The following is a 72,089-nucleotide window of genomic DNA, read 5'->3' as shown; positions in this document are numbered from 1 at the left end:
AGATTTAAACCTGTAATATGTACATACCTTTGCTTTCTGCAAATGTTTTCCATATTCAAAAAATCAAAAAATTTTAAAAATGTAGAAAGGGTATGCCCTAAAAGAAAAATAAAAGGGGAAAAAGATGAAAAATGAGCCCCAAAAAGAAAATACCATGAAAGTGTGCAAGCCAAAATGCCACTACCATTTACTTTTATGCATAATAATGATTGTGTGCAACTTGTTATTTATGCCACAATCCATGGTAATCAAACAGTTTAATCTTGATTATTCCATGTTTTGAATTTCACGTTGATAGATAGAAAAGAAATATCTGACTAAACAGCGTAATCTTGGCAGATAAGTAGATAGGTAGAGCGAATAAAAGCAGCTCAACTGTGTAATTTGAGCCCTTGGATGTAATAAGGATAGACTTAGATACATTTCTATTGTAAAGGAAGAGAAAATTTTTTGATAAGGGTTTGCCAGCTTAAGTGCACCCTAATAAAGAGTAGAAAAAATGGTAGGATGAGTAGATGGGTAAGTAGTTAGATGGTTGTAGAATTATGATGTATGGTTAGTTAAAAATCATATCATATGCTTTTTTATCAACTTACTAAAGCATGGATGATAATTGAGTAGTTACAACAAGTCAAATGGATAATTTCCCCATTCATTTAACCCTCAATTTACTAATTTCCTACAAGTAAAGACAAAAGTACCTAAAAATTTAAGTTAAAGGGGCTCAGAGCATTTCTCTGACTTCTGGAGGGATCGGACCCTCTGCTCAATAACTTATAGGATCCAAGTACTGAAACCCCCTTACCAACATTCACCCCCTTCATAATTCATTCATTTCATCTAAAAATCCGTTTTCCTAAGGTGAAATCACCATTTTCCTAGGGAAAATAATTAACTCTACATGAAACCCCTTTTTTCCACAAAATACTCACAAAAAGGAATTTAACCTAAGTTATAATCTATAGGCACGAATTGTGTAAATAAATGTTCAACACATTACACTTAGCGCAAAAACCCACTTTCCCCTTTCATTTCATATTAACTTTAATATTCACTATATTTATTTAACTCCCTAAAATAAACACCTTTCCTGTATATTTATTAAATCCCATATGATAATATCCTACCCGAGGTTTGAAATATAAACCTTACATAGTAAATTAATTAAAAGGATTAATTAGCCAATTAGTGACTAGTTAAGAGCCATAACCCTCCACCAAACAAAAAGTGGTTAATTAATCAAACAGTGATTAATTAATAACCTGTTCCACCAATCAAATCGTCCCCAGCGTCATTAACTTTCCTTAAACTGTAGTTGCTATCCTGTTGGGCCCCTACATTAACTCCCCGATCAAATCACACCCTCGACCACCATACGATTTGACCCCTTTAGATCCGATGACTAACGCTCATATTGGGCGGCGTCCGATGTCGAACGTTACCCACATGATGTGAGTGGTTTCACTGTTCACCCCGCCGCTACGTGGCACCGAATGAATGGCATCGGGCTATCTCCCCTCAAAACCGCCCACGACTCATAAGCGGTGTGATGGCCCTTTGAATACTGCTTCCCCGTCACTTCAATAAACTGCTCATCTGCTCATTTAATTAAATTTCACACCATATTTTGAAATTATGCCCATTAAACCTTATAACATGAAAACCTGTGTTTTCATGGTTTTCACCCGTTTCACTGTGTAAACCTATGAAACCCTCCAAGGCCTCCCTCTGCAACACGATTTCACCATTTGTTTTCCATCCAAAACTCTATTGCAACCCCTTTCCCAATCATCCCTGTGCCAGAGAGACATCAAGCACCCTTCATGAAGACTTGTGTTCTCTTAAAATAATATTGAATTTCTTCAGGTTGTCAGACTAAGATCAGATCTTGGATAAACAATTCTGATACTAGTCACAGAACTAGTTTATTCCAAGAATCAACAGAACACCTTATTCAGAACTTGTGCTTAGAGGATGAATAAAATTATACCAGGAAACAAAGAAGAAGGCAACTCAAAGAGCATTAACAGTCAAATAGAATAACTAGACAAAGAATATAGTTACAAGACAAGTAGTGGAAACATGAAATAAAAGGATTTACTATTAAAATAGACAGTAAAAACCTAAAATATACAGTGAAGGTAAAAGGACATAGTAAAGAACAGTCAAAGTGCATTAGGGTTAAAGAGTATCATATTGAAGACCAAGTCAAGTAAATCAGCTAACATGAAGATAAACATCAGGGAAGATAGTTATAGAGCATACAAATTCATGTCAAAGTGAAGACAGATAAAAAAAAAAAGAAAACAAAGTGGTAAAAGTAAAAAGTAAACAGTAAACAGTAAAAGTAAACATGAAGACATTAAGGGTTAAAAAAAGATGAAAACACTTTCACCAGCAACAATGAAGTATATCCAAAGTAAAAGCGAAAAACAGTTAAAAGGAATTTAAGGTTAAAAGATGAAATCAGAGCAGAAATGGTACATTCTTCAGAAATTTCCTGTTTATGTCATAGTTTTGAAGAAACTACTGGGGCCAATCCAAGAAGTATTTTGAAAAATTGGAGGAGTATTTTGTTCCTAATAGGCCAATATACATAAACCTATCTCACTTTGCACACAAGTGGTAGCAAAAGGGAGATAAGTGCATGTCCTCACAACCTAGTTTTCAGTTTGTGCGAAGTCCTGTTTTTGACATCGTGTTGCAGACAATATTGTGAACAGTTGGAGCTGAATTTTGGGAAACTGAAAGAGGTTTATCTCATAAACATTCTTATATACAATAATATCTTTCACTTTTTACATATCAATCAAATATTGAGATATAAAAGTGTATCATTGGACCCTAAGTTTGCAGAATTTATGGGGCAGAATGCACAAACGAAGGATGCAGTAAGTGATTGGGATGCTTCATCATCAATTAAGAGTTGCTACCGAATTCGAATTTTTCTTCTTCATCACCATAAATCCATAAACAGTGCCAAATAGATTCATTAGTTATGAATGTCCTTTATTTAAGTTCTATTATTGTAAAACAATTTGAGATATTTGTAAATCAATCTTGATATTTTTTCAAGATATTTCAGTTTAGAATTAGTATAAATACTTCTTCATTTGAAGTATTTTGGGTGGATTCTTAGACATTTCTATAGACAATTTACTTTTGGAATTGAAGTGCTATTGAACAACTTTTTTATGGTTGGCTGGAACAAAGTAATAAAGAAAAGGACTTTTACAGGATACCTGTGTCAAACGAGAATCAAATAAGTATTCTATATCTTGCGTTTTTACATTTTTTCTCGTTTAATCAGTATTAATATGTGTTTCATATCTGAATGATAAACAAAAATTTATACTTCAAAAATATCTTTACTACATTCTGTCTTCAAATCATTTATTTTTCTTAATGTTTTCTTCTAGACTATTATAAGTAGGGAATTCTGAAATGCTCCCTGCTTTCATAGTTTATCACTGTGACCATTTAAAAAAGAATACTTAATTTATTTTTGTTAATGTTCACCCTCTTTCCCTCGTATTGGACCCTGTTGAAGGATTATTAGTTGCCCTTCCTCCTTGTTCAAGACCATTCCACCCATTCGAAACTATCATTTGTTTTTTGTTTAGCTATCTTGCATTGTGAAACTATCCTTTGTTAAGTCAACCAGATCTAGTTAAGCCATTATCCAGTTGACTCCATAGCCCAATGGCGTGAAATACCTTATTCTATCCATATGCTCCTAAATTCCACCACCAAACAAAATCAAAACCCCCCAAGCTTTCATAACTAGCTTAATATCTCACAAAATAAAGCTAAAACTTAAAGAGAGAGCCCTCTTTGAGTACAAATTAGCTAGATTCTGTACTTAAAAGATTGGTTTGTGGTTACCTCAGAAATTTATTTCTTTAACCTCGAGAAAATTCTGAGTGATAACAGGTAGAAGGTATGAGTAATAGCTCTTTGGATTTTGATTTCTATGAAAATTGTGTATACAAGCAGAATCAGGTGAGTTTCCCCTCTGGTAGTAAGAGGGTGAAACATATATTAGGGCTTGTGCATAGTGAAGTGTTTGGACCTGTGAAGATTCTAGCACTGGGTAAGTCTGTGTACTATGTATCATTTATAGATGACTTCTCAAGGAATACGTGGATATATATCCTTAAGAAGAAATATGAAGTCTTTGATAGGTTTAAAGGATTTAAGGCTCTCATGGAAAATCAGACAGAGAAGAAAATAAAGGTGATGAGGACAAATAATGGTGGAGAGTTTTGTAGCAAAGAATTTAAAAAATTCTGTAAGAAGTGTGCTATAGCAAGGTAGAAAACTACTCCATATACACCTCAACAAAATGGAGTTGCAAAAGGAATGAACAAGACGTTGATGGAAAGGGCAAGAAGCATGCTCAGTGGTGCCGGGTTAGGACAAGAATTCTTGGCAAAGGTAGTGGATACTGCATGTTACCTAGTCAACAAGTCACCTTCATCAGTGTTGGAGGATAACAATCCACAAGAGGTATGGACTGGTAAGAAACCCTCTCTTTCACATCTGAGGGTATTTGGATGTGATGCATATGTGCATGTTCCAAAGGAGAAACAAACCAAGTTGGATAATAAATTTGAATAGTGAATGTTTATTGGGTATAAGGATGGTTTAAAGGGTCATAAGCTTTGGAACCCAGTAACAAGGAAGGTTGCGTACAGCTGAGATGTGGTGTTCAGAGAGGTAAAAGAAGTTATTAAACATGAAGTCATACCAAAGGAACCTGAGAAGATAGAGTTTGAGCTAAAGCTAGAAGAATCAGACTCTATAGTAGAGGAGGAATCAAAAGATGAAGAGCCACAAACTCTGGGTGTGAGAAGATCAGTTCAAGAAAGAAGGTAGCGAGAAAGGTATAATCTATTTGCTTTCTGTTCAAATTTTTCTTTGTCTGTTATTGATTATGATCCCAGAACTATGAAGGAAGTAGTCGATTCATAGGATGGAAAACTCCGGAAAGAGGCCATGGTTGATGAAATGGCATCTTTGCACAAAAATGTGCCTTGGGATTTGGTGGAGTTGCCAGCTAGAAGGAAACCCATTGGCATAAAATGGGTGTTCAAAAAGAAGACAAATGCAGAAGGAAAGGTGGAGAAATAAAAAGCTTAGTTGGTAGCAAAAGGTTATTCCCAGGTGCCGGGAATTGATTTTGGTGATATTTTTTCTCCTATTGCCAAAGTAAATTCTATTAGATTACTTTTATCTATTGTTGCTACTTTTGATTTTGAGGTAGAAAGGATGGATGTGAAGACAACATTTCTTCATGAGGATCTGGAAGAGGGGATCTACATGAAGCAACCTGAAGGTTTTTTGCTGAAGGGTAAGAAAGAACTGGTATGCAATTTAAAGATGTCTCGGTATGGGTTAAAACAATCACCAAGGATGTGGTATCAGAAATTTGATACATTTATATGGGGACTTGGGTTCACCAAAAGTAAAGTAGATCACTGTGTGTATTTTAAATTAATTAGTGACCATGTTATTTATCTAGTCTTGCATGTGGATGATATATTGTTGGTTGGAAAAGAAAAAGAAATTATCTAGGATTTGAAGACCCATTTGTCCTCCAAATTCGACATGGAAGATCTTCGTGTTGCAAACTATATTTTGGGCATGGAAATTAAAAGAGATTGAAAAAATAGGAAGCTCCAGTTAAACCAGAGGAAGTATGTAAAGACAATGTTGCAGAGGTTTAATATGCAGGATAGAAAACTGGTGAAGGTTCCTATTCCTGTAGGTGTGAGGTTATCTGCTGAACAGTGTCCCGAGACACAAGAAGAGGAGGAGGACACGTCTCGTGTTCCATATGCAATTGTAGTCAGTAGCCTAATGTATGTAATAGTCTGTACTAGACCAGACATTGCACATGCAATGGGAGTATTGAGCAGGTTTATGTCAAAACTAGGGAACGAGCATTGGATAGTAGGGAAACATGTTTTCAAGTATTTGTGTGGCGCTAGTGATTATGGTTTACGCTACCAAGGAAGATCAGGATTGGACAAAGTGTTGGATATTCATTGCTTTGTTGATGCAGACTAGGCTGGAGATCTAGATTAGAGAATATCTACAAGTGGTTATGTGTTTAACCTCTTTGGAGGTGCAGTTAGTTGGATGAGTAAGAAACAATCTATAGTGGCACTATCAACTATAGAGGTAGAATACATGGCAGCCACTTGTGCAAGCAAGGAAGCAGTTCAATTGCAAAGATTGTGTTGAAGTATGGGGTTAGTATAGGAAGCTATAAGGATAGACTGTGATAGCCAAAGTGCAATCTTCTTGGCAAAGAACCCCGCATATCATTCAAAGACAAAGCACATTGATGTTCAGTATCACTTTTTGAAGGATATGATAGAAGACAAAAAGGTGTTGCTCGTAAAGGTGGACACTTTGAAGAATAATGCAGATGCATTAATAAAATCTGTGAGCTATGACAAGTTCTCTTGGTGTAGAGAAACATTGGGCATTATAGGGCTGGATAAATGACTAAGCTCTCTTGTGGCCCCCTGTGGAAAGAAAACAACAAGTGGGAGAATGTTGGGTTGTGTTATATTCTTTCCATGACTAGCCCACATAGTTAACCGGGGGTTAGAGTGGAGGAGGTCACAGGGGGTTTCATGGGTACGTGTAACCCCACTCTATGGGGTCTGGGGTAGCGTCCTAGAAAATTTTGGTTTTGTACCCTATGTTGGCTTGGGCAGACCCACCTATGGTTTTGTGCATGATTTTCGCACGTTTTTTGGGAACGATGGTTTTTGGTAGATGGTATTGGACGCGATGGCTTTCGGTCCATGGTATTGTATGCTTCAGCATGTATAAATATGTATTGTAACATTGAAAGGAATATAATGAAAAATCACGCTAGTAGTCTTGGTTTTGGGATCCAGTGGGAAAAACTTTGTGTATATGTGTTTTATGTGTTATGCCCTCACATTGTTTATTTTTTGTGTTTTAGAATTAGTATGCAGGTAATTTCTGTACGGGGTTATTATTCAAGGGGAAATCTCCCTAGCCTCCCTTACAATTCAAAACTACGTAGTGGTGTCGTCGAGTGTCCTTACCTTAGTCGGAACCCATTGACTTCAGAAACTACATAGTTTTGTCCCTTGGCTGTCTAGTCTGCCTTGCATCCTGAAAATGTGCAGATGTGTCCCCCCAGGACTTCATCCCATAACATTGCCTTTCATCCTGAAACTGTGTAGTTTTTCCCATCTACTGCTTAGTCTTCCTTTCCCACTAAAACTATGCAAATGTGTTTCTCAGTGATCACAAGAAGGATGTCATGCTAGAAAATTCTTAAGGAGCTGAGGAAGAAGGTAAGGAGACAAAGGAACCCAATGTATGATAGAAGATCTAGACTTCATAAAGACTCCATCTGACGCACAATCCTTGGAGGGTAAGTATGAAAAAAAAAAGCACATATTTTGAAATTCACCTCTTATTGTAGCTTGAAGGACTTGTTATCACTATCATATCATTTTGTCATCAATGACATGCCTAGTTTCAAGCATTAAATTCATTCCATGTGTTTCCTCTACATGTCTTCCTCCCTTTTTCTCGCTTAACCAACTATCATCTTTTAGCATGTTGATTGATTTCTCATGCTTGCCATCTTATTATGGTGATTTCAAAGGTTTTTCTTTATGTGTTTGGGTTTTCTTATCTATATGAATACCCATCACACTCACACATAAATTTGTAAGCATTGTCGTTGAAGTGTTGTCACGGTCATCCAAAGGTCTATCCCAAGTGTTGCACTTGTCACTTTCATCTCTAGACAGTCCCACAGAGGATCATTCTTTGTTATGTTATCCCGGTGGTCAGTGTTGTCATGTTGTTGAAGTACGCTAAGTGTATGATCATAATGTCAAGCCATCACAGGTTCACTTGCCTCTCACACTTATACATTTTCCTGCAAATCTCTCAATACAATGCAGAGTCTCAACCCTCAGGGGTGCTAGTACGTTATCTGGAACTGCACAATTCTTGATGTTTTCCTCTCACTCAATTCAACTACTCAGTTCCAGAAGTGAGGAACTTGTCTTCCTTCCCAGAACTACGTAGAAACTACCTTGCTCCCTATCTGAACTCTGCACTTCGCAAGAAAATTCATCGAACTTCCTTCTTGATTAATGGAACCCAATATTGACCAAATACTTGAGCCTCCACTACTCCCAGAAATTGCGCAGAGATGTCCTCCCAGTCACCTTCCTTAGCCGAGACTTACTGCTCTAAAAGACTACGTAGAACTATCCTCTAGTCACTCTGTTATCCTACCTTAATTTCCCTCTAGAGACTGGACAGAGGTGTCCCTCAAGTTCCTACATTGCAACTATCAATAGTGTCCTTAATTGCAATTTTTTTCCTCCTAGCGGCCTCTGTGCAGTTTTCCTGGATAGGGAAGACTATACGCTAGAGTCCCTTGTCCAAGCCTAAGATGCACTTTGAGCAGTCTTAGTTACCAGTCCCCCCCCTCCTTGTCACATGGAACTATGTAATGTAGAGTTACTGAGACCTCTTCCTAGCTTGTTATTTGTCTCAGGCCTTGAACATGGAAAAAAATGCATCATGTTAGACTAAAAGGTTTTGGATTTGATGTCATCCTATCATGAGTTAATTTTAGGAACACGTACATTGATAGATCATGGCAAGACGACAAATGGTGTGGAGGAGGGCACATGCTAGAAGACTTACTTGCAGTTGGATGGACAAAAAAAGCAGCAGGCAAATGGAACACATGTACGTAACCATCTTGCAAGACCAAGACCGTCGAAGACCCCACAACATCAAGCCATGTAGAGGAGAAGATAAAGAGCACCCAATACTACATCGATCACTTAGTAGTGTAGCAGGTTGACATGGACACTACAGCGAACCAGTACATGTGAGCAATGTTGTGACAATTTGTGTCATGACTTGTGAAGGCCACATCACCACTATGGGCCATAATTGTTGTAATTGAATCTAATGTAAAACGAAAGTCCAATGGACACACATAAGAAGTTGAAGGGTCATGTTAGTTGAAAATTCAAAGTAAGTTCAACATTCATGAGGGTAGGCCAAGAGTCATAAGGGTCAACCATCACCCTTGGCTGTATATACCCCTCTCATTACATGAGCGAGGACTTTTCACCTTGGCTCTACCCACATAGTCTTGAGAGTAGACACTTTCTTCTTTGAGGAGGTAGGAGTGGCTCCAATGTCCCACTAATGGGAGTAGTGATGCTTGGCATATACATGTGTCAAAGCCTGTTAAGGCCAGCACGTTCATGCATGTTTTGTAGATGTTTATAAGATAATTTTTTAGGCATTTGTAATACATGTTTGTTTCACCTATACTAAGATACATGAACTACTTCATTTGTTTTATTACTTACATTGTTGGAATGTGTTGTATTAGTTATCAACATTGTCTCATCCCTGTCGACTACTCCACGGGATATTAGACATACTACCTTTGTGTATTGGTTATCACTGATTTCACATCCTTGTGGACTACTCCGTGGGGTACTCGACAGACCATCGTTGTTTTCTAGCTAAAACGACTGTCGCATCCATCTAGAATACTCTGTTGGGTGATGTACATGTTGTCCCCTTAACATTGGTTTTAACAACTGTCACATTTGTGTGGACTACTCTGCTAGGTAGTGTATGTTTTGTCACCTTCACTTTAGTTTTAATGACTATCGTATCCACTGTGCACTATCCGCTAGGTTCTGGAGTGACCTTTATAGTTCATGTGTATCTCTTCCTGGGTGGTATTATTACCTCTCACTTAGAGGCTCACTTTACTCTACCCCTTTAGAGTAAGAGAACTTAGACACGAGTTACATTACGCACTCACTAGGCACACTTACCTTGTTGTTTGAAGATACCAGCACAATGTTGTCATGTGCTGATAGCTAGAGGCAAGGGATATTTATAAGTATATGGAAACTGAGCCTTTATATCAGATGGGAATCCTACACCAAACAGTGTGAGGTCTAGTTGGGACTTCATACCGGGGAGATCCACTGAATGTTGGCAGGTCAAGCACCATCAACATTTATGGCCCTAGAAGGAGGGCCAAACAATAGGTTATGCAAGTTGAGTCTAGTTTCAATCTCTTAATTTTGAAATGCCTCTTCTTGAAATCATATTCTTGGGATGTTTTTATAAAGAGCTTAATTGTACCATCCCTGTGGAACTCATTAATGAGCTATCCGAACATAAGTTTGATGGTGAGGGTGAATCAAATTTTCGTGAACACATATTTCAAGTTATATGCCTCTATTTTGCTAACAAAGTAGAGTTTGAAGATGTCATGGCTAGATTACTCACACTCACATTGAAAGGTCATGTTAAGAAACAATGTCATACATTACTCGTTACTTCTATCCATTCAGTCACTCAGCTTGCCAAGATGTTGTGTAGAACTTTTAAGGTCTAAAGTGGGCATCCTAAGAAAAATGTACAACCAAAATAAAATTTATAATAACAAATAGGATTCAAGATGATGATGTCACCAATGGGGGATGATTCACCATTTTTGGAGTAATAAAGTAAAAATATTAAAAAAATATATAATAATAAAACTGCTTTTTCAACTCGTATTTTTAACTTATCTCTGTAAGACTTTAGTCAAATTTTGAGTGGGATTACTCGTCCGATGCAAAATTTAATTCCTCATCCAAGGAGTACCCATGTTGAATACTTTTGATGGACCGTGCTACATGAAAAATGAGAAATAAATGAAAAACATGATTATAATCATGTTTTTCATGTATTTCTCATTTTTCATGTAGTAGGATCCACCGAAAATATGAAACATGGGTAAACCTTGGATGAGGAATCAATTTTTTCATCCAATGAGTGTTTTTGCTCAAAATTTGATTAAACCCATAGGGAGATAAGTTGAAAATACGAGTTCAAAAAATAGTTTTACTCTTTTCCCTCTGAAATTTGATATAATCTAATCTTATTTTATTACTTCCACTATTGTTTCATAATTTCCTTAGGAAGCCCATTTTAGACCTCAAAATTCCCCTATTGTGCTTTCAATAAGTACAACCACCGAGATGTCCGTAAAAGAATGTATTGTTTAAGAATGGAGCCTTAATGAAATAGTTGAGGACTTTGTTGACTAGTTCCTTCACCTCTGTTGCAAAATTCCTAACCAATTGTTGAACTCAGATTTCGTGAGAGAAGAGTTCCAATTCTTGGTTCATGTTTCCCAATACACTAAACCTCCTAATTTCTCTTCTTGCCCAACTTTTGCAGATCACGAGGCACCTCATATTACAGAGGAGGAGGTCGTCACCCTGTTTCTTCCTTGTTATATATCTAGGGGGGATAATATGGGGTACCAAGGGAGGTACCCAGTGTAATAATGTAATAATGGGATGGGCCATAGTAATAAATAAGGTGGTTAACCCATATCATGTAAGGGACCACAAGTAGTTAATAATAATGTAATGGGCCCATGGTATTAGTTGATGGTATGAGGGAACCATGGTAATGACCCATGGTATTGTATGTATGAGGTCTATATAGAGGCTAGAGACTCCATGTCAAGGAGTGTCAAGGATTATTGTATGAACAAGCATATGGCTTGTGGAGTGCTCTCCTTCCTTAAGGAGTGAATGTATGGTGTTTCCCTACCTTAAGGGTTTGATCAATAAAGAATCATTTCATATTATTTCTAGGTTTATTTGCATTGTCCTATATTTTCATATCAGATCTATAATATTTTCGAGTTAGATCTATAACAAGTGGTGTCAAATCTATAATATTTCTGGGTCAGATCTATAACGAGTGGTATCAGAGCTATAACAAGTGGTATCAAAGCTATAACAAGTGGTATTAGATCTATAATATTTCTGGGTCAGATCTATAACAAGTGGTATCAGAGCTATAATAAGTGGTATCAAAGCACTTTCTTAGGCAAACAGTGGAGAATTTTTTTTATTTTTTGCAGGATTTCGGGGGCGGCGAGTTTGCAGATCAGGTATGTATGTTTTGGTGCAAGATCTACAAAATATAATTGCAGATCTGGATTCTTTGTGAAACAATAGTTGATTTCAACAAGAGAATCAGTTGAATCGGAGTCTGGATGAAGGATATATCACTGATCTAAAAATCAGTGGGGTTGCAGATAATTTTTCAGGGTAGAGAGTTTTCGGCACAGATCTGGATGTACTAGTGCAAGATCTACCAAATATAATGGTAGATCTAGAATCCTTGTGAAAAAATACATAATTTCAAAAAAAAACATCAGTCGAATCGGAGTCTAGATGAGGGAGATATCGCTGATTTAAAATCAGCTCTTTTTACAGAAATTTTGGTGATGGCGGGAGAGTTGCAGCGTAGATCTGAAATTCTAGTGCTTGTATCAAGATTTATATCACATGGGCAGATGCAGAATGATTGTTCCATTTATGAAAACATTTCATAATATGAATTCTAAGCAATATTGACTAAACTGTGACAATTTCAAATTTTCGCCAAGTGAATTTTTTCCAAACCTTCATGGCTTCTAGCAAGGAATTTTTTACAGCGAAAGATAATGGTCCTATTATTGAAGAACACATAAAAGAACAGAAATCATTATCATAAAACAATTGGAAATGGTGGGTAGTGGAGCTATTTAGAGAGGAGGCAGCCACATGGTGGGGATTACTTAACAAAACGAATTGTTACAACCTGCCCGATGAAGAATTTGAAAAATTACTTTTAGAAAGATAGTCTCATGCCAGAAAACAAGATAAGGAGAAACATGTGGGGCTATTTCATACTGGTATATCATTATTGCATGTTCATGGATTGATTCAGAAAGAGAAGATCATTGTTTCTATAAATCCTAGTTGCAAGCATAATTTCATCAATGTTAATTTGGCAAAAAAATTGCAAGTTCCTGCAAAACACATTGAAAACACATAGATGGATGATGAGGATGTTCAAGTGTATAAGGATTTGAAGATTTATATGGATAAGTATGTGTTGCATGGTGATTTTTATACTTCAAAGATGGATAATATGGATGTTGTTTTAGGATATTATTGGATGGAATCTGTGGGTACTATAAATATTAACGTGCAGGATAAATTCCTAAAGCTCTGGTATAAAAAGAAGAAAATTACATTATAGGATATTTCCATCAGTAAACAGGTTGACACATAAGATGTTCAACAGACTAACATATCAGATGATGAGCAGTTGATGGTCGGCAATCAAACACAAACAAAGGTTGAAGCAGAAAAGGTTACAGGAGCTAATACATCAGAGGAGGGCTCAGTAGTGGAAGTAATATTGGAAGAGAAGACACCACAACATAACAGTCAGGCTCCAGTAAGGGGTGAATTAAAGAAAAATCCATCGTGGGTTAAAACTTCAACATATTATCACCCACATCACCCCACAAGACAACCATCAAGATGGCAACCAATTAGCCACACGGACAACAACCCCCGTAGGACAGATAGATACAAGCAAAGATCCACCTACTACACATCAACATAGAAGAGCTACCACGGTCAACTTCCATATCACGCGAGCGAGGCACCAGTGAGACCGAGGGTTCACCTCTCTCTTGGATGGCTAGATGCACGTGCATGGTACCAGTGGACTACTCTTTTGAGTAGATCTTATTATTTGTGTTCTTCCATGTTTCAGGGACGAAACATGCTAAGGGGGGTGGAATGTTATATATCTAGGGGGGATAATATGGGGTACCAAGGGAGGTACCCAAGGTAATAATGTAATAATGGGATGGGCCATAGTAATAAATAAGGTGGTTAACACATATCATGTAAGGGACCACAAGTAGTTAGTAATAATGTAATGGGCCCATGGTATTAGTTGATGGTATGAGGGAACCATGGTAATGACCCATGGTATTGTATGTATGAGGGCTATATAGAGGCTAGAGACTCCATGTCAAGGAGGAGTGTCAAGGATTATTGTATGAACAGGCATATGGCTTGTGGAGTGCTCTCCTTCCTTAAGGAGTGAATGTATGGTGTTGCCTTACCTTAAGGGTTTGATCAATAAAGAATCATTTCATATTATTTCTGGGTCTGATCTATAACAAGTGGTATCAAAGCTATAACATTTCTTGTGCTCATCCCTTTCTAGTCTCGATGTGTGTGCCCCCTCATGGTGATCATGAAGCTGACAAGTCTATGGATCAAGTCTCCAGCTCGTCTTCTCATCCTTCTGCCATTTTCATTGAGGAGTTTCCATAATGGCTCAGGAAGCCTGCAAAAAGGTCTCACTCCTCCATTCCACAAAAGGAAGTCATCGTTCATAACTCAAGTCTCGAATTTGATCTACATCTCTTCCATCCTCTATCATCTACAAGCCATGACTCCTTGTACCATGACGCACTTTATCAATCCGCTTCACCAACTAGTTTCTCACATTCTCTTGATTCTCAAGTTACTGGCTGAAATTTTGATCACGAACAAGGGAGTCAAATTACACAGGCGGAGGAGTAGAAAGGTGAGGACACTATCAATATTCCCCCTCTGTTTCAATATTGTCTGCATCAAAAAATAAGCTTCCATCCTTGAACGATTCTCAATTCACTAATCTAGGTCAAATATCCTCTACTATCAATTCTTTCGATCAACCCCCTGTCTTGGACAATCATCACTCCCATGCTTCCATATGCTATGACAAATGCCCAAGCACATCATGTGATCTTCCATTTTCTCATGAAGGCTCTAACTCAGATCTAGAATGTGCTCCAATTGAACAAGACATCCATATATTGAAACTTCCTCTCCACCTCACTTTCCTTTGTGTCCTACCATTTGTAACGCATGTATATGTGACAGATATGCTCCATGCTCTCTTTCATTTTCATCCAATGAGCTATCTCCTTGATTCACACAAGACAACGAGGTTTCCCATGATAAAATTGAAAATAGGTCTAATCACACTGGACTCTTCCCACCCCTCATCATCTCTTATGTTGCATGAAGACAACTTGTCAAATCAGTTTGCTCATGTGAGCTCATCAATTCATTTATCTTTAGATGTACCATAAAAATCACCTCCTCAATTAAGCAATATGACTGTTGTTGAAACCTATGGTAGAGATGGATGCCATCACGAGAGAAGTTCTAAAATTAGCAACGACAACCACCCTTAAGTGATGCATGATCTGGTTAAAGCTTCAAAATGTGATTCTATAGTTCTAGAAAGCTCCAGGGTGTGCTAGAGAGCTAAGGCACTTCAACAACTATTGATTGCTATGTCAAGAATTCACAACTTTGGTAAGCCCCCCAAACCCAATAAGATTTGGTTTCTCACGCACAGTCATTTATCTACCTGATTCCATTCAGTGTGGATCCACATGTAAGAAATATTTGGTATTCTAAGTTTGATCTTTCAAATTTTCAAAATTTCATGTATGGTCAAATTCATGAATCTATTGCAGTTCATTCATCTTCATGAAAATCTCTTAGGTCAAACTTTGGTTGGGAATGTTCATCTCTCATGAAGTCATGGAATTGTGAAGTTGATCAACTAAAAGACTATCTTTGCCCACAATCATACTTATCAAATTTCCCTCTTCATGGTTAGCTCCTCGACCTTCTGGAAAACCTTGTACTGTAAATATACTTATCATATCTACCTCACAACGAACTTGGTTCCATTGATTATAGAATTTGCAAGATTGTTCACATGTATTTTTCATTGGTCATTGTAAACTGGGAATCCAATGTCTCAATTAGTTCATTCGATCATTGCTTTGTCTTGGGTGACTGTCATTCAACTTATCATTTTCCTATCAGCACATCTTATGACAGTGTCTTGGCACCCTCTGATATTCATGTTTAACATATTTCTCTTCAGACTTCTTTCAAGAAGGTGAGGAACTTCAGTCTTCGCTGATGGCTATGGAAGGTTCACACTATCTCGGCATGACCACTGAGAATGATTAGATCTGTTTTTCTTTACAATATTCCCAACATGATCATGTCTTTCCAATAGAAAATTTATCTTTTTAAATATCACTAGGATTTTGAGACAACCATTATGAATTTTAGGACACAATTGTTAAATGGTTGGAACAATCTTACTTGGCAAGCTTTGTTGTAGGCAACAAGTTTCAATCCTTCCTCGTGCTTGCTAAGATATTTGGTGTAGATAAGGACACACTTGCAAGAGGCTTCCAAGATTTATTGAAAAGCGGTATCCATTAAAGAGGTAAGCATGTGCATTGGGTAAAAGTAGTGGTTGTGACAAGTCCTTTTTCCGATAGGCAGGACCTTCCTTCCCATGTGTAATTTTTTCAAGTTTTTGAATTTTTTGTTGCACATCACTGTTTATCGGTTTTAAGAATTCATATCTTTGTGGATGCAGGTTGGGGATGACTATGAACCTGTAGTTTAGGATAGCAGTAGGATTAGTTGCATCGTAGTTTTCCTTTCGTTGCACTCATCTTGCACATGTTCCTAATAGTTCTTTCTAGTTTCTTTATTCTGGTTTCACATTATTTTCTCTTTAGTCATTTTTTCTCTTCTCCTTTGATTTCGATTTCTTGGTTCTGTATTCTTTATCCTTCCTTGTTCGTTTTCATTTTTTTTCACTATGTGAATAAGTGTTGTGCCCGAACCTATGCCATGTATTCTAAATGTGTATGTGGTTGACGTTGAAAGATTCTTGTGACACTGCAGCCCTTCGCTAGTCTTGTGTCTGACTTCTTGTGTTTGTTTGTAACTTTTGGCCGATGAAGTCTTGAAAGAAAATACAATCCATCCATAAGGAGAACTTTGGTCCAACCATGAACCCGTGTCCAGTATGGGAAACCTCATACCTATACTCAATTTTCTGCTTTGGTGTGTTCAATATTATCCAACTAGTAGAAATGGAGAAGGGAAAAAATCTAAATCAGCAATCTTGAATCAAAAGTCTTTACATATTTCTCTCAAGGAAGAACCTCTCCTACTCTCATTATGTTGAAGTTCCTATTTCGACCCAAAAATAGATAAGCATTGATGCAAAATTCTCCTTCAAAAATAAATAAAGGTGAAATAAGAGAAAGGCTTCTTGCACAGAGAGGTGATGCAAGAAACTCCACCTTCATACTATCCAGGCTCACTGGTAGTGGAGAAATTCTTTTGTTCCCACATGACTCCGTCGGGTTACTGCTCAAGCTTACTAGTAGCGAAGCAACACCAGAGATGAAAAACTATACTCTGAAAAACTTAATCTCGTGAGCTAAACTACCCTTCCCAATTTGAAACACTATGATCTGGCCGAATATTATGTTGTATTCAACGGAGTTGGTACAATGTGAACCATGTCTATCCATGGGGTAAGTAGGAAGTTGAAGTAATATGCACGATGAATCAATACTCCCCGATGGACCAAGGAGTTATATTGAATGAACCAAGACAGAGAATCTAGAATTCAAGCAGGGTGTCGCCAAGTGTTGTAGTGGTTGCAACACCCTCCAAAATTTTGGCCCATACTCAAATTTATGAGCCTATTGTGGATCCTATAATCAATTGTTCCTTAGTCAGTTATTGGTAAGTTGATGTCCCCAAGCTCCCATTTTCAATCTTAAGAATCTTTCACACTTTTATCTTTCTATAGTATGTGTCATCTTTGGGGATGGGGATTATCACTTGTTATGCAAAGGGAAGTTTTTTTTGCTTCAAGGGGAAATCTCCCTAGCCTCCCTTAGCATTCAAAACTTGGGCAGTGGTTCCCTCCAGTGTCTTTCCCTCACTCGGAACCCACTCTCTCTAGAAACTATACAGTTTTTCCCCTAGTTTCCTAGTCTACCTTACATCTTGAATCTATGCAAATGTGTCCTCATAGGACCTCATCCCATAGTAATGCATTGCATCCTGAAACTGAGCAGTTTTTATCCTCAGCTACTCAGTCTTCCTTGACCATTGAAACTACACATGTGTGTCTCTCAGTGATCACAAGAAGGATGACATGCTAGAGGACTCTCAAGGAGATGAGGAAGAAGGTAAGAAGACCAAGGAACCCCAAGGTATGATAGAAAATTGGGACTACATGAAGAGTCCATCTTATGCACGACCCTTGGAGGGTAGGTATGAAAAAAAAACACATCTTTTAAAATACACCTCTTAGTGTAGCTTGAAGGACTCCTTATCATTTTCATATCATTTTTTCTTCAATGACGTGCATAGTTTCAAACACTGAAATTCATTCCATGTGTTTCCTCTACGTTTCTTGCTCCCTTTTTCTTGCTTAACAAACTATCGTCTTTTGGCATGTTGATTTCCTTGTCATTCTTGCGATCTTCTTCTAGTGATTTCAAAGTTTTGTCTTTGTGTGTTTGGGTTGTCTTAGCTATGTGAACACCCATTGCAGACACACGTAAAGTTGTAAGCATTTTTGCGCAAGTGCCGTCACGATCATCCAAAGGTTTATCCCAAGTGTTGCACTTTTGCTTTCATCTCTAGACAATCCAACAAAGGGTCATCCTTTTCTATGTTGTCGCAATGGTTAGTGTTGTCATGCTGTCGAAGTATTTTAAGTGTGTGATCACAACGTCGAGTCATCATAAGTTCACTTGCCTCTCACACAGCCATTTTCCTGAAAATCTCTCGACAAATAAACTTCACCTCCCTGGACCCTGACTTAGCTACACTGTTCAGTCTCAACCCTCAGTGCTGCTTCTTTGCTATCTCAAACTGTGCAGTGCTTGAGGCTGTCCTCCTGGTTAGTTGCACTGTGCAATCCAAGAGGTGAGAAGCCTGTCTTCCTTCCCAGAACTGTGCATAAAATGCCTCACTACCATTCTAAACTACACACTTCGTAAGAAAATTCATCGAGCCTCCTCTCTGCTTACTGGAACCGCACACTGCGCAAAGACCTGAACCTCCAGTGCTCCCAGAAATTATGTAAAGATGTCCTACTAGTGACTTCCCTTGGTGGGGAGTCACTATTCTTCAAAACTGTATAAAACTCTCCTCTGGTCCCCTTTTTGTCTTGCATTATCTTCCCTTTCGAAATTGTGTAGAGGTGTCCCTTAGGTTCCCACTTTCCATCTGCCATAGTTGTCCTTAAATGTGAAATTATGCCTCCTAGTGGCCTCCGTGCACTTTTCCCAAACAATGAAGACTGTGATCTAGAGTTCCTTATCCAAGGTTGAGTTGTGCTCTGCATAGTCTGAGTGACCAGTCCTCCCTCCTTATCACCTAGAACTATACAGTGCACAGTGACTGGGCACTCTTCCCAACCTGTCATCTATCTTAGGCCTGGAGCAGAGAAAACGAGGCATCATGTTATACTAAAAGGTTTTACATTTGATATCATACCGTCAAGAGTGAATTTCAGGAATAGATACACTAATAGATCATGGAGAGACGACAAACAATATGAATAAGAAGAGCACATGGTAGAAGACTTACCTGTAGTTAGACGGATTAAAGAAGAAATAGATGAAAGAAACACATGCACAAAACCATATTGGAAGTCCAAGACCATTGAGGACCCTGTAGAATCAAACCATGCAAGGAAAAAATAAAGCACAACCAAGAGTTCATCCATCACTTAGCAGTGCGGCAACTTGACATGGACAGCTCAGCCAGCCAATATATGTCAGTTGTCTCATGTCAAGTTGTGTCATGAGTTGTCAAGGCCACATCACCACTATGGTCCATCACTATTGTAAATGAATGTAATGTAAAGTGAAAGTCTAATGTATGCACATAAGAAGTTGAAGAATCATGTCAGTTGAAAATTCATAGAAAGTTCAATGATCATAAGGATATTCCAAGAGTCGCAAGGGTCAAGAATCACCCTTGACTATATATACCCCTCCCATTGCATGAGCAAGGAATTTTCATCTTGGCTCCTCCCACATAGCCTTGAGTGTAGATTGTGAGTTTTTTGAGGAACGAGGAGTTACTCCAACATCTCAATATTGGGACTAGTAACGTATGGTGTACATATGTGTCTTAGGACTTTTAGTTAATTTAGAAGCCTGTTAAGGCTAGCATGTTTCATGCATGTTTTGTAAATGTTTGTAGGACTATTGTTTCGACATTTGTAATAAATGTTTGTTTCACCTGTACTAATATAGTTGAACTACTTCGGTTGTTTTAGTACTTATATTGTTGGGAATGTGTTGTATTTCTTATCACCATTGTCTCATACCTATCGAACTATGCTCCGTGGGATACTAGAGAAAACACCTTTGTGTATTGGTTATCACTGTTGTCACATCCTTGTGGACTACTATGGGGGATACTCAACATACCATCTTTGTTTTCTAGCTATAACAACCTTAACATCCATGTGGACTACTCTGTTGGGTGGTGTACATGTTCTCCCCTTCACTTCATTTTTATTGACCATCACATCTGTGTGGACTACTGAACTGGGTGGTGTATGTGTTGTCACCTTCGCTTTGTTTTGCATCCGTTGTGGAAAATTCCCCTGGGTGTTGGATAGACCTTTTTGGTTCGTGTGTGTCTCTTCCTGAGTGCCATTATTACCTCTCACTTAGAGGCTCACTTTATTCTCCCCCTTTGTAGTAAGAGAAACTAGACATGAGTTACATTACGCACTCACTAGGCACACTTACCTTGTTGTTTGAAAATACCATTGTAATGATCTCATGTGCTGATAGCTAGATCCAAGGCATATCTCTAAGTATATGGAAACTAGGCCTTTACATCGGATGGGACTCCTACACCAAACCATGTGAGTTCTAGTTGTAACTTCATACCAAGAATATCCCAAAATGAAGGATGACCTTGTCAGTATCATTATGTGTCACTGTTTGGGAAGGTTCTTTATTCATAACAAGTTGAATGTTTTTCATAGATGCCACTATAGCATGCCCTCTGAAATTAAGGCACCAACACTGCAATTGTTCATGCCATATTTGACATTTATTTCTTAAAGGAAGGGGACCACCTTCACTCTAACCATGGGAACTTCAAATAAGCTATAGCTATTGAACTCCACAAGTTTCTCCATAGCATGTGAAAAATTTGAGGAAAAATAGTACTCTAATGAAAGGGTTAATTTTTAAGGGTTTGGTGAAATTCCACAAGCCTCAATTGTCGAGGCTAGAATGGAGTGAGTTTTACATCACACGTCTTGGTCCCCTTATAACAAATATGTTAAGTTCATATGCAATGTAAGATTTGTTATAATTACTAGAAGGGACTCTTGGAGAGACTTTTTTAGAGTAAAACCTTCTATTAGTTCGACCATATGGCGGTATTGTACCACTGTATGGGGGTTGACTGTCATATATTTCAAACTTGGTACCCAAAAAGTTTGACTTATCAAGTAAAAGAAAAATTAGCATGACCCATAAAAATAAAAAACTAGAATCAATATGCTTGATTTGTTAGATATCTTTAACCTACACAAATATTCACTTCAGAAACACATTCTTCACTTTAAAAATTGATCCTAAACATCCCTATAAAGCAATGTGATTTCACACCTTAATTTTCCAATATATGTAATAATTGTTCGAGAAATTTTATGTACATCCAAAGAAATGATGTAATTTGTGACTGTAGTACATTTGGTTTTCCTGGAAGCAAGGAGAAATTTTCCATTTTCAATAGATAAGGTTGAAAACACCACATCACAGGTTTTTAATAAGAAAAAATTCAATGGAAATTGTAAAAAAAGATCATGTTGATGGTGATGGAAATCTGTCAACCGAGGGTATCTCCCCAATATGAAGTCCCAGTTAGACCTCACATTGTTTGGTGTAGAAGTCCCATCTTGTATAAAGGCCCAATTTCCAAATCCTCAAAGATCTGCCTTGGCTCTAGCTTTCATCACAAGAGAGTGATGCAATGGTATCTTCGAACAACCAGGCGAGTGTGCCTGGTGAGTATGTAACATAACTATGTCAAGGTTCACTTACTACAAAAGGGGGGGAGAAAGGTAAGCCTCCAAGTGAGAGGTAATAGTACCACCCATGAAGAACACACGTGAACTAGAAAGGCATGTCCAAGATCCAAGGGAATAGTCCATAGCGGATGCGACAGTTATTACAACCAATGAAAAGGGAAAGATTTTTCTACCATCAAGCGGAGTATTCCACAATATTTTTGATGGTCATTACAACCGATGAGTAAGGAAATATATGTCTAGTATCTCATGGAATAGTCCACAAGGATGAGAGAGCAATAACAACCATTATGGCATGTTCAAGATAACTATAACAACCGAAATATTTCAACTATCTTAATACATGTGAAAACGAACATGAAATACAAATGCTCATAGAATGGTCTTACAAACATCCATAATTCATGCATGGAAAAGTGCTAGCCTAAAAAGGCTTCTGTAATTAAGAAAAATTTCCAAGACACGTATTTACATTATACATCACTAGCCCTAGTAGTGGGACATTGGAGCCACATCTTGCTCCTCAAAGAACTAATGGATCTCTCTACTGCCTTGCAGGAGGAGGCAAGGTGAAAACTCATTTTCCTATACAACGAGGAGGTATATATAACTAAGGGGTGATGCTTGAACCTTGTGACTCTTTGACTAACCTCATGATAGTTCAACTTCCTATAATTTTCAACTGAAATGACTCTTCATATTCATGTGTGTCCATTGGAATTAACTTTACAATACATTTTATTTACAATAGACATGGCTCATAATAGTGATGTGGCCTTCGACAACTCATGACATGACTTGACATGACACTGTTGACATGGACTAGCTTACAGAGGTGGTAATATCAAGCTGTTGTTGTTGTTGAGTGATAGATTTGTTCTTGGGTGTTCTCTCTCTTCTCCTCCACATAGCTTCAAGATGAAAGTTCTTCAATGATATTTGGTCTTGGGAGGTGGTTGCAAACTTGTGTCCTTTTCTTGCACTCGATAGGTTCATTGTCGGTTCAACTACATGTGAGTCTGTAGGCATGCTTCCTTCCTACTTTTCCATGACTTGAGTGATCCATATTTAAACAGGAATGCAACAAGTTACAGAAATAACCATAAACATAGAGATTCAATGGAAATAATACTTCATTTCATTAATGTAAAATACCAAAATATGCTTACAAACAGAAATGGAAATAAACCAGCTAGGGTGATGGTAGCTTATTTCTGAGAAGTGATGTGGTGGCTACATGCCTATGAACTATGTTAAAATGAGGCTCAAAGGCCTATTTACTATTGAGAAATAATGGAAAACCCTAAACATCCAAAAACCTAACCCTAGAAGATGAAACACCAAACTGTGGGCCACATTTCAGGTAAATTGGTACATCAACTTCCTAAGGTTGTAACTTTGGCATATGATCTTCGTTTGACATGAAGAATAGCTCATTAGAACGATATATCCAAGGACTACAAATTTTAAAATAAAAATGTAGGACAATTGACCCACATTACTCCTAGATTTCCCAAAAAACATCATTTATGGCCTCAAAACGGCTCGAGAAGTTCAGGACCCGAAAAACTGCTAAAAATAATAAATTGTGCTACAATTAAGGAAACTTAAAAACTGAAAGAGGCATTTGTGGGGGTCCATGTGGTATAGGTGGGTGGCCACCAACATCCACCTCGATCAATCCACCCCCCTTAGGATGAAATGGCCCCCATTGCGTTGAGTTCCTCCATCTACTTAACTTGGTCTCTGATGTGTCTAGTAATGGTGGTAAGAATGATAGAGGGAGGTACACATTGAAAACTTGGTGCAATCAAAGGAATGGGGGAATGTTGTGCTCCAAATAATTGTTCCCCACAATATTGGTACTCCTGTAAAGACCATGTCACTTCTCGTACTTGTCATTTTTCAGAATGGAGCTGTGATATATCGGCCCATTGGGTAGAGGTGCTCTAGGAGTCAGATCGAATGAATGCTTGACTGAATAGTGCAATGGTGTCGCTGTGGATGAGGAGAAGATGTTCCTATCTGCTTTCATGACCATATCCCTCTATTGTTGCTACTACTTGGAGGAACCCTTCGCGGGGGTCATGGATGTGGCGACGATCTTCCCCTTACTTTGGGAGTGAACCAGACAAAAAATGAATTTCCTAGTCTAGGAGATGAGCTTGCTGCATTTCTTAGTAGTGATCAAAGAGGTGGTGGTAGGTGGGGCTACCTTCAGTATCTTGTATAATGAATTACAAAAAGAAATAATGATAGTGCAATGCCTTGACTCATACACATCCTGTCACCTCCACAAGTGTGGTTGGTCTAATAATACATCACAAATATCCAGAGGTGCAACATAAAACAATACCTTGTCTGTGAAGGGTTTGGTGCTATTGGGAAACCACTACTGGTGAACTCAGACATCTTGTCCTTGGTGAAACCACTTGATACTGTACAGTTGTAGGTGTGGTGTAGTTAATAGGCCCAAGTGCTTCACGAAATTTGCTAAATTGAGGTTCTTTTGGCTACCACTATTAGCAATGAATTGTAGCAGCGGAACCTTCACCCACATCTGTGAGTAGAAAATATGTTGCCCCTCCTCTGGAACTTCAGGCTCACTTTCTCTAGATCTTGGTTATGGAAATAGTGGCACTGGGCTCCGCATCAGTGATCTACTTCCCTTCGCAATTCCACTTGCCAGGTTTTGATTTAGGGTTAGAAAATTTATTTGATCCTGAAGCCTTCAACTCGACCACCAGCGACTGCTTGGTCTGACACTCACTTGTGTTTTGAGTGGGGCTCTTATGGAACTCACACCACATTCCTATGTCCTTCTTCGACTTCATGGTGTTTTTCTTCGTTTGTGGTTTCAATGGGTTATCTTGGGTTTCCCCATCTTAGCTCTTAGCTCTGTCCTTGGTTCTATGATTTGGGGAAGCCTTTCCGTTGCTTTAGATTCACAAATCGAAAGTCTTGCCTCTTTTGTTTGAACTTCTGCTTCATTTTGACAGTGTATAGGTATGCCATCCTGAGCGAGGAGATGTTCAAGAACTCCATCTCTTCCTAGATGTATCTGTGTGGGCAGCCGCGATATTTGAGTACCAAATGTAGCTCAAAATCCTTGATACCCAGCTATGTGCGGAGGTTATGAGAAATGTTTGTGAACTTCGACACATCTTGGTCCCTTCCCTGCTGTAGCATGGTCTGCTTTATGTATTTGTCCTGATAGCTTTTGATAGGGTAGTACTACTCCTTGATGGCACCCAGAATGAATTCCAAGAGTAGTGAGCCCATACTTTCATCCTTCTACTCATAGTAGGTTTCCCACTAGTCCTTGACGTCGGGGGCTGCTTTGAGAAGAGCGAAAATAATCTTTTCTCGACTGGAAAAATCATGAAGCGAAAAAGAACCCTCTAGTAGATTTAACCATTTATCTACAACATCTATATCTATCTGACCCTCGAATATGGAGATTTCAAAATTAACTTGTACCTTAAACGGTGTGGCATTTCCAGAGTAGCTATTGGAAGCCGATGCATTGCCCCTGGGTAGTCGCTGAAGGATCTGGGCAAAGTTGTCAATCATTGCATTCCTTTGCCACTCGAGGGCTTCTTCGAGTAAGATTTTGATAGGATCTCCTACCCCCTAATCTTTCTTTTCATCCACCATGGGAGGCCGTTAGGGTTTGCAAGGCTAGTCTTACAAAGGTTCAACTAGTTCAAGCCCTAACTCCTTATAGCCATCCTCATTAGGGACATGCAAATAAAAATAGAGAAAAAGTAGATCGCTCTGATAGCACCGATTCGAATTTAAATGGGAATGCAACAAATTACAGAAATAACCATAAACAAAGAGATGAAATGGAAATAATACTTCATTTCATTAATGTAAAATACTGAAATATGCTTACAAATAGAAATGGAAATAAACCAGCTAGGGCGGTAGTAGTTTATCTCTGAGAAGAGATGTGGTGGCTACATGCCTCTGAACTATGTTGCAATGAGGCTCAAGGCCTATTTATTGTTGAGAAACAATGGAGAACCCTAAACACCTAAAAACCTAACCCTAGAAGTTGAAACACCAAACTGTGGGCACCGTTTTGGGTAAATTGGTACATCAACTTCCTGGGGTCGTAACTTTGGCATATGATCTTCGTTTGACACATAGAATAGCTCGTTAGAAAGATCTATCTAAGGACTACAACTTTGGGAAGAGTGACATAAGACCATGAACCCATGTTGCTCCTATATTTCCAAAAAATGTCGTTTAGGGCCTCAAAATGGCTCCGGAAGTTCACAACTCGAAAAACTTCTAAAAATAGTAGATTGTGCTACAATTATGGAAACTGAAAGATTGAAAGAGACAGTTGTGGGGGTCCAAGTGGGATAGGTGGGTGGCCACCAACATGCACCTAGATCATTAAGAGTGTACCTATTCCTGCAATGCACTCATGACGGGAGGATATCAATCTGAAAACTCCCTACTCTAATATGGTGAATTATCATCCATGCACTAAGCTTGGGACAAGTCATAGCTCGGGAGACAAGGCTCATTGACTATGTATTACATAATTCTAGTCGGGAGGGAAAGAGTTTGATCCCTGAGACTATGCAGAGTGCAACGCAAGCTTGATTGAGGAAATTTTGAGTGTAGTCCTCACTAAGGAGAAAAATCGCATAATGGCTAGCAGGAAATAGGATTGCATAGTTTAATTCAGCAATGTCTTATGCAAGGTGAAGCCAAGGGAGGTTAGTTTTTCATGGCTTTCATAGGTAAGGAGGATTGTATAGTAGAGAGGCCTGGAAGTGAAAATTGCACAGTCTTTGAGGACAAAGATCTCTAGCCAAGGGAGGACACTGGGCACACCTCTGTGTAGTTCTAGAGGCCAATGGAGGAAGGGATCTCTATGCACTGTGGGATTCCAATAGGTAAGGGAAAATATTAAGGACTGGAAGTGTGAAATATGCAATTCAAGCTAAACTAGAAGGAATTTTTGTGCAATTACGGGAAAAAAGGAAGATTGTTAAAATTTAAAATTGTCCAGTAAAATGGCCCTAGAGGATAGTAATTATGCACTCCATAGTTCGAGTCAACAAGGTCACATCATTGAGGGCTAAGACAATGTAGTATGAAGCTCAGTCAAGGTCAGGTGAAGATGAGTTGCTCGGTTAGGAATATTTCTTTGGGACTCATGGTGAACTCAAAATATGATCACATAATTGGCATAATTCGATGACATGACAATGATAAACCATCAGAACAACAAGAAAAGCATTACACTGTGAGTGACTATCTTACGACAAGAAATGGAAAGTGTGACAGTTGAGATAGACTTTGTGACAACCGTGACGACACTTATCTGACATCACTCAAGAATTTGTGCATGAGTATGACAAGTGTTTACATGTCTAGGACAACTCGTATACAAAAAGACAAACCTTTGAGATCAACAGAAAGGCTCGAAAACATGGCATAACAACCAAACATGCCAAAAAATGACAATTGATTCAACAAGTGAAAGGGATAAAGACACTTATAGGAAACACATGGAATGAATTTCAATGATTTCAACCATGCATGTCATTGAAGACATAATGATATGAAAATGATTTCAAAAATATGTTATTTGTTCGCATACGTACCCTCCAAAGGGTTATGCATGAAATGGAGTCTTCATGTGGTCCTGATACTCTATCATACCCTGGGTTCATTGTTCTTCTTATCTGATAACCATCTTTTCTTTTCAGCTCCTTGAGTGTCATCTAGCATGTCCTCCTTCTTCATCGTCTTGCCATATCCTGGTAGAATTCCTATATCTGTGATCCATTGATGATAAGATGACATTAGTTTGATAAGCCCCTAGTCTATATACTACACTTTGGTTCATAGACTGGTCCAGAATTGAGCGACATGCCAGGGGATAAGGCCTAATGACTACAATTGTGCAATTAAAGCAGTGAAGGCTCAAGCTTGATCACTGATACTACATAGTGTACAACTCAAGACAGACTAAGGTAAATTTATGCACAATCCTCACAGAGGGAAAGAATTGTGCAGTGGCTACTGGGAGACAAAATTGAGTGGTTTAAGTAGGTAGTTGTTGCTGCGGGATAAGGCCCTAGGAGGACAAATCTATGTAGTTTCAGGAGGAAAGCTGAATTGGGCAGATAAGATGCTTGAGGGAAAAAACTACGCAGTTTCTCAAGATAGTGGGTTCCATTTGAGGGAAGGACATTGGAGGAAGCCACTATGCAATTTTTGATGCCAAGGGAGGCTAGGCTTTCTACAAATTTTGTAGTTCTAACAGGAAAGGGAAAAGCTTGACGGTTTCTAATGTGAAGTGCATAGTTCAGGAAAGCTAGAATACTCTGGAATTCAACTAATTGTGGGATCAGTGGAACCAATGTGAACAACGATAGAACTTTGACTATGATCACACACTTGAAAACTTATTCATAGAATATAGACCATCTAAAACATAAGTAAACATACTTCTCTTAATGTAACAACCTTTGTGGCAACTTACAACAAGTGGGACTCTAATGATAGATTTTGTGAGGATAAAGGCGACACTTGTGCAATAGTGCATGAAACTTTGGAAATGAGTGTGAAACATGTCTATATGATGAGAGCAACCCATTTTCGGAAATATTTCCCCTTGAAGCAAAACAAACTTCTCTTTGCATGACAAGTGATAATCCCCATGGCTGAAGATGACATATACTATATAAAGATAAAAGCATGAACGACTCTTAAGATCGAAGAATGGAGCTTGAAAACATCATCTTACTAATAAGTGACTAGGGAATGATCGATCACATGATCCATGGTAGGCTCCAAAATTCAAGTGTAAGACAAAAAATTTTATTGTGTTACAGCCACTACAACACTAGATGACACACTGGTTGAAATCCAAATTATCTATCTTGGTTCACTTTTAGTGCAGGGCCTTGGTCCTTAAGGGAGTATTGATTCATCATGTAGATTACTCTAGCTTCTCCATTTACCCCATGGGAAGACATGGTCCCCTTTGTATCTTCTCAGTTTGACACAACATAAGATTTAGCTAGATCATAGTGTTTCAAATTGAGAAGGGTAGTTTAACTCACGAGCTTAAAATTTCCATAGTATAGTTGTTCATCTCTGGTGTCGCTCAGCTGCCAGTAGGGATGGACAGTACCCCAACAGAGTCATGCACGAACACAAGCATTTCTCTATTGCCAACAAGCCTAGACAATACCTTGGTGGAGTTTCCTGCTTCACCTCTCTATGTAGGAAGCCTTTCTCTTCTTTCACATTTATTTAAAGAGAATTGTACATCCACCCTTGTTTATTTTGGGATGAAAGATGGATCCAGACTTATTGTGAGTAGGCGAGGTTTTTCCTTTAGATAAGCATATAAATACCTGTGATTTAGGTTTTCTTGTTTATATTTTTCCCTTCTCCATTTCTACTAGTTGACAAACTTGAAAACACCAAAGTAAAAAAACTAAGTATGGACATGAGGTTTTCAGACTTGACATAGCTTCTTGGTTGGACCAAAGCTCTCCCTATGGACAGATCATATTTTTCGTTCAAACTTCATCATCCAAAATATACAACCAACACAAGGAACATGGACAAATGGCTAGCCAAATGTTGAGGTGTCACTAGAATATTTATAGTCCAGCCACACACATAATAGGAAGCCAAAACAGGTCCAGGCACAACACTTATTCGCATGTTGAAAGAAAAATGAAAACTCAACAACGGCGGAAAGTAAGACGAGAAGAAAGAAACACACAAGAAGGAAACTAAACTAGAAGAAAAGAAAAAAAAAATGGGTAAATAAAACATGATTTATAATCAAAATACGGAAATGAAGATAAACTATAGAAACTGAGTGCAAAATGAGTGCAAGAAAGGGAAATCCAACAATGCAGCTAATCCTACTTCTAAGGTAACATCTAGAAGTTTAGGGTTACGTGTAATGAAATTTATAATGAAGCCAGCACAGTCATTCCCAACTTGCATCCACAAATATATGATCAATTAAAACATATATAAAGTGACATGCAATAGAAGATACAAAAGATTAAAAAACTTGCACAAGAAAAGGAGGGTCTTTCCTATGGGCGAAAAGGTGTGTCACACCCAGTGCTATTATCCAATTCACATGCTTACCTTTTTGAGAAATACCATTTTTCTGAAGACGTTAGAATCTTCTTGAGGATATTTCTTCATGTACACCAAGCTCCTTAGCAAGTGCGAGAAAATATTGAAACTTGTTTTTTTCTACGGAGCTTACCGAGTAAGATTATTCCATCCACTCAAATATTGGATTATGAAACTGATGATGGCCCTCTTAAGAACCCCATAACCTTTGAAAAGATGAATTTATGATTTGAGAAGAAAGATAATGATGGGAGCCTTGTAAGGGAAAATAGACCTGATAATTCTCAGTATTCATTCCAATATAGCGAGGACCTACCATAACAACCAGTGAAGGATAGAGTGCCTCACTTGCTTGAAATAAATATGAATAGAGAGATGTTGAACAATGAAGACCAATGGGTGTGAAACAACTATCATTGGATGTGTCAATGGGAAAATAATAAGCTGAACGACAGTCACCAAAGACAAAGATTTGGTTAGATGAGCTGATTGAAGCATCAGATTCCCAGTTTGCAATAAACAAAAAAAACCTAGTTTTAACAATCTTGTGAATGATCTGAACAATAGAACAAAGTCCCTTGTGAGCCAGATATGGCAAAACACATTCCTTCATCTGGTGACAAATCGGACAAGCATCATAGTCATCAAAATAATTTAAAAAGGATGTTAGCACCATGAATGTATGAGAGCAGTTGAGGCATGGTGAATGCATAAGAACTTGATTCGTGTGACAACTTATGCATTCATTATCATTAAGGGATATTTCTAGTGTGATGAGTGCACAATTTTGCAATATAATATTCACAAGAATACCATGGAGTTGACCATTAAGTGATAAATTTGATAAGTATGATTCTTGCAAGCATAGGTAGTCATTGAGATGATCAACTTCACAGTTCCATGACTTTATGAGAGATGGACATTCCTGTCCCAAGTTTTATGTGAGAGATTTGTATGAAGATAAATGAATTTTAATAGATTCTTAAATTTTGTCAAAGGTAAAATCTTGAAAATTTAAAATATCACACTTGGAATACCAAACATTTTTCACGCGGATATCCAAATCGAGTGAAACCATGCAGATAGATGGATTGTGCGGGAGAAACCATATTTGATTGAGTTCGGGAGGCTTACCAGAGTCATGATATCTTGACATAACCATCAATGGAAGTTGAAGTTCCTCAACTCCCTGGCAGGTCTTGAAACTTTCCAAGATTGTAGAATCATGTTTCCAAACTTGAACCAGATCATGCATGGTTTGAGGACAGTTGTTTCTAATTTCAAAACTGCTCATTAGATGGTAGCCATCTCTGTCACAAGTGTCATTAAACTTTTCAACTTCAACAATCTGACTACCCAATTGGAGAGGCTCTTATGATATCACATTCAATGATACATGAATTGGTGAGATATCATGAGAAAGCTGATTTGAAGAGTTTTCTTCATGAAAAAGAAGATATGATGAGGGGTGTGAAGAGTTCTCTATGTTTTTATTGTTTTCAATTTCATCATGGAAAACCTCATTGCCTTATGTCAATCGAGGGGATATCTCATTGATGAATAAATAAAAGAACATGGACCATCTTTGTCGCAAGTGGATCTGTTGTGAATGGTAGGACACAAGGGATAGTGAGGTGAAGTGTAAGTTTTGATATGAACATCTTCTTTGACCAAAGAAGATTCTAGATAGAAATTAAAATTAAAAAATTCTTGAGGCACTGAAAGATCATATGATGTGCTCGGAAATTTGACAGAACATACGAAAATAGAGTTATCATCATTTGGATGATTACTGCCCAAGGCTGGGGGTTGATTGAAAGAATGGATTGTACTGGATTTTCCACTGCGATTAGCGGATTGAGAATCATTCAAGAATGGAAACTCATTATTTTTACATGGAATATTTTGAAAAGAGAGAGGAAAATTTGAAAGTTCCCTCACCTTTCTACTCCTTTAACTATGTAATGTGACTGCCTTGTACTTGATCACAACTTCATAAAGTAGCTTGAGAATCAAGAGAATATGAAGAACTGGCAGGTGAAGAAAATTTATGAAAAGAGTCATGGTACAAAGAGTCCATATGTGAAGAAGATACATGATAACACAAATGTGGATCAATCTTGACATTAGAGTTGTGAATGGTGAAATCCTCTTGCTGAGTGGAGGAGTGAGTCTTCATTGTAGGCTTCATGAGCCATTATCGAATTTCCTTCGTTAAAGCGAGAGAAGAATGAGATAATGGACTGGATATTTGATTCACAAATTTCTGATTTTTACGATCACCACAAGGAGGCACCAACATTGGGACCAAAAAAGGGGGAGCATAGGGAACAAAAGGGATAGTAAGTTCCTCCTCTACAATTTGAGGTTCCCCATGATCCATGAGAGTTGGGGAAGAAGGGAGAACAGGAGGTTGAGGATCATTGTATAAGGAGATATGAACCAAGTGCTCAAACTCTTGTTTTAAGAAATGCGAGTTCAATTTTTTTTAGGAATTTCACAATAGAGGTTAAGGAAACAATCAGGAAAATCCTCAACTTATTCATCAGGCTTGATTCTTAAATGATGATTTTTTTAATAGACATATTGGCGGTTATACTTATTGAAATATTTATATAGAATCTTAATAAGCTGATCAAATGAATGGATAAAATAAATGGGTAATGTATGAAACCACTTGCTAACATGTCCTTCGAATGTGGGGTTTAGTATTCTATACATGACATCTTTGTAACCCATTTTGTGACAAAAACAAAGTTAAATAACTTGAAACAAAGGTTCACAAAAAGTTGATTCACCCTCACCATCGAACATAAATTTGGACATGTCATGAATGACTTCCGCAGCAATGGTACAATTAATCTCTTTAGAAAAAAATCTTAGGATTATGATTTGGGGAAGAGCCATTTCAAATCATAGATTCAAACCAAACTCTACGTGCTTAGCCTATTGTCTGGCCCTCCTTCTAGTGCCTTTCTTGTTGATGGTGATAGAAATCCATTAGCCAAGGGGATCTCCCTAATATGAATTTTCAATTAGACCCCACACCATTTGGTGTAGGAGTCCCATCCAGTATAAAGGATTGGTTTCCAAATCCTCAACGATCCTCATTTGATCTACTTGTCAGCATAGGACAGTGTTGCAATCGTATCTTTGAAAGAAAAGGTGAGTGTTCTTGGTGAGTCTGTAACATAACTGTGTCAAGTTTCTCTTACTAAAAAATGGGGTGAGAAAGGTGAGCCTATAAGTGAGAGGTATTAGTACCACCCAGGAAGAGGCAAACGTGAAACAGAAGGGATTTTCCAACATCCAGTGGAATAGTCCATAACAGATGCGGGAGTTGTTACAACCAATAAATAGGGAAAGATTCGTTTATCATTGAGTTGAGTAGCCCACAACGGATATGATGATCGTTACAATAAATGAGTAAGGCAAGGTATATCTAGTATCTTATGAAATAATCCACAAGGATGAGACAACTGTAATAACCATTACAGTACATTCTCAATAAGATAAGCCCCAAAACAACTGCAAATAGTTCAACTATCTTAGTGCATGTGAAAACGAGCATGAGATACAAATGATCATAGAATATTCTTACAACCATCCATAAGTCATGCGTGGAAAAGTTTTGACCTTAAAAGGGCTTTGTAATTAAACATAACTTCCAAGAGACATATCTACATTATACATCACTAACCCCGGTAGTGGGACATTGAAGCCACTACTTGTTCCTTGAAGAACTAACTGATCTCTATAATGCCTTGCGAAAGGAGCCAAGGTGAAAATTACTTTGCTCATACAATGAGCGGTTATATAAAAATTAGGGGTGATGCTTGACCCTTGTGACTCTTTGACTACCCTCATGAGTGTTCAACTTCCTATGACTTTTAAACTGGCATGAATCTTCATATTCATGTGTGTCCATTGGACATCCACTTTACATTACATTTGATTTACAATATACATTGTTCATAACAGTGATGTGGTGTTTCAAAACTCATGGCATGACTTGACATGACACTACTGACATGGACTGGCTTGCTGAGATTGAAATGTCAAGTTGTTGTTGCTGCTGAGTGATAGATGTGTTGTTAGGTGTTCTCTCTCTTATTCTCTGCATAGATTGATGATGCAGGTTCTTAAATAATATTCGGTATTGGGAGGTGGTTGCAAACTCTTTTTCTTTTATTTCTATTGATAGGTTCACATGTCATTTTAGATATAGGTCAATCTCTAGGCATGCTTCCCTCCTCCATTTCCTTATTCATCATCTGAGTTGAGAGTGTATCTATTCCTGCAATTCACTCATGACAAGATGACATCAATCTAAAAAATCCCTTGTCTAAGATGGTGCATTATCATCCATTGAATGATCTTTGGACAAGTCATAAGTTTGGATATATGGCTTGATGACTACGTATTATGTATTTCCAATTGGCAAAGACAGAGTTTAATCATCGAGACTACGCAGAGTGTAGCTCATGCTTGACTGAGGAAATTTTGAGAATAATCCTCACTGAGGAGAAAAATTGCACAGTTTCTAGTGGGAGACAAGATTCTGCAGTTCAAGTCATTAGTGGTTGGTGCAAGGTGAGGCCAAGAGAGGTTAGTTTAGAGCAATTTTCAAAGGTAATGAATACTGGGCAATAGAGAGGCCTGGAAGCCAAAACTATGCAGTTCTTGAGGATAGTGAGGTTTGGCTAAGAGACAACACTAGGGACACCTCTACATAGTTTTGGGGGCCATGGGAGGTTGGTCTCTCTACGCACTGTGGAATTCCAGTAGGCAAGAGAAAATCTTGAGGACTGAAAGTGTGAAATGCATTGTTCAAGCCAAACTGGAAGGAACTGCTACGCAATTTTGTGAGTCAAGGAAGGTTGCTGAACTTTGGAAATGTGCAGTGCAACTACCCTGGAGGATATTGACTGCGTACTACACAGTTCCAGTCATCAAGATCACATAATTGAGGTCTAAGACTATGTAACGTGCAACTCAGTTGGGGCTAAGTGTGACAGAAAATATGGACTCGTGGTGAACTCAAATTGTGATCACACACTTAGCATACTTCGATGACATGACAACCATAGACCATCATAACAACGTGAAAATCATTACCCTCTGAGTCACTATCTTATGACAAGAAATGACAAGTGCGACACTTGAGATAGGCTTTAGGGCAACTGTGATGACACTTCTAAGACAATGCTCAAGACTCTATGTATGAGTGCAACAAGTGTTTACATGGCTAGGAAAACTTGTATACACAAACACCAACCTTTGAAATCAACAAAAAGGTTCACAAAAATGACATAACAACCAAACATGTAAAAAGACGACAATTGATCCAACAAGGGGAGGAAGACACTTAAAGGAAACACATGGAATGACTTTCAGTGCTTACAATCATGCACATCATTGAAGACATAATGATATGAAAATGATAGGAAGTTGTTCGTGCTACACTAAGAGTTGTGTTTCAAAAGGATGTGCTTTGTTTCCCATACCTACCCTCCATAGGGTTATGCATCAGATGGAGTCTTCATGCAGTCCTGATCTTCTATCACACCCCATGTTCCCTGGTCTTATTATTTGATACCCATATTTTCTCCTCAGATCCTTGAGTGTCATCTAGCATGTCCTCCTTCTTCATCAGCTTCTTCATCATCTTGGAATAACCTGGTAGAATTCTTGTATCTGTAATCTACTCATGACAAGATGACATCAGTCTGATAAACCCCTAGTATAAGATGTTGCACTTGGGTTCATGAACTAGATTGGGGCTAAGTGATAGGCCAGGGGAGAAGGTCCATTAACTATGCAATTATGTACTTCAAGAAGCTAGGGTTCAAGCTTGATTACTGAGATTGCGTAGTGGGCATCTCAAGAAAGACTTAGGGAAATTTCTGCATAGTCCTCAATAAGGAAGTAATTGTGTACTGGCCACTTAGAGACTAAATTTTGTAGTTAAAGCAGGCAGTGGCTACTATGGTATAAGGCCTTGGGAGGAAAGGTTTGTGTAGTTTTAGGAGGAAAGGTGAATTGGACAACTAATACATGAGGGACAAAACTGCACATTTTTTGGAGATAGTGGGTTCTAGTTGAGGGAAGGATACTAGAGAAAGGCATTGCGCAGTTTTGGATGCCAACGAAGGCTAGGATTTCTACACATTGTATAGTGATAGCATGAAAGGGAAAATCTCGAGGGTTGTTGATGTGAAGTGCCTAGTTGAGGAAAGTTGAATGAGGCCAGGTTGCTAGGAATAATCCAGAATTTTGCTAAGTGTGGGACTAGAGGAACAAATGTGAATAGTGATAGAGCTTTGACTATTATCACATAATTGAACACTTAGTGATACAACATATACCATCCAAAACATATGAGAACATACTTCGCTTAATGAAACAACCTTTGTGGCAGCTTATGAAAAGTGTGGCTCTAACGATAGACTTTCTGAGTATAAAGGTGACAGTTGTGCAATAGTGCATGAAACTTTGGGATGACGGAAACCCATTTCCATAAATATTTCCCCTTGAAGTAAAGAAAACTTCCCTTTGCATGAAAATCGATAATGTCCATGCCTGAACATGACACATACTATATAAATATAAAATTGTGAACGACTGTTGAGATCAAAGAAGGGAGCTTGAAATCATTAGCTTACCAATAAGTGACTAAGGAACAATCAATCACACAATCCATAATAGACTCCAAAATTCAAGTCTAGGCTAAAATTTTGGAGGATGATGTTGCCACTACAATGTATCCTTAATTGATTACACAAATAAGATTGTTAAGTAATTAATTCCATATTTGTAAAATCTAATAAATAGTTAGTCATGTCGAAATTTAATTTAATTGTAGGGAACTTTAGGAGCATTTATGAATCTAATTATTAAACAAGAACTGAAATGATACACATAATGGGAAGATTGATGATTCAGGTGTACGAAATGAACTCATGTCACTTATGAATTATCAAAGAGGAAGAAATAAAATAAGAAAAATTAAATGATTTCCATCTATAGAGAAACACTGCAAATATAAAACATTCCAAAATTAAAGTAATTTGATTAAAGTTGTCAAGTTTCTTCTCTTTGTAAAGGAAGGAAGCAAGTGGACAATTTTTTTTACAAATTGCATCACAACCAATCGAGTTTGTGTAGTAACTAGTATGAATGGTCAATTGGCTGTAGCTCTAGTGGTTGGGAGGAAAGTTCAAATCACTCTTTGTCACATTATTTTCTCTCTTCGTGAGCTTTCAACCCTAAAGAATATGTTTTACCCTGGATACCATCCTCATAATGAAGGGAAGTCCCTAGTGGGTTTCACTGGGAAATGCATTACATGGAAAGGAAAAATTTACTCTGAATGATCATAAGGTTAAACGAAAAGGACTGCGACCCAAGGTGTGGGCTACATCTAGTGCAACTGGGATGACAAGTTGGGAGGCATAGTAATTTGAGGGAATAGATTGCAAAGTTGAATTGGTAGGCATAGTAATCCAAAGGAGATTGGAAGTTAAATTGCGCAAACAACACTTAGTTTAATACAACTATTCCATGTGTCAAATGCAACTTAACACCAAATCCGAATTTCAAAGCATCCAGATTCCACTTAGAAAGTGAGTGAGGGATTTATTATTAATTACAAATAGGTTCTAGTTTGAAACTAAAACTAAAAAATATGATTCGTTCTAAATATATAGCTTTTCCTGTAGAGGGTTTGGATTAGTGCATATCATAGCAGTTGAAAGAGTGCATATTGAATTGAACCCAACTTGTGGCTGACTAGGAATGTGGAATATGATGATAGTCATTGCAAAATCTAGCTATCTTGATGACTAAAAGCATGGAATATGACTCATGATCACTTCTTCCAATTTTGTCTTTGATCTAAATTAGGGGGAAGTAGTTAATAAGAGAAATTTCCATCTTGTTAAAGATCACATGGAACATTTGGGACTCATTCATACCATCTCCATTAGGGCTTATATAGGAGGGATGGGTTTATTATTTCATGGGGTGGGGCATCCCCAACATTTCCCAGATCCATCTGAGGATGGGGGAAAATGACCCTTTTTTCTCAAGGATATCCCTGGGACAACAGATGATGTGGAATTCTCCTCACATGCCCTCCCATTCCAGAGACATTTGAGTTCCATTCCTAGCATGATCAAGCAGTCCCAACAATGTCTAAACTTCAAACATATGTTGAAGATACCAACTAATCTAGTGTCCATTGTAGCAACCTACTCGAAAAATATATATTCCATCCATGTGAACATTTCCCAATAATCTAATAGCATAAACATAGCAACAACATGAAGTATATGCACCTTACTTATTCCATTGGATTTATTAAATATGCACCTTAGGCTTTTAAGATCTACTCTAGTTATCCCAGCCTCTTCTTCGACATTTATTGCCTTTGCAAGGAACCAACAGAACATTTTTCACTAGGACGAGTAGTTTTAATTATTTTTAATGTTTGTTAATAGTCTGGCATGGAGCAATTTTAATTCATAGGAAAAATACCATGAGATTTGTGTTACATTGCCGAAGACAACATCTAATGAAACATGACAAGGTGATATTCCCCTATATTTTGCAATTCAATTACTCAAAGTACATAATTGTATTTTTCATAACAACATTATAGCATTCTTTCTTTGCTCAAACTATTGAGACAAAATAAAAAAATAACACAGATCATTAAGTCGCCAACCCATGATTTTCATTTCCAATTTATGTAGTGTAGGATTCTAGGTTTTTCCAATTAAATTCTCTCTTAAATTTTTATTTTCGTACTTACATATTAATTTTCTACTAGTTAGAAGCTCACAAAACATCTTTTTTTACGGTTTATCTAGGTAGAAATATATGTATACTAAATTTTTGTGACATCTATCATTCTTTTATTTGTTACCAAGTTTAGGAGGAAGGGCCTTTATGATTGCAAGTTTTGCAACAAGAATTGTTAATTGGGATAAGGTCAATTTCCTAAGAGAAGTTTTTATCCTCCCCACCAAAGTTCAAATTTCACTTACAACATGTTTTCCCTTTTTAGGTGATTGGTTCTGGCAAGGTACTAGCAATGTCACGCTTACTAAGAGCCTGAGGGTGGGATGTGATGCATCTAAACATTTTATCAATTGGGTTTAAATTGGGTGGTTAAGAGGAGAAGTTACTATCCTCCCTACCGATGCTGAAATCCCTCTTGTGATATGTTTACTTCTCATGGGGCAATTTGGGTTGGCATGATACCAACAATTTTACTCTCACTTAAGTGCTTGACGGTGAGACCAAATGTTTGGCAACATTAATAAATCAATTCAGTATAGATTTGTTGTTTAAGAGGAAATTGTTGTCTTCGCCGCCCAGTTTCAAATTCCACTTTTGATATATTCTCTCCTCATGGGCCAATTGTTCTTGGCAAGGTGCCAACAATATCACTCACGTAAATGTTGATATGTCTATTAGGGCTAGCTCAATTGGTTATTGCCAGTCTTTATGGGAATTTTGCCAGTTCCGTGTGAACAAGTTCCTTCTTGGAATCCCTCTAAGTGTGACCAACTAGTCTAACCAACAGAATAACTAGGGATACCATTCAAAAATGACGGAAAACATTAATTACCGTTTCCCATGAGATTTTCTTTGGAAAATAAAAGTTGTGGAATAAGGGATAACTTTGGATATTCTAACATTTCTAAATGCACAACAATATACTTTGTACGAAACAAAGGAATTATAGGTATAAAATAATAAAATATAAATGGGTTTTATAAAATCTACATGTAACACTATTGATAACGGAATCTACTGACAAAAAAATTATAGTACTTGAAAAATATATTGCCTTTTACATTTACCTTCTAAACTAAGCATAGAAGTAAAAAATATGGTTGCGATATTGTTCTTTTCATAATAATTGATTATCATGTTACCATTGCCTCATAAGGGTGACAAATAGACAAAACCATGGCCAAATATCCACTTTTTATGTACAACATTACATATAAATATTTCTGTGATATTATTTAATGAAAGTAATTGGAGCCATTAGGTCTTATTCTAGTAATTTGACAAGAATTTTATAATATATTATATTTTCTATCTGTCATTTGAAATTGTTCAATATGCTCATTGACTATGTTTATAATTTATTATTTATGCATTTTAAGATTTCTTTGTCTCGGGCCTTTATATATTTAATTCCCTACTAGAATCCAGAATAATAATTAGAGAGTTTATTTTATATTAATATTTTTTTTTGTTCATTCCCCAGTACACTGGGAATTGTGGGGTACCTCCCAACCACCTCCAAACCTTGTCTCGCTCCCCTGTCCCCAAAACGGGTTGCAACATATGTTGTGGTCAAACCAGAAAAATTTAAAGTAGGAAAACGTTTTGGGTGCATTCTGGAACTTTGTTATCTATTGGCCTTTCACAATTCTTTAAAGTTTCTCCCACTTTATAGGGACAAAATCTTGACACTGGAGGGACTAGTACCTCATCCCATGCCATTGATACATCAACAGGAAAAGTGTATGGGATGCAACCTTTCTTCTACCAGCTAAAACTACATCCACAATTGGGCCTTGAAACCAAATAGTTAGACATTGGTTAATGAAAATAGGCATACACAATAAGAAACTCCCATAAATTATATAGGGTGTTGTCACTCACTACAAAATCCGTTTTCAGTTCACCAAAGTACAAAAAGGCAAGAGAGTTTGTAGTCATGTTCCAACAAACAAAAGTGCCCAATGCTAAATAGAATCCTATTCGTTAGATAATTCTTAGAATAAGCTTTGTAATAGTATATGGAACTTGAAGTGGATCGATGGTGGTAATGAGGTAGGAACGATTAGGGTTTGATACTACTTTGCACTCAGTAGACCTTTATAGACTGCGTCATTATTCCATTAACCTTCAACCATAAGAAAACTACAACATGATAAGGAACAGCTACCAAGCAATGGAACCCCATCAGGGGGAGGACATGGAGCATCCCCCCACTGATACGAAAAACACCCTAAGACAAACAAAAAATGTCAGGAAGGACCATCAAGAGGATATAGAAACAAAACATGAAAATGTGCCAAGGAATAACAAAAAAACTAAAGAACCAAGAGTGATGTCAACTACCTGCAAGCCTGTAGTAGTTGACAGACCTAAAATCGAGCTCCCAAGTCAGCGGATCAACACTTAGATCAGGTTTATGAAGGATAGTGCTTTGATTCGAAATTTCATAGGCTTTTGGGCAACGGAGAAAGCTCTGCATAGCTGGATAGCAGCCAAATGGAAACCAAAAGGGCACATAAGTCTACAGTTAGGGCCTAAGGATTTCCTTACTGCCATTTTCAATTGTTTGGAGGACTGAAACAGAGTACTGGATGGTGGAACCTATTTTTTTAATGCAGCAGGACTATACCTGCGAGAATGGATTGAGTGTTTTAACCTAGACAAAGAAGATCTAAGTTGTGCCCCGGTGTGGCTACGCCTTTATTCTCTCCCTCTGGAGTACTAGGATGAAGACTCACTACAAGACATTGGGAATGGTTTAGGCGAATTCATCAAAGTGGTAGAGGAGACAAAACTAAAGCGATACACCTCTTATGCGTGGATTTGTGTATACATGCACCTCAGCAAAGCTCTCCTGGATGTGGTAAGCCTTTACCATGATGACTATGAATGGTTACAAATAATAGATTATGATCATGTACCATTTAGCTGTAGAAAATGCCATGCCCTGGGCCATTTATTTCGAGACTGTCCCTCTAATATGAAATCCACGACCACCCCCACAATGGACAAACCTAACTCGGATGGGTTCACAAAAGTCTCCAATCGCAAAAATACCCACAAAAAACCCTCTTCATCAGTCAAAAAACCTGTCATCAATACCTCCATGCCATCAACAAGTAACAGCTTTGAAACTCTATTCCAGCCGGAGGTTCATATCTTAGATAAACCAGAATAAACTGAAGCCATTCCTAAGACTACTCCCCATTCTACTCCCTCAAGCTCAAAGAAAGCCCTCATTTCTAAGCAACCCTCAGATCTCAAATCACCCTCTCCCAGTAACCCACCAAAAAGGAATTTTCAAGGAATGGAGGTAGATAGCGCGAAGATGCAGCTAACGAATGTAGATGATACAGAGGTAGAGTAGGAAGCAGTTCAACACATGGAAGAGGAACCAGAGAGCTTTGACATCGGAGAACTAGGTATACTAGGACATGAACAGGCATGTAAGAAAAAGGAATATGACAAGATCCCCAAGCAACAGCTATAGAACTTAGAAGTAATTCTCTCAAGAGCATAGAAGCGAACATTGTTAGGTATCCAAACTGGTGGTCAGTGGGATGGAAGAAATATCTTCAAAGACAATAAGAAACAAGGAAGGAAAACAAATCTTTAGAGAGCCATCTACATAGGGATGATGCTGGTGGAATCTAGAAGATACTCCAAGGTTAACAAATATTATAATCCCCTTCCCAATCATGTATCGTCAAGCTTATGTCATCGAACATTAGAGGGCTTAATAACCTAAGAAAGTGTCGACTGATAAGAAACATGTTACAACAGGAAAAGCCACATGTTCTCTTCCTGCACGAGACCGAGTGTAACTCGAAAACGTTGGACCATATCCTTGCCAAAGCATGGCTAGGAAGAAAATAAGTTTTTGTGGAATCCATAGGAGCCTCAGGAGGGCTAGCCATAGTTTGGGATGAAAGAGCTATAACACTTACTAACATACATGCTAGTAAGCACTTTATTCAAGCCATGTTCCATATAACGGGGAAAAACATTCATGGACACTTAACCAATGTTTACTTTCCCCAAGAGGCAATAAATAATGTAGACATACTGAACACTTTAACTCAAATCAACTCAGAAAAATCCCACCCACTTTGGATCATAGGAGGGGACTTCAACATGATAACAGAATTGGAGGAAAAAAGAGGAGGACGAGTCAAGCTGGATTGTCAAAGCACTCACTTCAAAAACTACATCCATGACAACAAACTCATAGATATGTAATTCAATAATGGTGTATACATATGGAACAACAAACGTGCATATGCCCACCAAATAGCCTTTTGGTTAGATAGGTTCCTGCCCTCGGACAACGCAATACATCATGGAGGGGACATCTCGGCCTCTATCTTGCCACTCTATGGCTCAGACCACTAGCCCATTAGACTTCAATGGCAAAGACCGGGAGACAATGTTCGCAGGCCCTTTTGCTTTGAAGCTTTCTGGCTGAATGACCCAACCTTTCACAACTTGATTATAGAGGTATGGAAAAACTTCCATCCATCGGAAGGCACAAAAATGTATCAGCTCCAACAAAAACTAAAAAATCCCAAGAAAAACGTAAAATAGTGGAATCACTTTACCTTCGGAAATATCTTCCAAGTGCAAGACACTCTTGAACAAGAAATGCAAAAATTACAGCAAAGAGTCATATCTGAAGGCAGATCTGAAGCCCTAGTAGAATAGGAATGCCACCTACAAACGCAAATCTCAGAAAGAGAAAAGTAGGCAGAGATACTTTGGAAACAAAAGTCAAGAATCAAATGGCTTAAAGAGGGTGAACGCAAGACAAAGTTCTTCCACCGCACCACTATCCAAAGGAGAATGCACAAAAACATTACTCACCTCCAAAATCAACAAGGGGAACAACTAGAAAAACATGAAGATATAGAATAGGAACTCCTCACCCACTTTTGGATGGTGCATCAGGAACCACAGATTGATCGGCTGCCAGCTATAGAGAAAATCACTAAGAATATTCCTAAGATCATAACTAAGGAAGATAATCAAATCCTTCTCAGGCCTATATCTTTATAGGAAGTGGAGACAACTATGCGACGGCTCAAAGTAGGGAAAGTGCCTAGACCAGACAGCTTCACTTCAGAAGTCTTTCACAACTTCTGGGATCTAATCAAGGAGGAGGTCTGGCAAGTAGTTGAGGAATCCAGAGTAAGCAGATGGATGCTCCCATCCTTGAACACCACCTTCATCGCCCTCATCCCTAAGGAGGAGCACATCTAGACCCCAGACAAATTTCTTCCTATTGCATTATGCAATGTCATATATAAAATTGTCTCCAAAGTTATTGCCACACACCTCAAACCCTTGCTTCCATTACTTATATCACCGGAGAAATCAGGATATGTGGAAGGAAGGCAGATCACGGATGGCATTATTCTCACTCATGAGATCATCCACTCCTTAAAGCAGTCCAAAAAGGTAGGTATGCTCCTAAAAATCGACCTCTCAAAATCTTTCGATACTTTAAGCTGGAAATATATTCAAAAAATGTTGCTCGCCTTTGGCTTCACCCCCCCTTGGGTTAGGTGGATTATGAGTCTCATCTCCTCAACCTTCTTCTCAATTCTAGTCAATGGTATCCCATCCACCCCCCTCCACACTTCTAGAGGTATCCTCCAAGGTGACCCTTTCTCACCCTTTCTGTTTGTTATAATGGCAGAAGGTCTTGGACGATACATTAAAGATGCCCTTCATACCCAGTAGTTACGTGGCCTTTCTTTTCCATATACCCCTGCTTTCACCCACCAGCAATTCGTAGATGACAATATGTTATTTGGTCATCCTTCGGTCCAAGAAGCCCTCAAACTGAAGTCCATTTTATTTGATTCTTCAGACACCTCTGGTGCGTGAATCAAAAGTAAAATCTCATGTTTCTTTCTTTCACACACCTTCCATCACTCAATCCTCCATTGCCAAAATTCTGGGCTTCTTGATTGCGTCTCTTCCCTACAAATACTTGGGTGCTCCAATGACAACCTCTACCTTAAAGCACTCATCCTGGAAAATACTCTTAGAAAAATTGGAAGCCTGTATCTCTTTATGGACCTTTAGAGCTCTCAACATAGCGAGCCGCCTAGTACTAATCAAAGCAGTGCTATAATCTATGCCGCTCTACCTTTTCTCAGTACTAGTAGCACCCAAATGTGTTCTCACAGAAATCAAGAATCTTCAACGAGATTTTCTATGGCGAAATACGAAACAAAAGAGAAAATGGGTTCTAGTAAAGTAAGAAATAGTTTGCAACCCAAAAACTTCTAGAGGCACTAGATTACGTGATCCTTAGCATAGAAACGTGGTCATTGGACCACGCATCTGATGGAAATGGATCTCGAACCCACATACATCAATGGAAATCCTCTGAATAGAAAAATATCCTAATAATAGACCAGTAGATGATTTAATTTTTCTCAAAGAAGTTGGCTCAGGCTCTCTAATCTGGAATGCTACCAAACGACATAAAGATCTAATTGAACAACACGGCTTTTGGGAAATCATCAATGGAGAGAATGCGAGGTTTTGGGAGGACTCCTGGCAACAAAGACCCAAATTGAAGGACCTAATCACACCCCACTAGCTTCAGGATTAGGTAGAGAAACTGATGATTAAATTAAATCAACTTTGGAAGGCCACTCACACCCAAGGCTACAGATAATGGCTAAGCTTGAGCCTCATTCTTGGCCAAGGCACATAGTCCATCAAAGATAGCCTGGAAACAAAACTCTCAAACAGGAAAATGTGACACTATAATAAGGAAGATATCATTATATGGGGTTATGAAATGAGAGGAACCCTCACATCCCAAGAAGCATATCATATAATACTAAAGAACCATATAGTCAAGGATAGCCTCTGGAAGAAAGTTTGGGATCCCCTAATTTGGCAAAAAATCTCTGCCTTCCTCTGGTTGTTGTGCCAAAACAGAATCCTTATTTGGGATAATCTAAGGAAACAGAGTTTTCATGGACCTTCCATCTGCCAAAATTGTAAATAGGAAGAAGAAACTATGGAACATCTCCAGAACTCATGTTTGTTAGCAACCCGACTTTGGGAGAAAGTCAGCTTAAGATGTCCAAGAGATGGACAAAATAAGGAGAATTCCATCAGCACTATCTGCGCTTGGGCATCTCATCCTTACAAAAGAAAAATATTAAATTCCTTATGGAAGTTAATACCAGGTTTCCTCATGTGGACAATCTAGAAAGAGATAAATAGTCGCATCTTCAAGGACCACTCCTCTCCTATAGAAGTTCTATGGAACAACATATGTCAAAGCATACGAGAAACCTTGATGCTCCAAACGTGGCTTGATGAGGATTTCCCCTCCACTCCACAGAACAAAATATATGGGGGAATTGGAACCTTTAGTGGAAACACAATCAGGCACAGCAAGGAAAAATCTCTCCATTTGGAGCAACACCTGATAGATGGACTCCACCCCCACCACCCATGGTACAAATCAAGTTTGACGGAGCATCAAAAGGAAATCCAGGTAAAGCAGGATTTGGAGGAATATTCAGAAATCACAAGGTCAACGTTCTCCAAACATTTATGGGGTCAATTGCTTGGGACACAAACAACTCGGTTGAATTAGAAGGAATATGGCAGGGACTTTTCCTTGCTTAGAGCAACGGATTCTTCCCACTCATCATTGAAGGGGACTCTCAAATTTTAATTAACATGGTCAACCAGATCTTACAGGGAACTCTAGCACACAAAGTGGGTAATAGTTGGAGATTGGTGGAAAGGTTGGAATAATTTGAACAGTGGCTACTCATTCATTGAGTAGTAACCATTAGGTACATTTGTCAGAATGGTAATAAAGTAGCAGACTTCTTAGCAAACATCAGCATTGATAGTGGTAGGACTCTTCATGTGGGAACTCTTATCACTATAGCCAACACTCATCAATTGTAGGATTTCAATGATCTGGTGCAAGAGGAAAGTGCTAATGGAGAGAAAACGCACCCGAATGTGGGTGTCAATAGAGGTAATTAAGGTGACAATATGGATCACCAGTGGAATGGACAACCATCGCTACTTGATTTGCCTTGAGAGCTCACCTTAGCCAAATTCATAACACATTGTAGGCGATAATTAATGACTCTGATAGCTGTGACAAACTCACCTCCATCATAGCCATGGCCCCTGCAGATAGTTTTGTTAATCCTCCTCTTCTCCATGGCGTCTGCTCTCTGTAAGCCACTGAACCATGTATTCATACTATAGCAGGTAGTCACTACCTGATTCTCCCTTGCTTGGATCTTGGTAATGGTTTCCATTTTTCTCATTCCAGTCACTGTATTTTTGACCGAGGCCCAACCTCCCCTGCTCACCCACAGCATCGCCATACCTCCAAATCCTCTGCTGTGACTTGCCTTAGCATCAATATATCTTACAATTCTGCTATGGCTTGCCTCAGGCATTGCATGTGTAGTAGACGCAGATGAACTCGTGGATGTTTTATCTACTCACTAGCTTCAACCAGCTCTGACTCTGATTCCCTGCACTCAATCACTAAGATGCCCAATCCACTCATTTATCCCAGTCATCGCTACCCAAACACCCAAAGTGGTAGAGGAATGAGGGACAATGTTGTTTGCTCTGCGGACTTCCCACTTCCTCCTTATCCCACCCCTCATAGCACTCAATTTCTATTCTATAGTTCCTTAAATAGGCCTACTATAACTGCGAATATCACAATTTCCTTCAAGGGAGAGTCTGATATGCAAGCTCATATGTTTAGCTACGGGGACAAGTAGAGCAAGTAGGTGCTTGGTAGTCGAGGGATCAGCATTCCGGGCAACAAGCAACAAAATGAAAGCAGAAAGGATCTAGGCAAGGCTAAAGTTCGCGACTCTTTAGCTAAGGATGACAAGCATAACGACACGAAAGCATTAGGCAGTAGGCAGAATGACACTTGTGAGAGGCAGATGGACGCAAGAGGCACTGAGGAGGCTCCACCAGTGCAGGGTCGAGGCGTGTCTGAAGAGGATGATGACTGGTATCAATTTGCCTGCCGGATCGAGGAGGAGACAGCTTCGAAGGAGCGACCGGCTTAACACGTGGCCTCTTGCTAATGCATCCTACTTCCAGGTAGATGCGTAGCACTATTTTGTGGCTTTTTGGTTCTGGATGTGTCCAAATATTCTAGTTGAGACTTTGCTAGGTGGAAATGTCTCAATGTCTCGTGGATAAGTCTCTGTCTTTGGGTTCTAGAAATGCATTCTCTCTCTATTTTTTAGGAAAATCAAGGTCTACTCGACTCTAGTTTTGTTCTGGCTCAATGGGCTGGTTTGCCCCATAATGGGGGTAGTCTTTAAGGCTTCCTGGATTGGTTTCCCCTATGTTGGGGCAGTCCAAAACAAATAGTTTCAATTTTTGATGATGACAGATGATCAGCAACTCTGAGGCCAGGCCTCTTTGTAACCTTTTTTATACCATATCAATAGATCAGTATTACTTAGAAAAGAAAAAAATAGTGTATGGAACTCCCCAAATGGACTCCTGAATCAAACATTAAAGAAGATTGAAAGTTGCCCTTGAAAACTAGAAATCAAAAGAAAATGCCTAAGTATAATTTTGGATCTCGCAAATTGGATTGTTCTGAAGCAGAAGCAAAGGAGGTCAGAGAAAACTAGCGATCATCGAATGCTGATATCAGAAACTGAGATCGGAGGTCCAAGGAATAATATATATTGATGATTAGAGTTCATGCAGTATTAATGGTGTCACACATCAGTTATCCTTCATACCGTAGGTCCAAGGCGTCAGAGAAATAGGAGATCGAAACATTGTGATTGGTGATAAAATAAATGACACCCTTTGAAAATTCTATTTGTGCTTAAAATTTCCAAGATTTGAGCCTCTAGTGTTAAAGAGTTGGGAAATCCTTGAAATATTTAACAAACCAAATCAACAAAAATCCAAGGGCAAGAAGGCCTTTTTGTCTCTCCTTTAGGGAGGCCACATGGTAGAATACTATTGGTTCCACTAGGGCCATGTGGTCACCAACGTCACCTTGAAATGGCATTACGGTGGACACATGGCATGTTGATCTATCATTTTCAATGTCCTATGGGGACATATCCAGGTGACAAGTGTCACCACTTAGGAAGTGCCACATGGTAGTAACGATGTCAAGCATCAGAGATCAGAGATCGATGGTTGTAGCATGTTCTACCTCAAAAGGAAATTTCTATTTGTATACCTCTGATTGGTGAACTACAATAGGGGGGTTATCCTATGGTTGCAGGAATTTCAGAAGATCCAACAGTTGAGCAAAAAAAGGTGATCATCGTTCGACGATGACAAATTCTAGAGGGTGGCCACCAAATGCGTTGTTACAAAATCGCCCATTGCGATATCCCGAGATTGTAGGCCCAATTATATGTGTATTGTGGTCTCGTGTATTATATCTTGGGGCCAATTATAATGTTGTATCCCAAATAATTGACCCCTCTCATGGCTTCTATCATATAGTTTAACCTAAGCCCCTGTGGCTAAGGTAGGAGGGGCGTAGAACCACCATCAACCGTTTTTCTATAATGTATCTAAGAGGGAATGTCCAGATGCAGTAAAGTAATGATAATGGAATACGCAACTTTTACCTGTAATGGATTGGTGGTTGAGTCATTGAATGAAGGCATGGGGCTCCACTTAGTCATATGACAAAGGAATGTCAGGTTGATCTCCATGTCAGCTCTCTCACATGCAACCACAATTAATCTCTTCTAGCTCCATAGAGAGGGGGAAGTCAGGGAGTTAAAGTGAAAGTGATGGAACCAACCGAGAAGTAGGGAAGGCACATTGAGGCAGAGACATGGCTTGAGCAGAAGCCATCACAGGGTGGTAGAGAGATATTTTCCCCACCATTTTTCATTTTTCCTTATTTTTGTTTATTTTGTAATTACTATATTTTTAAGAACGAAATCAAATCTGAATCAAATCATTTTGGGCAGGAACCTTCGCACGTGAAGACAACAAGTATATCAAATAGTTTGAGCTCAGGCTATGATATTTTGTAATTGTTTTCAATAGCTTCCCCTCTCCTTATAAATATACGGAAGAAAGACTTAATAGAGGTTCCAGAATTATGCGCTTGAGGGGTCCAAATTTTGTGATTCTTCTTTTGCTTCTATTTTCCTATTCATGAAGGACTTGAATGATACATTGTTGAAAGTAAATAGACTAGTGTTTGGATTCATTTTGAAGGATTAATGAAACTCTTTGGTGATTCCTATCAGACCTATAATCAATATGTTTTCCTCTTTGTATTTAATTTCATGTATATTTATCTTCTACTGAAATTGTGTAATGAAGTTGTGGGTTTCTTTCTCTCATGGGTATATGTATGCTACTGAGCAATAATGGTCCTTGTTTTAATTAAATATTTACTTATGTAGCTTTATGGACACATATTTATATATGCTAAAAAGTGACAAGTGTGTCCATGAGGTATAGAGTATGAAACCTTAATTCGTGCTCCACAATTACTATCATTCCACCTCTTTAGTATTCCATACTTTTGTCGAAGCATTACTGCTTAGGATTTTATATTATTTACAGTTCTATGCATCCATTTCCTTCCTTTCTCTCCTCCTTTTCACTTTTACTACAACTCCAATATTAAGCTACTTATTGTTGTGTGTCGACCACTAAAACAAGACATTTCTCTTTGAGTTTGGTTTAATGTACCCCGTGGGCTTTTGGATTCATGTATTGGTTGAGTTAACCTTGATGAGGGCCTATTGAATCAAGCCCTCTTTATCATCTTTTAAAGCTACGTGACAATTGGAGTGCAGCAAAAATCCACCACTAATAATCCTCCAAAGCACTTACCTTTTCTAACATGTCTTAGGCACTAGTTTACAATCAACCGAGAGGTTGTCTCTAGGAGGGTTTTATATCCCCTGAAGCACTGCTTCTATAGGTGCTAGAAAAAGTGACAACATCTTTTTGGTCTTGTTGCTGGGGTCAATATTGAAATAATATTCCCTAGATATCACAAATCTTTACATTCCCTTCATTAGGTGAGTAATGGAAGTGTGGTTTGAAGATCTCTCGCCTTGGCGGCTCCATTGTTTCAATTTTATGGTGAACATGCTGGTGAATCCACTATCTATAGATCTATTTCATCATCTTAGCTTTCAAGCAGCCTCATGCTCGCTCTGATGCTAAATAGTAGAAAATTTCCCTTGCATTTGAACTTGACATCATTCACCTAGAGAGGTTTTTAAAATGGCCATCCCTGCATTCTTGTCCAACAAATTTTCCCCACTGGATTTTTCTTCTATTGTTGGTTATACCAATCATGCCCTTTAATTTCATGAATGAAATACCTATTTGCCTAAATTTAGTGGAAACAAAGATAGAAGATCAGACCAACACCTCAAGGACTTTCATGAATGAATGGAACAACAAGGTATTGTTATTGAAGATGTATAAATGAAATTTTTCATGTATTCTTTAGACAACAATGGTAGAGTTCGGTATAGAACAATACCTCATGGCAGCATATCTTCCTTAAGGATATTTCACATAACATTCAATCATTATTGTAAAACATTATATCCATTGAATGCTCTATTTGAAATTTATTGTGCATATTTCAATGATGAAAATATTTATGAGCTTACTGGTCATGCTGAAGATCTTTGTGGGGCTCCACCCCAAGAAGGCACATATCAGCCACAAGAATCATCGCCCAACAATCAAGAAATTCAGGAAGGAGATAACGTCTAGCTTCCAATAAATGCTAAAAATCTTATGCATATGAAGCAAATGATTCTCCTTATGAAACATATGGCTCCAATGGAGAGAAGTGTTGCAGAATCACAACAGTCTTATTTGTGGGAAGTTGCACAAGAAGAGGAGACTCACTAGGAGGTCAATAAAGATTCTCTAGTTTATGATGCACATCATTCACCAAGAGAACAAATTCAAGAAGCCCCTATGATTTATGATTCATATTATTTAGAGGAGAACGAGATGGCCGCAGAGGTTCAAAAGGAGTTGCTTACTAGCAATAGGGAGAAAGCTCCCAACAACAAATTTTTCAAGAAGAGCCCAAATTTGAAGGACCAAATAGTGTCTGTGACTGACTATTGAATAAATGTTCCTTCCAGGAATTCTCAATATATTTTGCAATCTATGATTCTTACAATTCATAAAATGATGACTCTATTGTAGATTTTGAAGAGGTTTGGCATGTCAACAAATGGGTAGAAAAGGATCAGCAACAAGTTTTTCTTGAAAAATCTAAAGCCGAGGATCTAAAAAGTATTTGTGGCTCCCCTGCCCAAGAAGGTATTGGTCAATAGAATTTGCATGAAAATAAGGAACCTAAATTTTTTTATTGTTAGTTCTATGGCCTTGTAGCTAATTACATGACCACATTCTTAGGTGAGCATCAAAGGCTGTTTCTAGAGCATGTATCAGGTTTTTTGCTTGAATATTTTTCATGGTGCACGCTTGTTTTTACTTTTAAATTTCAGCAGCATGGAAGCATTAGGTCCAGCACCCAAATGTTAACCTAGTACCATTAGAGGGTTGAAATGACTTAGGTGAATTAATTCCCAGTACATAAGTAGGATTTGTATATAAATAATATCATTAGTTGAGCATTCATTTTTGAGTTGTTAGAATTTACTTTTATGCATTTTAAATGAATGAGGAAAGGAATCTCAGTAAATAAAGTTTCATAGAGATTTTTTATTGTATAAGTGTATCATAATTTTTCCCTCGATGCCTAGTGGTGAAGGCTATTGGTTTGCAGGTTCTTAACAACTTGCTAGCAAGGCATTGTCCCTAGTTGGAGCTAATGTTGTCACTAACTGCAAAATTCATTTTCAGCTAACAAAAGTACAAAGGAATAAGAGAATTTTTAGTCATCTTCCAACTTAGGGAAGTGCTCAAAGCTAAATGAGATATTATTAATTGGATAGTTCTTCGAATAATATTTCCAAAAATATATGGAACTCCCTAAACAGAATCTAGAATCAAAAGTTAGAGCAGACTGAAAGTCACACTTAAAAACTAGAAATCAAAAGAAAATTCTTAACTATAGTCTGAGATCCCATAAATCAAAGTTTTTTGAAGCAACAAAGGAGGTTAGAGAAAACCAGTTATCAATGAACACCGATATCGAACATTGAAGATCATAGGTCTAAGGCACAATACATATTGACGATAAGAGGTCTTGTAGTATTGGTAGGGTCACACATCGGTGATTCCGCATATCGTTGGTCCAAGGTGGCAAAGCAATAGGAGATCAACACATCCAAATCAATGATAAAATATATGAAACCCTTTCAAAGTTACGATTGTGTTATAGCTCCAAATCTGACTCTTGATATTTGTGATGCTGCATTTGTGGCCTAGGGCAACCACTCCTTCCAGACATGGTCCAAGTACTTAAAAAACATTGTTTTACTCGTTGTACGTGAGATTGCCCAGAGCTAAACATGTGTGTACACAGGTTAGTGTATACCCAACCCGCATATATGTCTTAAAACACTTAAAAAAAATTAAATCTTCTTAATTTCGGGTGGAGATCACGGGTTTTACCTATTGATTACCTATTAGTGGGGATGGCCCAACTGTTCCCAACAAATTCCCAACTAAAAAACTAGTTTGGGAAAAATATAAGAAGACTTCAATGGGAAGGCCTAAAACAGGAGAGATGGGAGAGAATTACTCTGCTGAGATTATCCTTGATTAAGTCTGAAGATCCTTGTTCTTCCAGCAGCTCCCCACTTCAGGAAACCCTTGTTTCCTTGAGTTACGATGTCATTTCACTAGTTGATATATCCTTGTGTAAGTCATGGAAGGAGCCTTTCGAAGACATGGGATTGGACGAACCTAGAGGACGGTTCCGTTTGGAGATAGCAAGAGGAAGATTCAGGTGATATTGTTCCTTACTTTGTTTTAGTTATCTGCAATAAAGAAACATTTCTCTTGTTCCTGAAATCAGTCTTCTTCATACATATGATGTTATTGTTATGGTTTACATATGAATAATTGTTTCAATGTATAACTAACCATATTTCAATAAGTTATGAAGTTGATTTATACATGATACTTTGTCCTTCTATTGCTATGCTTCTTTGAATTTCCTGTTTTGCAGGTTCAAGGATCGAGAGGAACTCCAAGAGGGTTTGGACCCTGGTTGGAACTACCTGAACAAAGGACCCCCATGTGCACCTCTCTTCACGTAGTTTGCTTATTTAAGTATCATGTCTGTGTGGAATGCTTGTCATTTATGGTAAATAACCCTCTGCTCTGCTAGGGTGTTGACCCAAAACCCTAGGGGACTTAGTCCCTCAACAGAATTGTCAACTCCACTGGGGACACTAGCATTGTTGTTCCTAGTTTGCGTTAATTTAGGCCAAGCAGGGCTCAACCATTGACTTTCTTGCTGTAATTGATTTATTGTTCCTATAGGAACTCACATTTTAAGTCTAAGCAATTTCTTCAGACCTATTTTTTGTTTTTTGTCTTGTGAAGTCTTATATATGTAGTTTTTTCAGGTTTTAGTAGTGTATGTACGAAAGCTTCCTAATATGAGCCCGCGTATACGCAGGTTTCTTTGGGTTGAATCACATATACACACAATTATGCATTGACATAGTCACGTATACCCTAATTTTCCAATATTTTTTCAAGTATTTCTATTTGAGAAGATTTGTTTGCTAACTTAAGTGTTTCCTGGGAAGTCAAGTTTTGGTCTCAGTCTTTGGTTTTGCAACAAGTCTTTGGTTTCAAATTGTCTCCTCTTGTGGAAAGTTTTGGTCCTATTTTTTTTTGTTGCAAGTGTCATCATTTGTGTTTGAGCACACGAGATTTCTTTTTTAGAATCTTGGTTGTTCTGTCCTTCTAGAGCAGAAGGATTGGTTTCAATCTCTGTGACAAACTTTATCTTTGTGATCTTCTTGATTTGTGTCGAAATTGCATCTTGCGGCCATTTGCTTTTCTCACCTTTGGAAGTTGTTGATTGATGATTTTGAAAGTTGTCTTTCTTGATATTTTGATCATTATCTCCAAGTTTCTTTTTGTTACTTTTTGGTCATTCAGGGCATCTTGAAACACCTATTTTGTTGAGTTCTTGCCCATTTGGAGTTGATAACTTGCAAAGTGTTTTGTTGCCTATTTTTCAGTCTCAAGGTCTTCAATAGTATTTGGAGCACTTTTGAAAAGTTTTTTTTTTTTTTTGCTTTTATGAAAAAGAAAACTTCTTGAAAAACTTGGTTTTTGCTTTCTTTTGCCTTGTTTTGATTTGGTTTCTTTTTGCGAGTGAAAGTGCATTTTGTTTGTCTTAAGATTTGCTTTTAGTGTTTGGACGAAAATGAGCATTAGGAACTTATATTCTATCTAAACATCAAAGTGGCTAATTAAAAGCAATAATCAATTTTCTTTCATTCTTTGCTTTAGAGTAATCTTTTTGCATCAACATCTGTTCATTGCATTAGGGTATTTTGTTCATCTTTTAGGGAATCCAATAGCTTTTGTTAGTTTTTGTGAGTGTGAAGCTTATTTAAAGAAAAGAAAAGAGAAATTTATTGCTTTGTTAGAAGTTCCTTAGAACTTGGTAGAAATTTCTTTTCATAGAAGAACGAAACAAGTGCATTTACATATAGATTGGTTTTTATTAATTTCTTTTAAGTCGATAAACACCACAAGTTTCACTTCCGTTTATCCCTTGACTTAACAACAACCCATTTAAAAACAAATGCTAAATAAAATATACTAGAACTATTTATATTGTCAATTTAGACACACGAACAAGTTTTAGGATATTTAGGGCCTTGGATTAGGTGAGTGGAGAGAAAACTCTCCAAGGCCACTTTAAATTGTCAAACATAGAAGTCTGAATAACAAGTGCAAATCCAATAGAATTAGGGAGACCAGGAAAGCTCCAGATCTGGGAGTTAAGCATGAGGGTTTTTGAAGATAAGGAAGAGAGATACCCCCTCTTCTACTTGTCAGATCTTACCTCAAGACCATTCTTCCTGGCTTCTGACACGAGTTGGTAACCTTAGTTGCTTATCCAAGGGATATACACAGGTGGCTATAGAGGGGAATCCCATGGCACCTGAGGTCAATGTTGTATCACTCTCAGTAGTACTTCTAGAGGGCACCCTTGCAAATCTTGGGGGATTGCACTAGCACAGGCTGTTGTTTGGAGGTCAGTCTAACTTCCTTTAATACCTTCACTGGTAGGCCTGGACCATCATTATCCCAGACTATCTTCGAAAGGCTCCTACTTCACTTTCTTTTATTCTGGTGTCTGGTCCTCATGACTCAGAGTGGAAATACTTGAAAGTTGTTTGACTCGTTGATGTCTTTTAGGGACATTTTTTAGTGTGTGCTCTGTGCTCTTAGTTGGCCTAGCTTTCATTTTTTCTTGAGTCTATAATTAGACTTTAATAAAAAATTCAAATTGGCTGATTGATTACCTATATGGTCTCAAAGACTTCTTGGTCTTTCACCACCAAGTTCGGAGAATTCTCCTAGAAGGTGCAGAGGCAATACTGCCAGTAGCTCTCATCCCATGGCAGCCGACACATCGGAGATTGATCCTCCGCTCAGGGGCATTAGTGTTTAGGATAGGACTGGTACTTCTGCGGAGCTAAAGAGGAACACCCTAGTTCTTTCTCGATTTCTCTTCCAGTCAGAAGATAAAATTGTGGTAGAAGAACTCTCAGAGTTTTTAGTAGCTCCGAATTCTCCTCTAGCTTCTGATCATCCAGATGTATTATTATACGTTGGGACTCCGATACATAGACTGTCAAGTACAGGTTATTACACACACATCCCTTCAATGACCACTATTGGGAGCATGGCATCTATCATGAGTGCTACAACCATGTAAACTACAACATCAGTACAAGGGGGAGGTACTATCTTCATCCCCTCTGCATCTTTATTTGGGTCTATTGCTATCACATCCTTAGTTGGGTCTACCTCCATTCTGTCTATGAGTGGAAACTCCCAAGCCTATGCATCCAGTTTTGGATTTTTCCCATTTGGCACCCATTCTCAAGGTATTTCATCCGCTGTGTTTAATGCCTTCACATTCGCGATGAGCGGATCGGCTTCATTTTAGGGTTTTCCTTTTGGAAGTAGTCACATACCACATTCCAACTAGATGATAGGATCTATGCCTTTCTCTTCTATAGGTCAAGGTAGTAATCCCTTTCAAGGTTGGACTAACCCTACGGTTAGTGGCATAGGAACTGTGAATCTATTTTTTGGTCAACAAGGGAATAGGCCATTCTCCACAGTTAGTTCATTTCAAAGTATTCCTCCCTTAGCTACCATTGGAATCCTTATCAGGGGTTATCGTCACCTTATAATGCTTTAGGAGGGAACTCAGCTGGTTATGGAGATTTTCTAGTTGGAGTTGGTCAAACTCCGAGTTTTACTAGACCATAAGGGTCACCTTTTGGTTCAATAGGTTCTTCTAGTTACCTCGGGCAGCCTGGTGCCTTTTAAAATCCATGCCAATCTTTTTAGAACTTTGGGAACATTGCCTAATCTAGGTGGAATCCCTAAGGTCCTCCCAGGCTTCCTTTTCTACCAACCTTGAATTTGCCAGATCTCATGAAATTGACAAATGATCCAATCAGATACAATTCAGCCTAGCCTCCAGTCCCAACCAAACACCCATCCGATATTCCAAAATTTGAGGGTAAGGGTGTTGAAGACGCAGGCGACCATGTAACCACATTCCATTTGTCGTGCTCATCAAACTCCCTCATTGATGACTCAATTAGGTTGAGAAGTTTTCAATGCACCTTAACTGGAAATGCAACTAAGTGGTATATAGAGTTGCCATGGGGTAGCTTCACATCTTCATCCTATTTGGCTAACACTTTTCTAAACCATCTCGAGTTGCTTGTTCATTATGATGCCAGAACTGAACTTCTAGCCAATTTCCATCAGGATACGGCCACTTGCATTTCTGATCATATTCAGGAATGGAGATGAAGAAAGAGGCTCATTAAAGCCAAAATTCCACCTGAATACCGTCTCGAATGGTTTTTGAAATCATTACAACCTGAGATATCCAAGGATGTCTCTCTGTCTAGAGTCTATTCTGAAGAGAAAGTCATTTTTCAGGCCTAGTAGTTAGAATTGATTTACTCTCAGTTTGGGATTCTCCAGAAAATCTTGCCTGATGCTCCAAGGACTAAGGTTGATATAGCAAATTCGAAGCTAGGTCCCCATGCGGATGGTATTGTTGGACCGATAGACACTAATGCGGTGAACCTATTGACCCAATTGCCGTAGTTGTCTTTACAAACTGCTCCTAACAATCAAATCACATCATCTAACCCTTCACCTTCTCAACCCTCTTCCATTAATGTCGTCCAAACTTCTAACCCTAAGGTAAATAAAATTCCAATGGGAAGAAAAAGGGGCGTGGTAAAAAGAGGAATGAAGATGGGAAGGGTAATGTGAATAAGCCCGAAAATAATGCTAGTGAGGGTGGAAAAGAGTCTGAAAGGAAAGTTAAGTTTCCATGAAAGTTATGTAATGGAGACCATTTGACTCATCTCTGCCCAAAAATTCAAGACGCTCAGCGCTTGCTAGGGAATCAAGGGTCTTCTAGCTCACAGGCTATCTTAACTAACCCTTTTCCCTAAGGGCAATAGTTACTTGTTGGCAGAAATTCAAATCCTAGTACCTCTGCAGGGGGAAACTAGGAAGGGGATAATCATCAGATGTTTTCATAATGAGTTCTCATGCCAATGTGGCCACTCAATCACATGATTATGGTGAAGCTAAAACATCCAAGGACAAATCTACTCCTATAACTGTTGACCCACTTCATATTGAGCAACCCTCTATTGACACTATACCACAGATACCGAAAGGTTCCGCTAAATGTACGATTATTAACCATAATGCTAGGGCCCCCCAGAATTACTCCATTGTTGAGGATCTGGCTCAGATTCCATGTGCTATGTTCACTTTAGAGGTCCTCCAGTCATGTCCATCTCAACGAAGTGCTTTGCTTTCAGTGATAGCGGTAGTTGATCCAAATAATTCCTTAGCTCTCACTTTTCACATGCACAATGTCAAAAGGAGACTCCCTCATCATATGGCTTTTCAAATAAAGTACAATTATCAGAAAACTAACATTTTTTGAACCATTATTAATGAAGGAGCTTCCACGTGCGTCATGTCAATGTCATGTTGGAAGGCCATTGGATCGCCTTCGGCTGTTCCTTCACCTACTCTTCTAATAGCATTTGACGGTCATTCTCATAGGCCGCATGAGATTATCCCAGCCTTTCCCATATGTGTTGGGGAAAATACTGCTAATACCGAAGTAGAAGTCATTGATGCTAACCTAGACTACAATCTCCTCCTAGGACGAAACTGGGTTTACAAAATGGATGCCGTGGTTTCAACTCTGTCTTGTGTCATTTGCTTTCCTCATGAGGGAAAAATTGTTAAGGTTGATCAATTGGATTATTCTCCAGTCGATCATCGAGCAACTTCAGATTCTATTATTCCCTTAGTGGATAAACCCTGTACACCTATTGAGAATCTAGGAGTTGGGATGTATTTCTCATTGATGGGTACATTTCATCTTCCCTCTCCTATTTCTCGAATTGATACAATTTCATCCTCCAAGGAGCCTTTATGGAAAGACTTCATTCGAACTCATTATTTTTCAGATCTTGGGACCTTACCTTCATCTGCGACCACATCAAATGAGGGGAAGGTGGATGGAATAAAATATTCTTTGTCTACAACAGAGCTTATATATGAATTTATCGATAACTTTGTAGACGACCATCCAACTCCTTTTTCAGAGAAAAAGTTAGATGGTGATGTGGCCCCAGCTTAGACCCTTGATTCTACTTCTGCTATGGATTTCTTAGATACGATTTTACCATTTGATGAATCAATATTCGAAGCAATGACGATGGTAAATCAACCATTGGAATATTTATGTCATCGCTCATATTTTCGTCCTCCTTCGCATGAAGTCGAATCTAGGTCTTTTAGTCTCCCTACTAGTGGTGTTTGTACGATCCCTTTAGCTCCAACATAGTTATCTGCTGAAGGCAATATATTGGTCGCATCCATGACCGTACCTATAAACATGTCTAGGATCAAACTGGTAGAGCCCCCTGATGGGCTCTACTTGAAGAAGTACTTTTCTTAGGTAGTGGCTAGCCAATGGCTTCTTTGTATATTTTGTATTTCTATACATATCTCATCGGGAGTTTTTGATATCAAAAATTTTTGATCTAGTGTGGTAGGTGTTGATGGATGACTTGGTCTATTTTGGATTCGCCAATAGTGCTAGTCAACATACTCAAAACCTCACTTCCACAGTTTAGGTGATCTATTATCCAACTGATCAGTTGATGGTATCAAGAGGAGTATGCATTGGTCCCGCATCAAATAATATGGCTGAGTATACTACTATTATTAATCTACTATATAAAACTATTTCTTATGGAATTGATTCATTATTAGTATATCTTGATTTACAGCTAATAGTGTCTCAATGGAATAACATTATCAAGTTAGGTATCCATGTTTATATCACCAATATTTAATAGTGAGGTTGTTGCAAAGATCATTCGTTTATATTACTTATTTGCACATTCCAAGATCTCATAATTGGTTAGCAGATTCTATTACTAATCAAGATTTAGATTGGCACATCATTCATTCATCAATATAAAATCAAACATCAAAAATTTCAAACTCTAAATATATATATCATAAAACATCTCAAATGTACATAAGTGTGTCCCAAATAATATACAAAAATTGGGACTCAAATTCCCCTAATCATTTCCAGACTATCTATGAACCAGCTCAGGATGAGGGGCCAAGTATGTAACCATAGTGTTAGCCACATGCCTAAGAGTTTGAACCCAGTCCCGTGGTACTCCAAGCACGTGACGCTGCATATCCTCAGGGATATCCTCTATCGCCACCATTGGTACTGGTGAGTCAATCTCACCAAGTTCGACTGAATAGCATATACGACCTGCTCTGTATCAGCAGCAACCTCTTCAACACCTCGGCCATGACGTCCATGTCGTGGGAATCCATTCAGTCATATTGGACCAATATTTGGAATATGATCATTACATTAGTCAGTTTAATCCCATCAAAATTATTTTTAAATTGATTTTCATAATTGAAAAAAAATCATAAAATCATAAAGTCAAAAATATTTGCCACCTATATCTCCCCATGCCATGCCCAGTGGTAATGCCAGATAAGGACCTCCCAAGAAGTCCAAGCCGACATAGGGGTAATCATCCACTGCGATGATTTTCTGCTCCCACCAAGAGAAGAAATCATCATCAAAAGTAGTCTGTGGTATGTCCACGCTTCCTAGTCGTTTCATCAGATCAACCCACCTGCCCATATGTGGATCTCCTGGGCTGCTGATCAGAAATGGTACTCTAGGATGTAGCACTAGGACCTTCTCAAAAAAGAAGGAGCATAGAATATTCCCCAACCCAAAGTTTTTGGTCTAGCCCTTTTTTATAGATGATAACTGGCTCTTCAAACTGCTGAGATGAGGTGTACACCAATCAAATACTGTGGTGAGACAGTCTACAACCAAGCTCATGGCCATTCATGAAGCCTGGCGTAGGGAGGCTAATCCATTCACTCTGGCTATAGTTAATAGAATGATCCTCAATGATAAACTCTCTACGTGGTTGATTGGAATTTGGATTCCAATCTTTTCTAGATGGCCTGGGTACTATATATGCACATAGTCATCGATAGAAAGGCTACCTCGTGAATAGCCCGTAGAATGTACTACCCCTCCCCTCTGGGAAAGGCCTGTGATGAAATAGATGTCCTCAATCTCTATCCTCAGTGGCATCTGATCAATCATGAATTAATCGTCCTCGATACTCCAGTAATGAATGAGCATTTTGAGCAAGCAGGTATTTGCCTTCATATTTGGAATTTTGGAAACTTTTAGCAAACCACATCCTCTTAACACATCCAAGGCTTGTTGATCGTCCATAAACTGATCATCAAAATTTGGATGCTCCCTTTCTCTCCAGGTGATTGTCATCCCAAGGAAGAGATTTTTTTGGACTGTTAGTTTTTTGTTTTGAAATTAAAACAACGTATGCGCATGTCTATTTTATACCAGTCACATCTAGGGCCTACGTATATGCAGGTTGCATATAGCCAACTCGCATATATGCCGCAACAAAATTTTGACATAAATTCAACCGTAAAACTTTAATTAAAATTCTTAAAAACAATCACAAATTGATGCAAGTTAAATTTGGGGGTTACCTGGTGGTTTTGGGAAGATTTGAATGGTCGGATTCGGCAAAAGGCAAGATTGCTTCTTTTTCTCCACTCCTTGTGCTGTCAACTCAAATGGTAATAATGGTGAGTCAAAAATTCATTTTATAGACTTTGAAAATGTCAAAAAAATTTCAAAATTTGATTTTTTCCCCTCATGTATCTTTTAACTTGGGAGCTCAAATTGTCGAGGATAGGTTGTTTTTTCAGGACTTTTTGGATGCTTCTTCAAATATTTCAAGTTGGTTCCATGACCACTAACACCTCATGGCAGGTATCATTTACTGACTGGCATATAGGTTAGGGAAGCCTTTCCTCCATTCCATTCTACATAACTAGCCTCCATCTACCGATATACTTGCCATAGGGTCGATCCCATCATGTAATCATTAGTAAACCAACTTCACTAGCCAATTTTTTAAACTTTGACATGATGGTAGAGCCATCCTTTTCCTTGGCATCGTAATTAGCACCTCACTGATATTTGTTGCCCATGCCACTTCGCTTGAGTAGTCTCGGAAGTTCTCTCTAGTCCCTCCATGACTTATGCACTGAAGACTCATTCTTCCTTGCTTCTTCGCTTTGTTTTGGCTATATACCCTAGAGGCTACTTTGTGTTAAGTTGGACTACCTCATTGCATATTGACTATTTGCACCTTTCGGCCTTTAGTAGCTTCACTTGGACTCATGTTTAAGCCAAATTTTGACGATCAAATATGTAAACTCAAACTCGCATCCCCTTGACTTTTGCAACTTGACACCCAATGACCCGTGGAAGGAGCACACCTTTGAGTGCCTTTAACCAGTTTTTGCCTCCCTGCATTAAGCATAGGATTGTTCCAATCCAAAGAACTAGATCATCTGCTTCATCGACACTCATTCTTTCCACTATATTATAGAATTCTTTTATTCTTTTTCAAGCTTAATGAAAAAGACAAAAAAAAATTATATATTCCAAAAAGAGCGGAAACGGGACAATATTTCCATTTATTGTTGGCAGCTTGAGTCGTTTCGCCCTTGAACAAAGCACTCAAACAAAGTCTCCTCTGTTTGGGTGGGATTTAGTTTCTCTTAGGTATGCCTTAACCTTGTTATTGAGTCAGTTCTCCTCTGATTGGTTATCTCTTCCGATCATATGGAGAGTTCGTTCATGCCTCCTGCGTGGCAAACTTATACAAAGTTATCATATGCTCCCACAAAGTCATCATTTGAGTCGTGCTTTAGTTAAAGGGAGGTAAGCCTGAGTCGGCCACTTTGTGGTGTCTCTTGACTCATTTCTCAGTAAGCCATCCCTCGTTGTTACTATCTTGTTTATCATCACATCAATTATATTGGTCCTTTACTCGTGCTGGTTTGAGAAGGTCCCCATTGACTTCTTGCTGGTGGGTCTTGTCTTTATCGATGATGACATCTTGCTTTGAGGATAGGCCTAGAGCTGCACCCTAGCCCTATTTTCATTATTGATAGGTCTCCTTGTGCTTAACATCAATCAGTATCATGGGTTTTTGACTGAATGATTTTCCTTGTGTTCGACATCATCTTACATTATCACACATTGGGATTCATGCAGTACCTTGGTTTCCATTTGACCCTATTGGTGGATACCTCGGTTCTATGTTAGCTTTCATTATTGGTTGGTTTAGAGGGTTTCTTTCATGCACTAGCTATATCTTCTGTACGCCAAAAATGTTCTTCGGTTGGGTTACTACATCCTTTTTGTCTTATTCCTTCGACATTATTGGCCTGTGGGTTACACTCACGCTAGATTGATGGAGGATGCATTAATGCCTTCACTCTAGTAGATCTTTCCCTATCAACTACGACTCATTGCTCTGGGGCGAAGGTCTAGAGTCCATTTGGCAGTACCTTGGGGTTTGTAGTCATTAGTGGCAGATCCTTCGCTATCGACAGTGGGAAACCATCATTGTCTCCTGATCAATAGATTCTTACAGGTGTTTGACTACAGCTAATCTACTTGCACTTGTTAGATTGTATGGGGTACCTTAACTCTCATTATCATTATCGGTGAGTAGTCTCGCATTTGTTAATGCTATACGTCAATGACTGATAACCAAACGATTTCTCACATGGTCAAATTCAGATCATTTATTCCCATTGTGCAAAAATGTTCCATGGTGGTCGGTGAAGACCTCAGGCTGCATCAACATTTATTGGTTCACTTGATAGTTGATCCTGTTGCTGCTAGTTGATGTCATTCCACCTTATATGTTCCAGTCATTCATGTCGATGTTCTTATGCTAACACTCTAGTTTGTAGTGTAGTACCTGTTAGCTCTGCTACAAGCTTTAATAGGTGAAGGTCAAATTCGGGTTTGTCCACGTGGTTCATGCTTAAATAGGGACTTGCATCAGCCATCTTTCTCATTTTCCTTCACTCTGCTTACACTCGCATATAACCATTAGCCTTAATCCCCACCGTCGATCGTGCATCTCGATCTAACGGTCTCTGTGCTTTTCTCGCTCATTAACCTGGTATCTCTTTCCACCGTTCGATCATTCCTGCCACACGATCCAATGGTAGTCGCAGCCCCCGCTCCTTCGAGTTGCCCACTTGTTAACATGGGGGGAAAGCGGTTTCCTGCCCATCAAATCTGACACACATCACTCCCTGACTCACATCACTTCCCCTGTGTACGAATTCTGCCATCCCCTGTAAGAGGTGCGGGGAATACCGCTTACTGCCCTCTCATATGTTCCCCGCTCATTAACATTCGCACATCTCTACCGCCCATTGGCCACCAGATCTGCCCGACTGCGATTCGACGGTCCACATTTCTCCATCCATGTTTTCTCCTGATACCCCCTATAAGCTGATCTTAGTCGTTCATCCATGTGATTCGACAGCCAATAATTGTTCCCGTCATACTCATGCCTCCACCATGGAGTCTACGCCGCCTCTGACTGAGCTGTGTTTTCGAAGGACAATGGCGATCAACTACCTGTACCTGGCGCAATTAATCTTCAACCACCGCATTCAATAAGCAACATGGCTGAAGGACGAGAAGGACATGCCTTGAGTATTCAAACGCGTTTATCATTTATGGAATCTCTTCCATATTGCACTCCACCTATTCAGGAAGGACGACTGAGAAACAGAGAATGTCAAATCAATTTATTGAAGCAGCAGATTGTCCCAGAGACCCATATTAGAGAGTTAAGGTGGTTGGTGGTCCATTATGACCCCTCCACACATAGGATAGCAGGGCATTTTTTGTAAACAATCTCTATATAAACCCAGAAACAAGATGCAATGAGGTTGATGGTTGTAGTATTGATGTAAGGTTCAACTTCTGGAGACTATAACTACCCTGATACCTGCAGTGCCTAGTTTTCATTTTCAGATAATACAAGCTTCTTTTGCTATTAATTGCTCACTTTCCATTTCTATTATGTTCTAGGCTATGCTTATTATACATTTTTCATGTGCTCTTGATGTTTAGCATTAGAGGGGTTGTCATCCCACCTCCGTGTTAGAATCTAGTATGTATCATTGAATGTGTTATGCAAGTTTCTATTTGTTTAATGTCAGAGAGTTGTCAACCTGTCTATGCATTAGGAAATAGATTTGCAGACCTCTTTACTGGTTGCAGCCGGCCATCACATGGTCTTGTGCATCTGCTGGTGTGGTCAATATTATCCATGTTCATTTAATCCTCAAACTGTGAGTAATTGGTGGTCTAAAGCCTTGTAGTCTAGGGGTGTTCACCCATGTCTGGGGTTAAGCATAGTAGAAGTGGTTATCTGGCTTGAATATGCATCATTCCTTCCATCCATCCATCTCCAACATTTTGATGAGTTTGTAATGTTCCTGAGCATCTCTGAGATACAACCTAGGAGAGTTTCTTGGGGTCATAATATTAATTGGCGCCGTTGCAGGGGAGAGGGCATTGAAGCTCAACTTCCCTTGGAGAATGACACAGTCCCAGATTTTGATGATAGACAAGGTCTCGGAACATTTTTTGCTATAATCATCTATTTGGCGACTCCATTGGAGGAAGATCAACCTTTGGTGACTCCACTTTGTAGTTCTGGCTTAGTTTGTGAAACACACTCGAAGAAATCCTCAGAAATCACTAGCTGAATCAGTGCCTAACGATGAGAAGATTGTTAAACCGAAGAAAATATCACAAAAAGGGGCATCAGGATCAGGTAAGCCTAAGAAATTTTATGCATCTCTGAAAGATAAAGTTGTAGCTGAAGATATACAGTTTGAAGATTTAGAGCCCAACACTGTTAATAAAGAAATTCCTTTAGAGATTAATATAGCCCCTTGTTCAGATAGTTCCACTTTCAATCTCAGTCCAAGGAAAACTTCCCATATAGTCCATAATATCCCTTTTTCTCTGTCATCCATTCCGTTGTTTCATACTGCTCAATCTGCCAGTGTCCTTCCACATACCCCAGTCATGGCAGGCCAGCATGCACCTACGCAGTTAGAAAGAATTGTAGCTGCCAAGTATGGACCTCTAGTCTTGCTTGTTCCTTTGAACACTATTCCTGTAGGAGAATATCAGAAATATATGCCCGCGTTCACTGGTACAGAGGGAGTGACAACAGAAGAACACCTTGAGGCTTTTTATAGTTATGCTGATAACTTAGATATAAGTGAAAATGATGTGTGGATGAGAGTTTTTGTACAAAGCCTTGATCGAGACTCCAGAAAGTGGTTCAGAGGATTACCCCAAAGGTCCATAACCGATATAGAAGCCTTAGATGAAGAATTTCTGAAGCACTGGGGAGATAAAAAGGACTTGCCATATTACCATGCTGAGTTTGGTAACCTGAAGACGGAAAATGGGGAATCATTGCTTGATTTTAACAAAAGATTCAATCATATGTATAGTAAGATACCAGCTAAGTTAAATCCTACCCCCACCTCTACCAAACTCACTTATGCTAATGATTTTTACTCTAACTTCTGCCTGTTATTAAGAGAAAGAAGATGCGCTACTCTGGCAGACATGCAAGATGTAGCCCTAGAGGTAGAGTCTAATATCATGGCTGTAGAAAAGCTCAAGAGTCATGCTAATAGAAGGAGACAGAGAGGTGAAGCTTCGTCTTCCTCTGCGTTATCTTCAGAACCAAAATTATACAAAATGACTAAAATGATAGAGTCATTGGCTGCTGAAATTTCTAAGCTGAAGGTTGAGCAGAATTCAGGAAAGACAAGGCAGCAGAACACATTTGCTCCAAGAAATCCCAATCCATTCAGAATAGCAAATGAACAGTTACAAATAATCCAGATGGGTAAAGAAACAAATGAAGAACAAAAGGTTAAAGCTCCTTTCCAGAATGTAATCATGGAGGAGGAATAGTTTGAATATGAGGATGAAATTCATTGTATGGAAGATAAAGGCAGTGCTGCCTTTTTTACATTGGTTGCATATGAAGAATCATTGCTGCATGAACAAGACAGTCAGGAATGGGACAGAGAGGTCATTTTTTAGACTGGTGAACATCAAAGATATAATCTGAGGTCAAAAGCAAACAATGTCAAGGAGAATCCTGCCCAAAGAGCTGTTGTCCAAACAGAGTCACAGGGTATTAGACAGAGAAGACTAGTAGGTAACCCAGTCATCCTCAATGCACCAGTTCAAGAAGTAAGAGGTTCCGAAAAGCTACCTTCCTCTTTCAGCTTAGAGTCAGAAGTCTAGAAGTTAAAAATATCTATGCCTCTAGTAGAGTTGGTAAAGAGTGAAGTATTTAGAAGGCCTATTCCTGAAGCCCTTGAGTTGGAAACCACACAGACCTCCACTGACTCTGTCAATCTACAAAATCACAAGCCTTCCATTGTGCTTATCCCCATGATTGAACATGTTGATAATAATTCTCTATCTTTTTATGTCTCCTTGACCATTCATGACAAAATCCTCCACAATTTCTTGCTAGATACAGGGGCTGGCCACAATCTAATGCCTAAAGCTGTCATGGAAGAGTTAGGCCTCGATATCACTAGACCATATCATGATTTATTCTCTTTTGATTCAAGGAAAGTGAAATGCCTAGGATTGATCAAAGACCTGGCCATTACCTTAACTTAGCTGCCCATGAAGAGTATGATGATGGATATTGTGGTAGCAGATGTTCCTCCCAAGTTTTCCATGCTATTGTCCAGAGGATGAATTAAGAGACTAGGTGGGACATTCCAGAATGATCTATCTTATTCCACTATCCCAGTTTTTGGAGGGGAAAGTAGGAGATTGTACAGAGAAGCACAACTGGCATACATCATCAGTGATGAGAAGAATCCTACTAATCATCCGATATATGTTGTGGACACTGATTTTGAAGCATGTATCCTGCAAATAGAAGAATCTCATAAGGCCACATTGCATCTCAAGAAACCAACAAGTTAGGCCGAGGAAGAGCAAGGAAGTCAGGTTTGGGAGATGTTCTTTGATGGAGCATGTTCCAGGGAAACTGCAAGAGCAGGGGTGGTGCTGATATCTCCAGAACAAGAAAGCATTCAACTATCTTTGAAGCTGAATTTTCAAGTCACAAACAATATAGCAGAGTATGAGGCTCTGATTTTTGGCCTCAACACAGCAAAAGACAGAGGAATCAGGAACATAAAGGTGTTTGGAGATGCTTATTTGATCATTCAGCAAGTAAATTAAACATTTCAGGCAAAGAACCCAAGGCTGAAATCATACAGCGATGAGGTATGGAGACTCAAAGATTCCTTTGAAAATTTTTGTATTTCATATATTCCTAGAGCCAAAAATGAGCTTTCTGATTCCCTTGCTGTGTCTGTTAGTCTATTTATTCCTCCCACCCGGACTAATTTATGAAGTCCAAATGAAGTACAGGCCATCCTTGCATGACAATGTCCAGCATTAGAAAGTTTTTGATGATGACGATGAAATAAATAGGTTTCTGCAAGTCACTGATGAATTTTCTGAAACAAAAATTGACCAAGAGAATGAAGCCTTGGAAGAAAACCCCCAATCCTAGCCTAGAAATAAAATTAGTAAAGATAGCATTGTCGAGCTTCCCAGCAGTCATATTCCTAAGGGCTTAATTCCTCTATAAAGACTGTTTGACCAAAATGATGTGCCATACAAGGTTGCCTATAAGGAAGACCAATCTGTAGTCTGTAAGTGTGACATAGGGAGTCCAGGTAAGCCTAGATACATAAATCTGTCTTCCCATCTATCTGTTGACCAAAATGTTGAATACTGCAATTTAATGAAGCAATTTGCTAATGTGTTTGCCTGGGAGTATAGTGACCTGAAACCTATGATAAAAGTATTATTCAGCATAAAATCCCTCTAGAGAAAGACACCATACCTTTCGAGCAGAAGCTGAGACCAATAAATCTTATACTTCTTCCTTTGATTGAAAAAGAAATTAAAAAGTTGCTGGCTGCCAAGATCATAGTCCCTCTCAGATATTCGAAATGGGTAGCCAACTTGGTGGTAGTGAGGAAGAAAAGTGGAGAAATCAGATTTTGTGTTGATTTCATAAACTTAAACAAATGCTCTAAGAAAGACAACTATCCTCTACCCAAGATGGAGCATTTGCTATAGAAGGTATCAGGAGCCAAAGTAATGTCTTTCTTGGACAGATTTTCAGGCTTTAATTAGATTTTTGTGCATCCAGATGACCAAGAGAATACTGCATTCACCACTCCTTGGGGGACTTTTATGTATGCCAAGATGCCTTTTGGATTGATGAATGCTGGAGCCACCTTTCAGAGAGCTATGGATATAGAATTTGTGGGGGAGAAGGATGAATTTGTCCTCATCTACCTAGATGATCTAACTGTATACTCCAGTAGCCATCAAGATCATCTGCAACATTTGAAGAAGGTGTTCCTGAAGTGCAGAAGGTTTCGAATTTCAGTCAATCCTAAAAAGTCACAATTTGCTGTAGAAGAAGGAAAGTTGTTAGAACATGTTGTTTCTGCAGTAGGTGTCCAAACTGACCCGGAAAGAGTAAAAGCAATACAGACCCTATTTGTCCCGAGACCAAAGAAGGATATTCAATCCTTTGTGAGGAGGTTTATACCAAATTTTGCAGAATTAGTGAAGCATATTACCTCCATGCTGAAGAAGGGATCAGAGATTAAATGGACTGATATAGCAAGAGGATATTTTCAGTCCATTAAGAAGGCTATTATGGAGGCTCCCACTTTAATAAGCTCAAATTACAGCAAGGAGTTCCATCTATTCTCATTTTCCTCTGAATATACCATTGCAGCAGCTTTATTACAAGCAGATGAAGAAGGCTCAGAGCATCTGGTGGCATTTTTCAGAAAAAACTTAAGGGATGCTGAACTAACGTATGACATTATTGGAAAAAAAGCATATGCTCTTATCAGATCCTTGAAAGCTTTTAGAGTTTACATTCTACATTCCAAGATAATTGCATATGTACCCTCTGCTGCAATAAAAGATGTCTTGACACAACCTGATGCTGATGAAAGAAGGGCTAAATGGATTGCAAAGCTAATTGAATTTAATATAAAATTGAAGCCCACCAAACTTGTCAGAGGTCAGGGTCTTGCCAAGTTGTTAGCTGAAAAAAATTGCAGAACATTGGATATAGATTTCTGGTGCACAATTGCAGAAACTGGTCAGACAGATGAAGAAGAGGAAGCAGCTGAACTAGAGAGAAAGTAGTCAGTGGAAGAAAATCTAGCTTCTTGTGATTGGTATTCTGCAATAATTAATTTCTTGCTGAAGCTAGAAATCTCTCTAGGCTCAAGCACAAGTCAAGCCAGAACTATTAAGCTTAAAGCAGCCAAACATTGCATTAATGAAAGACTGCTCTATTGGAAGGATCCATCTGGAGTGCTTTTGAGGTGTCTGGACAAAGAACAGTCAATATAAGTCATGCAGCAATTTTATTCCAGCATGTGTGGAGGGCACCATTATTGGAAGACTACAGCCCATAAAATCCTCAGAGCTGGATATTACTGTCCCTCCTTATTTTCTAATGTAATTTCATTTGTTAAAACTTGTGACAGCTGCCAAATATTTGAAGGAAAGCAATAGTTGAAGTACTTGCCCTTAAAACCAATACATGCAAAAGGACCTTTCCAGCAGTGGGGATTGGATTTCATTGGAGAGATCAATCCACATTCCAGTGGCGAGTGCAGATGGATACTAGTAGCCACTTATTAGTTTACTAAGTTGATAGAAGCAATCCCTACCAGAAAGGCTAATCATAATGTGGTCATGAAGTTTTTAATTGAAAATATCTTTACCAGATTTGGTTGTCTAGAAAAATTAGTCACAGATAATGCAGTAGCCTTTAGAGCAAAATAATTGGTGGATATGTCCAATTCAATGGGTATTAAACTGGTTCATTCCACCTCATATTATCCTCAAGGAAATCGTCTAGTGGAATCCTCTAACAAAAGTCTGATAAGGATAATAAAAAAATTGTTGGAGGACAACAAAAAGAATTCGGATTCTAAGCTCAAGTATGCATTGTGGGTTGACAGAGTGACCATAAAGAAATCCATAGGGATTTCTTCATTCAAGCTGGTATATGGCATTGAGGCTGTATTCCTAATTCAATTAACTATCCCTGTGGCAGAGTTCCTGCAACTAGAACAAAATGAGGAAGAAGACATGGCAAAGAGGATCATTGATTTAGTAGAGATACATCAAATTAGAGAACAGTTGGTTGAAAAGGAAGTAGCACATCAGAAGAAGATCAAGGAAGTTTTTGACAGAAAGACAAAATTAGATTGTTTTTAGGTTGGACACTTGGTTCTGAAGTGGGATGCACTTAAGGAAAAGAAAGGCAATCATGGGAAGTTTAATGCTTTCTGGACAGGGAATTTTATCATTGCTCAAATTCAAGGGAACAACATGTTCATATTGAAAAGTATGGGAGGAGAGGTAGTTTTTGAAGGCCCAGTTAATG

General features: G+C 38.6%; 1 pseudogene; it reads right to left on the bottom strand.

Annotated features, from left to right (window-relative positions):
- Positions 1–20,728: 20,728 nt before the first annotated feature.
- LOC149155247 (tubby-like F-box protein 8) lies at positions 20,729–47,222 on the bottom strand (annotated as a pseudogene).
- Positions 47,223–72,089: the final 24,867 nt, after the last annotated feature.

The sequence above is a fragment of the Pinus tabuliformis genome, chromosome 9, assembly GCF_031772625.1.
Source record: "Pinus tabuliformis cultivar Carrire ecotype Pingquan chromosome 9, CPIR1, whole genome shotgun sequence".
In the NCBI taxonomy this organism is placed as follows: domain Eukaryota; kingdom Viridiplantae; phylum Streptophyta; class Pinopsida; order Pinales; family Pinaceae; genus Pinus; species Pinus tabuliformis.
Note: the sequence above shows the minus strand (reverse complement) of the source record. Positions and strands in the feature narration are given on the sequence as shown.